This window comes from Quercus robur, chromosome 11 (assembly GCF_932294415.1).
Source record: "Quercus robur chromosome 11, dhQueRobu3.1, whole genome shotgun sequence".
Taxonomy (NCBI): domain Eukaryota; kingdom Viridiplantae; phylum Streptophyta; class Magnoliopsida; order Fagales; family Fagaceae; genus Quercus; species Quercus robur.
This window is the reverse complement of record NC_065544.1, coordinates 37,068,806-37,132,276: the sequence shown is the minus strand read 5'-3', so window position 1 is coordinate 37,132,276 and position 63,471 is coordinate 37,068,806. Positions and strand designations below refer to the sequence as shown.

The 63,471-nt window shown below is 35.7% G+C and overlaps 2 protein-coding genes across 2 annotated transcripts; one reads left to right on the top strand and one right to left on the bottom strand.

The window, feature by feature from the left end:
- Positions 1–18,733: 18,733 nt before the first annotated feature.
- LOC126706205 (uncharacterized) lies at positions 18,734–25,759 on the bottom strand. The gene is made up of 3 exons (XM_050405540.1): positions 24,992–25,759; positions 24,220–24,274; positions 18,734–19,460 (listed from the first exon to the last, which is right to left on the bottom strand). Exons 1-3 carry the CDS (start codon positions 25,752–25,754, stop codon positions 18,743–18,745), a joined length of 1,536 nt encoding a protein of 511 aa, XP_050261497.1. The 5' UTR covers positions 25,755–25,759; the 3' UTR covers positions 18,734–18,742.
- On the top strand, positions 19,599–21,711 carry LOC126706208 (uncharacterized). The gene is made up of 2 exons (XM_050405544.1): positions 19,599–21,025; positions 21,364–21,711. The coding sequence occupies exons 1-2, from the start codon at positions 19,876–19,878 to the stop codon at positions 21,405–21,407; spliced, it is 1,194 nt and encodes a 397-aa protein (XP_050261501.1). The 5' UTR covers positions 19,599–19,875; the 3' UTR covers positions 21,408–21,711.
- Positions 25,760–63,471: the final 37,712 nt, after the last annotated feature.

Sequence of the window (63,471 nt, the reverse complement as noted above, 5' to 3'; positions counted from 1 at the left end):
TTCCGTGTTTGTTCATGATTTCAAGAAAGACAAGTTACTTGTTGAAAGTTTATTAAGTCTCGTTAGTCATGGTTAGGCCTAGTAAGTCTGATCTCTTAGGACTTTCTATAGTAGACGTAGACATGGAAAAATGGGTCAAAATTTTCTAACCCGACCTGATTGACCCATAATCCGACTGACCCTTTTAAAAATGACTCGTTTTGACTCGTGACTTGTTTGACCTGCAAACTCGATTGACCCGACCATTACCCGACCTGACCCACCCGTTTTACAACGTCTACCAACGTTGAGTAGATTGAGATTGAGGTGTAATTCTTATAAAATATTTACTCATTCTTCTTTACCTAATATGTTATGTACTTCATTATAGTTTGTCATTCTTTACTTGCCACCTTCATTTTCTCTTCCTACTTTAAACAGATTGAAGATTATACCAAGATTAGCTTTTAGAAAGCTGGAATAAGAGTTGCACCAAATTTAGGTATCAAGTGTTTAGTGGTAATTGGTAAGTGGTAACAGTATTACCAGTGAGAATCTAATTACAGTTAAGGAACTCATAAAAAATTGACAGATTACATCCATTTCAAAAAAGAAAAAAAAAATAAAAAAAAACTTGTTTGAAAAATATGGGTCAACTCAACCTGTCCCACGATCCGCAAACCAGATTGACCTGACCCGAACCCGATCCAACCCGCCCATTTTGCAACGTCTAAGTAGACTTGTCTTTAAATTGTTATTACGAAATTTCCAAATGGGGAGTTTGTGAAGATTTTAAGTTGGCCCATTTCATGAGATTTGCTTGTAAAAAAATTCAAGTTTTTTGATGTATTTTATTTAATGTAGAACTTGGTTAAATTCTAGTTTGAAGATTGCTTAGATTTGTAAGCTGAAGAAGTTCGTTTGAGCGAGATGCTAAAGTCGGATCAAGTGAGAATAAGGCATGCTTAAGTAAATCATTAAACTGTAAGAGTTGAACACAAAGAACAAAGAAAGAAAAGCTTGAAAGCTTAGAGAGAAAAAAGAGAGAAGTTTCTGAAATGATTTCTGTTATTACTCAATGAATGAAAAATTGTACAAGAGGTCCTATATATAAAGCAACAGAAAAGGAGAAAAATTGTACAAGAGGTCCTATATATAAAGCAACAGAAAAGGAAAACTAACTTCCACATTATGAGGGAATTAGTTTGGAACATGTATTAATCACGTGTTACATAAATAACTAATCTTCTATAAACTACATGTAGTACAATCAATACACAATAGGTCTTGCAGTTTAGGCAGCTCCTTATGTCGTTTATGTAGCAGTTTATGCACTTCACCACACTAATGCACTTCACTTCATTGCACTAACTTCGTTTCCTTCTTCTTTTGACCTTCAGCATCTTTGGATTTAGCATCTTTGCATTTAACATCTTTACACCCCCCTTCAAGATGAGCATCGGAACCATGGATATTGGTGATTCTCATCTTGATAAGCAAAGAAGCTAATTGTTGAGCACTAAGTGCCTTTGTGAGTAAATTTGCCAATTGAGTGTGAGTAGGAGTGTAAAACAACTTAATCACTCTATCTTGCATCTTGTCCCCAACCAAGTGACAGTCAATTTCAATGTGTTTAGTCCTTTCGTGAAATATTGGATTCTTTCCTATGTATATTGTTGCTTGATTGTCACAGAAAAGCATTGCTAGTTGTGGATGATAAACCTCAAGATCCTTCAACAATGCTAGCAGCCAGGTTTTTTCACAAACTATCACAACCATAGCCTTGTATTCTGTCTCTGTAGAAGATTTGGAGACTATGGACTGCTTTTTAGACTTCCATGAAACCAAAGATTCTCCTAGAAAAACACAGTAACTAGTTGTTGATCTTCTACTATCAACACATGCTGCCTAATCTGAATCTGTATAAGCCTTTAAATGAAAATTTGATCTTGAAGACTATAAAATTCCTTGACCAAGACATCCCTTGATATACAGCAAAACCCTGTAAGTTGCATCTAAATGGGGCTTTCTAGGCTTAGACATAAATTGGCTAAGCTTATGCACTAAGTATGCTAAATCTGGTCTGGTGATAGTGAGATACAATAGCCTACCAACCAACCTCTTATAGATTCTAGGATCAGGTAACAATTGTCCATGATATTTGCTTAGCTTCAGATTTTGTTCCATTGGAACTTTGCAAGGCTTACAAGTTGTCATCCCTGCATCTTTTAGTATCTCATTTGCATATTTTCTTTGACACAAAGTGATCCCTTTTTTTGATCTAGCTACTTCAAGACCAAGAAAATATTTTAAATTTCCAAGGTCTTTAAGCTTAAATTTCTTGTCTAGGAGCACCTTGAGCTCTTCACTACCTTGACATCATTACTTGCAATAAGAATATAATCAACATAGACTAATAATGCCATGAATGAATTTTGAGACTTCTTAATGAACAAAGAATAGCTTGACTTGGATTGCCTAAAGCCATATTGTAGAATTGTTGATGAAAATTTCGAGTACCATTGCCTAGAAGCTTGTTTGAGCCCATACAATGACTTATTGAGCTTACAAGCCAGTCCCCCCTTGCAGTGAAAACCCTAAGGAAGCTGCATATATACATCCTCAAGAAGATCACCATGAAGGAAGGCATTGTTGACATCAAATTGAGTCAAATGCCAACCTTTGGTAGCAAAAACAGCAAGCAAGATTTTTACTGTGGTCATCTTAGCAATAGGATAAAAAGTCTCAGTATAGTCAAGACCTTCCTGTTGGGTGAAACCTTTAGCAACCAGATGGGCCTTATATCTCTCAACACTGCCATCTGATTTGTATTTAACCCTATAGACCCACTTACAACCCATTGCCTTTTTGTGAGGTGGTAAAGGAGTGAGAGTTCAGGTATTTTGGATTTTAAAGCAGCAATTTCTGCATCCATTGCTTCCTGCCACTTGGGATCCTTGACAGCCTCATAATAGGACTTGGGTTTAGTGATATTAGAAATAAGAGAACATAAATTGGCATATGATGGTGACAAGTGAGAAGAATTGAGATAATTGGATAAAGGATATTTGATACCTGATGTGGTGGAAGAAGAACCTGACTTGATGGATGGAATGAAGTGAGCAGATTGATCACAAGTTGTTGAGCTACACTTATAAGATTCCAGGTAAGTAGGAGGTTTAGAGGTCCTTTGAGATCTTCTCAAAGGTGGATTATTAGCAACATGAACAAGATTTGTACTAGGAACAATAGTGGGACTAGGAATAGAAATATCTGCAGCAGGTGGTTGAGAATCAATGAAAGGAAAAGAAGAATCAGGTCGATTGATAGAGTCATAAATAGGAGGTGATGGAAGATTAGGGACTGGAGTTGTGATAGGGACAGAATCCTGAATAGGAATAGTAGGGACATGCAGAGTATCAGTAGTAAAGATGGGATTTTGAATAGGAATAGGATCTTCTATGGAATCAAAATGTGGAAAAGAGTTCAAAGGATCAAAGGGTGATGCCACTGGTGGAAATATATGAGGTAAAGGGATATTTGAGTGAGATGGAGATGAAAAAGGAGTGGAGATGAAAGGAAATATGATTTCAAGAAAAATCACATCCCTTGAAATAAAAATTCTTCTAGTAAACAAATTAAGAATCTTGTAGCCTTTAACACCAAAAAGATAGCCAAGAAAAACACAAGGAATAGACCTAGGATCAAACTTGGATCTATTGTGGAATAAGGTTGAAGCAAAACAAAGACAACCAAAGACTTTGAGATGATCATAAGATGGAATTTGACCATAAAGTTTTTCAAAAGGTGACTTATTGTTCAAAATAGATGAAGGCAACCTATTTATGATATGCACAGTAGTAAGAACACATTCACCCCAAAGATAAAGAGGTACATTGGACTGAAATTTTAAAGCTCTAGCCATGCTCAAAATGTGTTGGTGTTTCCTTTCCATAACTGAATTTTGTTGTGGAGTGGCTACACAAGAATGTTGATGGATAATCCCATTGGTAGCAAAAAAATATTTTAAGAAAAATTCAGGAGCATTATCAGTCCTAAACACTTTAATTTTGGTGTGAAACTGAGTACATATCATATTGTAAAAAGAAACCAGCAAGGGTCTAGTATCTGACTTAGATTTCATCAAATAAACCCAAGTTAATCTAGTGGCATCATCAACAATAGTAAGGAAATATTTGAAACCTTCTTGAGTAATTTTGCAAAAGGACCCCATACATCACAATGTATAATATCAAAGTATTTCAGAAATATGATTAAAGGAAGGAAAATGGAGCTTTTTCTGTTTAGCAATGGGACAAAGAACACAATCTTTATTGCCATGAAACTAAATTACATTAGAAAGTACATTGTGTAAAGTATTAAGCTTATTGTTAGAAACATGCTCAAGTCTAAGATGCCAAAGATATGGCTTAGAAACAACAGGAACATTGGAAACAGAATTAACAAAGGAACTAAAAACTAACTACAAAATAGAAGAAACTCCTGAAACAAATTTGAAATTTGTTGAAGCTTGCAGCAAGTAAAGATTGTTGTGCAATTTGCCCACTCCAATCATTTTCCAACAGGAAATGTCCTGTATGGAACAAAAATTTGAAAGAAAAACAAGACAACAGGATAGGGACATGGTCAATTTGCTAACAAAAATTAGATTGAATGAAAAAGAGGGAACACAAAGAAAATTTTCAAGAACCAAAGTGGAAGTTACTTGAATTGTTCCTATGTGTGTAACAGTGACTTTCTCACCATTAGGTAGTTGAACAAAAGTAGATATTGAACTAGTGATTTTAGTGAATAAAGTGATGGAGTGGATGATGTAATCTGTAGCCCCAATATCAAGAACCCAAGTTTCACTATTAAAGGCAATCTTGTTGACAGGATTGATAGTAAACACAGAATGTTGCATGCTTAAAATCATAGATTCTTAAAACAAGTCATAAGAATTACCTGAAGCTACAGTTGGTTTAATTGCAGAGTTGGCTGAATGAACACCATCATTGGAACCAGATGAGAAGGCATGAGTGTTAAGCATAGAAATCAGCCGTTGGCATTGCTTAGATGTAAAAGGAAAATTGTTGCTACTCTATTGTGCAACTTCAGATTGAGATGAATCACCTTTAATACTGATCTGATTAGCCATTGTAGCCTTTCCCTTTTGCTTATAGCCTGGTGGAAAACCAAATAGCTTGTAGCACTTTTCCATAATGTGGCCAACCTTACCACAGTGACTACACACAGGCCTTCCTTTCCCAGTATTTCCTTTGAAAGTCTTGCTATTATTGCTTGCAAATCTAGAACTTTGATTAAAGTTTTGATTTTTAACAGTAAGAGTAGTAGTCTCAACTGATGAGCCCAAATTGAATCCCAAAGACCTTTGCCTTTCTTCTTGAATCACCATAGAAAAAGCCTTGTCTATTGAAGGAATAGGCTCCATTATGAGAATTTGAGTTCTCACTTGAGTGTAAGAATCATTTAGCCCATTGAGGAATTGCATCAGAGAATCTTGATGCTGAAAATTGGTGATCTTATCATTCACGCCACAAGAGCATTTACCATAAGTACAACAAGGTAAAGGCCTAAAATTCAGCAATTGATCCCACAAAGCCTGAAGCCTTATGAAGTAGGTAGTGACTGTAGAATCTCCTTGCATCATAGTAGAAATTTGTTTTTGAAGATGTGAAATTCGTGGTCCATTAGCCTGAGAAAAATGATTCTTGAGTGCATTCTAGACCTCAAAAGCTGTGTCTCTATAGATTACACTAGTAGTGATGTGAGATGAAACAGAATTCAAGATCCAAGAAGAAATCATCAAATTGCACTTTGACTAGGCTTGCTTCTCTAGAGGAGTGACTGCCATTAAAGCATTGATCGTTCCATCAACAAATCCGAGCTTGCTTTTGGCATCCAAAACCATCTTCATAGCTTTGGCCCAAGTAGGGTAATTATCCTTTGTTAAAGGTTGAGAAACCAAGATCGCACCAGGTGTTTCACCATGATGCAAAAAGAATGGACTTCGAGGATCTTCCATTGGTGAAAGCTCACGTTGTAAGGTTGTTGATGAAGGTGGTTTAGAGTTGGACGCCATTGAAAGAAGCTTAAGCTCTGATACCATGTAAGAGTTTAACACAAATAACAAAGAAGAAAATCTTGAAAGCTAACAAAGAAAGAAAAGCTTGAAAGCTTAGAGAGAAAATAGAGAGAAGTTTCTGGAATGATTTTTGTTATTACTCAATGAATGAAAAACTTGTTGGGGGGGACCATAATTTGATTCCTTACAATTACTCTAAAAACAGGCCTGCGTGGCATGATGTCAAATACCATAAAAGATTTGAGTGTGTCTTCCTTATTACCAATTGGTTTTGAGGTGGAATGGCACAGCTCACGGTCCAACAAATGGTATCAGAGCCAAGGTCATGGGTTCAAGTCACGGGAGTGTCATTGTGAGGAAGGGATTGTTAGGGGACCACATTTCGACTCCCTACAACCACTCTAAAAACAGGCACGTGTGGCGTAATGTTGAATACTATAAAAGATTTAAGTGTGTCTTCCTTATCACCAATTGCTTTTTAGGTGGACTGACATAGCTCATGGTCCGACAAAATTGTACGAGAGGTCTTATATATATAGCAACAGAAAAGGAAAACTAACTTCCACATTATGAAGGAATCAGTTTGGCTCGTGTATTAATAATGTATGAACATAAATAACTAATCTTCTATAAATTACATGTAGTACAATCAATACACAACTAGTCTTGCAGTTTAGGTAGCTCCTCATGTCGTTTATGAAGTAGTCTATGCACTTCACCACACTGATGCACTACACTTTACTGCACTAACTTCTTTTCCTTCTTCTTTTGACTTCTAGCATCATTGGATTTAGCATTTAACATCTTTACAAAACCATTAAAAGACTCACATGCTCCTTGCTTGAATTTCACTCTAGCAAGGTTGCAAATGTTAGGACATATGTTATGTAAATTGGTTAATCCTTTGATAAAATGCACTTTACTTGTAATTGGATAGATCTAGGATGAGTTTAGTACTTCAAGAAACAAGTGTTCAAGTTTAGTATTGAACCATGCAAATCTATTCAAGAAACAAGTGAAGAAGTGCTATTCATTAAAGCTTGGCAGATATTTCAACAGAATCATATCTATCGAGGTTTAATGTTAAAGCTTGACAGAAGCTCGATAGCAGCTGTATCTGTTGAGAATTACAAAGTTAGGATTTTCAAATCTGATTTCACGCATATCCATGTGTATTTGTGTAGGGTTTCTTTTCTCACAACCTTAAATATATATAAGGATTATTTTAAGAGCTGTTACAAATGATGCAACTTGATGCAAAGTGATAATACATGCATATTGTGACCAGAGACAATTTGCCCTAGTTCATCATATTTTCTTTAGAAGCTACTGCGTCTTTGCACCAAGGGTTTTGTAACCAATGAGCTTCTTGATCTTTATTGTTGGATGAACTGAAGAACTTTGCAGCCAACATCTTCTTCAAGTTGATGTGTTAGTCATGTACTGGGATCCATGCATCATTGGTTAGTCACGTATTGGGAGCCGTGCATTGAAAGGAGAGATTATCACTACATTATAAGTCCAATTGGATATTGGGGTAAGGGTTCAATTGTAGGTTGGTATTAGGTACTGCGAATCCTTTTATTGTAACTGCTTGTTTTGATAATAGTGGATTCTTGAGAGTGGTGATCTTAAATTCACCCGGTGGGGTTTCCCCCATTCGTAAACAAATCACTTGTGTTAAATTTATTTTCCATTACATTTAACTTTGTTGGTGATTTGTTTGTGCTACTATGTTTATTGCATGTAATTGAATTTAATTAATTCACTTGGCTAATTAATTGATCAAGTTACCAAAGGGGTCAATACATTCTTGGCCTATCAAGTGGTATCAGAGTGGGCACACTCTGATTAGGTTTAATCTTTACTGTGTGATCTATTAATCCCTATTTGTCATGGATAAAGGACAATTTCTTATTATACCTCATTTATGTGATGAAACTAACTATGCATACTGGAAAGTATACATGAGAGATTTCTTGCAGTCTTTAGATGAAAAGGTCTGACAAGCTGTGGAGATTGGTTGGACTAAACCAAAGGAAGCGTCGGCTGAATGGGATGATGCCAGGTTTAAAGCAGTAAACTTCAATAGCAGAGCATTGAATGCACTATTCAGTGCGGTGACCAATGAAGAATTCAAGATGATATCCTCAACTAAAATTGCTAAGGAAGCATGGACTATCCTCCAGACAACCTATGAAGGGACTAAGGTTGTCAAGGATTCAAAACTCCAAAGGCTCGCTACTAGCTTTGAGGAGATAAAGATGGAGGAGAATGTGTCTTTTGATGAGTTCTATGTCAAGCTGAAGGACATAGTCAACTTAGCCTTAATCTTGGGGAAACCATTCCCGAACCCAAGGTTGTAAGAAAGGTGCTAAGATCTCCGCTTAAGAGATTTCATGCCAAGATCAATGCCATTGAAGAATCAAAGGGTATTGACTTTATTCCTTTGACAGAGATGGTGAGCAATTTGCAAACCTATGAATTGGGTTTGACAAGAATTGGGAAAGGAAGCAAAAGTAAGAGCATGACATTGAAAGCTAAAAGCAATTAGACCAATGAGCCTTCTGAAGATGAAGATTCTAAGATGAAATCCTACATCACTAAGTCATTCAAGAAGTTCATGAAGAATGCTAATGCGAAAGGATTTGATAAGGATCGTAAGTAATCTAGTTCTTCTCATTTCAAGAGCCAAGACAGAGGAAAGAAGGATGCTAAGGATGGCGGTCAGTACACTATTCCCTCTAGACCAAAGTGCTTCGGATGTCAAGGTTTTGGACATATGAAACAAGAATGTCCAACATATCCCAAGACAATTGGGAAAAGCAAGCCCTTTACTGCAACCTTGAGTGACACCGAGCCTGAGGATGAGTCAGATGATAGTGATGACAAGGGAATTTCAACTGCCTTCACTACTACAGTTGATCCTATTGAAGGGGTTACAAAAACAGTAGATGATGAAGAGGACTTGGTGGATTCTAAGTTTGAGAAAATGGACGATCAAGATGACATCCATACAGCCTATGCGAAATTGTACAAGGTTTTTGAGAAGCATGAGAAACTGTATAGGCTGGCTACCAAGAAACTAAGTGATGTGGAGCTAGATTGAGAGGAGCTCTCTACAAAGGTTGATGAAGCAAATCAAACCATTGGAGTTTTGCGATTCGAGAACAACTTCTTTGCTGAAAGGACAAAGAAGCTTGAAGCAAAACTGTCTCAAGTTAGAACTCAATTGGAGAGGACTTCTAGTGCAAAGCTCGATGAGATGCTAAGCTTTCAGAAAGCTGCTTCTGATAAAACCGGTTTAAGGTATGATTTCTCTTCTCCTAATATTGCCTCATCTAGTACAACTGTGTTTGTCTCACCTGCTAATAATGTTAATTTTGAGAACAATAAATGTAAAATGGAAATAGCTAGTGAGAATGTAGACAAGGGCAAATCTATTTTAGGAGCACTCCCTAAGGTTGAAAAAAAAGAGAGTAGAAACCCTAGGACTAAGAAGGTTAATAACAAAAAGTCTTAATCGAAGAAGCCGCATTTTTGTCATCACTGTGGAACTTGAGGGCATATTCGTCCAAATTGCTATAAGTGGTTAACCACTCAACAAAGTAATAATATGCTTTCATCCGGAAACTAGAATCAGTTTCCATCATCTTGGAGATCTTTTCAAGGCCTTCATGTTTCTTTCAAACTTGAACGGTTTCAACTCTTCCCCCTCATCACCAGATCAAAGGTTTGCTCAAAGGAAATTTTCTTCCAAGGTGTGGAAGGAAAAAGGCTCAAAGTGATTTAGTCACTTTTTTTCTCTCCTTTTTTGTTTATGCATTACTTGTTTGTTTTGCTTTCTTGTTTTGACCTAGTCTAGTTTTATGCTTTGCTTTACTTAACATGTTTTTGTTTATTTGTTTTCAGTTTTACTTTATTTTGTTTTTCATAATAATAAGAAAAATTGAAAAATCAGAAAAATACAAAAACAGTGTGTGTTTGTATACATTGATACTTGTATACCTTGGATGGCCATTGAAACAAAGTTTTCTAAACTTTGTATCTTTTGTATCTTAGATCAGCATCTTAATGCACAACTAAACAAGTGAGATTTGTGGCTCGTGTTTGTGATAAGTACGATTAAGTAATCTCTTATACTTAACACTCTTATCACTCTTTTTGACGGGAAGGACTAAACAATCTTAAAAGAAAGGCATAAATAACTATCTCACTACTAAAGCCTGCTAATCATGTATAACATTTGTATGCTTCGGCATAGCAAAATTGTGATGTTTAAGCTTACATAATTGGGTATTTTTTCTTTCTCCCTTATATGCCCATGCATGATATACTCAACAAAAAAATATGCAAAAAAAAAAAAAAAAAAAAACAAAGCAAAAAGAATCAAAATGCTTTTAAATATAGTTGCAAGTGTGTTTCTAGGAAATGTGAGAGTTATAGGATGTACTTCGAAGGTGATAGTCTCCATTAAGTAGTTATGATTGTTTATGAGTGTATTTGATTTTCTTATATCTCAAATCATCATAATATGAGACACTTATGCACTTGTGCTATGTTTTCACACACAACATGCATATTGTTTGCTACTTTTGATACTTGTGTAGGTACAATGTGATTTGGCCATCATAAGGAATACATATGTTAATGTATGCTCACTAAACTGTCATAACTATAAAATTGGTTAGACTTGTTTAGTGTGTGTGCGCGTTTTGGATCACGAATGCTTTGCTTTTTTTTTTTGTTGAGAAATGTTTTTGAAAGCTTAACATGTTGATTGGATCTATGTTTGCGTAGCTTGCTTGTTGCATTCATCTCTATGTGTTTTTTCTCTCTTTGAAGAACTCCTTTTCTTCAAGCTCAATAGCTTCTCTACAAATCCTTGACAGATTAGCATCTATCGAGTCCCTCTTTCTTATTTTCTTGACAGAAGTTAGCACAATTTCGATCCATCGCGATTTCTAGAATTTGTCTCGATAGCTTCTTAACAACTTCTCGATCCATCGAGGTACTTTTGCCACTAACAGATCCTCGACAACACCTTGACAGATCTAGATAGATACTTTGATCCATTGAGCAGCAATTTCTATTTAAGGCTGAGCGCAAAATCAGATTTCATTTTCTCTTCTCTCTCTCGACATAAATTTCTCTTTCTCGCCCCAAACACTTCTCCCTTACTCAAAAACTTCTACTCGTGTGTTCTTCGGCCTAGATCAAGACCAAAACACTTGGTAAGTGTTCTAATCTTTTCCCTTTTCCCTTTTCATGCATTTTAGACCTAGGTTTTGGGGTTTTTCAAATTTTTTGGGGTTTTTGAGTTTTTCTTGAAAATTTTGGGTTGGGCTTTGTGTATTTGATGATATATGATCATGCATTGCATTTCATTAGCATTATAACAATGTTTCATGCATTTAGATTTGAGCTTGATTATTGTTGATGTGTGTTGGTAGGTTTGGATAGGGTTTTTACCCATGATGCATTTTCAATTTTGCACGTCACATGTTCATGCATACGTATCCTTTCTTTTCTTTCTATTTGTGATGTGTTTCCTCTCTTTCTCTTTCTCTCTCTCTCTCTCTCGGATAGATTGCACATGGCACCCAAGTGCAAATCCACTATGGCTCGGAACCCTCTTGGTTCCGGGTTTTCTTCTTCTGATACACCCCCTCTTCAAGTTCGGTTCCATGATTGGGAGGCCCAGCAGGACTTCCTTGAGAACTTTTAGAAATGTGGTGTTCATCCAAAGCACCATGTCATTCCATTGGACTTTTCTGACACTCCTCTACCTGGTGTCATTCGGACTTGGGGATGGGAATCTCTTTGTGAGATACCCTTGAGGTGCCCTATCGTGTTTATACAGGAGTTTTACTCTAATATACACGGTATCGATATCTTTGTACCTCAGTTTGCCATGACATTCAGAGGTACACGCATCGTAGTCACTCTGGATCTTATATCCGAGATACTACATGTCTCGAGGGTATCGCATCCTGATTGCCCCAGTTGTTAGTGCCTGAGGACTATGTCCAAAGAAGAACTTCTATCTCATTTCTGTAAGACACCTTCCATATAGGGTGAGCGTCAAAACACCCCATGCTCGGGTTTTGTAAAAGGTTTGAGATTCCTTAATATGGTGATGACATCTGTTTTTACTCCACTGTCTCACTATAACTCTATCATAGAGCCTTGTGCTCGATTTTTGTTATCCCTCTTAGAGCATCTTTCTATAGACTTCTCCAATCACTTTATCACTTCCATCATAGATGTTTATCAGGATACGGCGACTCGTGATATACTTATTTTTCCTTCGGCTATCATGTGGAGCCTTCGCCATTTTTCTATCCCTATTCCTGATTCTCTTTATTACATCGTTATAGGTGCCATCAGCACAACTCCTATTCAGCGGAGTGAGGCTTAGCTTCGACTGAAGCGGCTACGGACGGAGACAACTGATCCTGCAGCTCCTGCTGTTCCTTCCACCTCTGCTCCTTCTTCCTCAGATGGTGATGTGTCTCTTGAGGCCATCATGGCACAACTTCAGTGCATGGATGCTCGCCTTGACACTCTCAGTGATGAGTTGTGTCAGGTGAACACCTATGTTGGTCGTATTGCACGACGATAGGCTCGCCTTTGTGGTTTCGCTGCTTCTCCCTTTCCTTCTCTAGAGGCTTTGGTAGATAAGGATGGCAATGATGGTGCTGCTGATGATGATGAGGATGAGGATGCTAGCTCTGCCAGTGATGATGAGATGACGACCTCTTAATGACTTACCCTTTGTCATTTGTTACAAAAAGGGGGAGTAGTCTCATATTTAGGGGGGGAGTTAGCAAATTTTTTTTTTTTTTGTTAGGGGGAGTGTTAGATTTTTTAGGGATGTAATGAGGATTTTATGTACTTTTCTTTTCTTTCTCTTTGGTTATATTATCCTTTTGTACACCGTTCTTGTGATTATTTATTTATGACATACATTGTATTTATTTTCATATATATATATATATATATATGATGTATGTTGTTTTTCACCTATCTCTCCATGTTTTGTTTCTTTTCTCTTTTTATACACATGTTTCTTTATGTATGCAATCTTTATTTCTGTTTCACACTAAGATGCCTTGATGAGTTTTGTTTAAAGTGTTTCAGAAAGACAGGTTGTGAAAATTTATCATGCCATGAACTCTCTTCTTGCAAAGTTTTTCAAGAGTTTGTGTTAGGGTTAGATTTTTTTTGTAATTTAACAAGTGACTATGAGTTTAGTGATTTAAAACTTCTCTTATGATTCATTTGTTTGTTGTGGTTTTATCATGGATTGCCAAAGGGGGAGATTGTTAGGGCATATGTGAGAATTGTTAGAGACATATGTTATATAAATTGGCTAATCCTTTGACAAAACACACTTGTAATTGGGTAGATCTAGGATGGGTTTAGTACTTCAAGAAACAAGTGTTCAAGTTTAGTATTGAAGCCATGCAAATTTGTCCAAGAAACAAGTAAAGAAGTGCTGTTCATTAAAGCTCGACAGATATCTCGACAGAATCATATTTATCGAGGTTTAATGTTAAAGCTCGACAGAAGCTCGACATTAGTTATATCTGTTGAGAATTACAAAATTAGGATTTCAAATATGATTTTACACATATTCATGTGTATTTGTGTAGGGTTTCTTTTTTCACAACCCTAGACATATATAAGGATTATTTTAAGGGTCATCACAAATGATGCAACTTGATGCAAAATGATAATACATGCATATTGTGACCAGAGACAATTTGCCCTAATTTATCATATTCTCTCTAAAAGCTAATGCATCTTTGCGCTAAGGGTTTTGTAACCAAGAAGCTTCTTGATCTTCATTATTGGATGAATTGAAGAACTTTGCAGCCAACATCTTCCTCAAATTGGTGTGTTAGTCACGTACTAGGATCCGTGCATCATTGGTTAGTCACGTACTGGGAGCCGTGCATTAAAATGAGAGATTGCCACTACATTACAAGTCCAATTGGGTATTGTGGTAAAGGTTCAACTGTAAGTTGATATTAGGTATTGGGATTCATTTTCATTTTACTTGTAACTGCTTGTTTTGATTATAGTGAATTTTCGGGAGTGATAACCTTAAATTCACCCGGTGGGGTTTTGCCTCGATGGTTTTCTCCATTCGTAAACAAATTACCTGTGTCAAATTTATTTTCCTCTGCATTTAACTTTGTTGGTGAATTGTTTATGCTACCACACTTATTGCATGTAATTGAATTTAATCAATTCACTTGGTTAATTAATTGATTAAGTTACCAAAGGCGTCAATACATTCTTGGCCTATCAACAGAGATTAGAAACCTTGTTTCTATCTTATCCCTGTCTCAACCATTATTCAAAACCCTACTTAGAGCAGCTATATAAGTCACCTTATGCATGATTTTTTCTAGAGATGGAGAGGTTGAAAAACATAGAGCTTGTGAAAGAAAATTTCATGCTAGTTTCCCACCTATACATATGATCCAAAGTACTTAAGAGTTTGAAACCATGGTGTTTGTTTTTCTAGTGAGGTTCGGTATAGAGAAGTCTTTAAGGAGGTACTTTGGAGTGCACTAGATTTAAGGAAGTCTTTAGTGAGGTTTGGTAGTAGTCTATAAAATCCTTCACGTGGAGTGGTTAATTACCTTGCTGGGGTATGTTATAGGTGATTTTTTTTTGGGAGTAGATGTTCTTTATTGGTTTCCACTTCGTTGCTAGATCTAGTTTTATTGCTTTTACATTTCTTGCTTTATGACTTGGTATAATCTAAATTGAGGTGAAGTATAATTATCCTGCATGTTAAGACATATGTGATTCACTTGTTAGGAACATATGTCATTATTTTATGTAATTGACTTATCCTTTGACAAAACACACTTTACTTGTATTTGGGTAGATCTAGGACGCGTTTAATACTTTAAGAAACTGTATTTCAAGATCAAGTGTTGAAGGCATGCAAGTCTGTCTAAGATTCAAGCTGAATAAGTGTTGTCCATTAAAGCTCGACAGCTAGCTATCTATCGAGTTTAAGAAGCTGTTCCAGCCCCGTAGCTCGACAGCTGCTTGACAGGCAGGTATCTGTTGAGCTTTATGAAAAATAAAATTCCAGTTCTGTTTTGACTTTGATATGTGATTATGTGTTTGAGCTTTCTTTTCTTCTAACCCTAGACATATAAAATGATTATTTTAAGGGTCGTCAAAATGTATACAAGTTGCACAAGTGTTGAGCAAAGTTTGTTTAAGCAATTTGTAACCGGAGACAAAGTTTTGCCTTAGTTCATCATTATTGTGAAGAAGTTGCTGTGTATGTGCACCATAGGGTTTTGTGACCAAGCATCTTCTTGATCTTCATTGTTGGGATGAACTGAAGAACTTTACAGCCAACAACCTTCTCTAGTTGGTGATTGAAGTTGTGTATTGGGATCCGCGCATTGGTTAGTTACGTACTTGGGAACTGTGAATCAAAAGGGGAAATTGTCACTACAGAACAAGTCCAATTGGGTATTGGGGTAAGGGTTCAACTGTAGGTTGGTATAAGGTACTAAGATTCCTTTACTTGTAAAAGTTTGTTTTGATAATAGTGGAATTTCGGGAGTGGTGACTTGAAAATCATCCAGTGGGGTTTTTGCTGTTAGGTTTTCCCCATTCGTAAACAAATCACAGTGTTATTTATTTTCCGTTGCATAATTAGTTTATTGGTGATTTATTTATGCTACCACGCGTTTGCATGATTAATTAACTTAATTAATTCACTTGGCTAAATTAATTGGTTAATTTATCACAAGAGGTCAATTCGTTTTTAGCCTATCACTGCAGATCACTTAATTGAGATAATTCGATAATCTATATATATATATATATATATATAACCGAAGCCTCTGCTAGCTCCACAATTTTCCACCTCAGCACAATATTAAAAAAAAAAAAAACAAAAAACAAAAAAAAATTTAAATATATATATATAAAACCGAAGCCTCTTCTAGCTCCACAATTTTTCACCTCAGCACAATATTTAAAAAAAAAAAAAAAAACGTAATAAAACTACAGCAAACCATGATACTCTACTAGCTCCTCCTCGATGCTCTCTGCCTTCCTCTCCCAACTCCTCCTCAATCAGACCCACGACAAACCTACAGTAAAGCATTGCATCACATAAAGACCCACAGATTCCTCAATCAAAACCCTCCATACCCACCATACCCACCATACCCACAAACCAACAATCATCTTCTTCCTAAGAATAGAGGTCGATCTCCTTCCTCAGAATAGAGGTCGATCTCCTTCCTCAGACCACCATATGCCACAAACCACCCATATCCAACTTCTACAACCCAGAAACGGTACCACATTTGCTGTGGGTCTCATCCAGCCCATGGCCATAGATTCCTCGATCAAAACCCACCAATGGAGCTTGCAATCCCATACAAACCAAATCCACTTTTATCTTCTTCAGCTCCACTCACACATAACTCTTAAACTCTCATTCTTTTCAAGCCTCTTAAGAACCCCAGGTCCAAAAATTCCCACCACAGACCCAATTTTCGTGTTCTAGCTTCTGCAAACCCAAATGGGTCTGATGGGTTTTCATGGCTGAGTCTGACTCGGTCGGTCTAGTGTGGCTCGGAGCGGTTATGGTCGAAGCTCGACGAGTCAGGGAAGAAGGAAATTGGGTTTGCTTGGAAGATGCCAATGTGAAGGTGGGTGCGTTTGTGGGGTGAGCTAAGGAAGGGGTCAGCAATGGTCGGGGTGAGTTGGAATGGTTTAGGACTGAGTAGCCTGAGTTTTTGAGTTGGAATCGGTGGGAGCGTTGGAAGGTAATTCTGCACTTTGAGACCCTTTTGTTTTAATTTTTGTTTGGTAGATAAGAAATTGTAGGAAAAGGATAGAAAATGGACAAGTTTAAGTATTTTCTTCTAATATGTGGAGTTCATTGATCTGGAGCTCTCGCGTTTTATTGCAGCTGGGAAGCTTCATTGCAAGATTGATAAAGTTGCAGGAGTTCTTGAGACTAATCGTCCAGATGCAAAGAATGCTCTTTACCAAGCAACTATCAAGTAAGGGGACTTCCTATTGAACCGGATCCAGAAGCTGTCTCGTGTGGTTGATTTGTGAAGCATTTTTTTATTTCTGTTTTGGAAACAGTGCCAAAATTTGCTATCACTTCCCAAGGATAGAAAAAAATGCTCATGGTTAGCTAGTTATTAAACTCATTAGGATTATTTTAGCAATATTTAGTCCACTATTTGTATCTGAATGCTATATCAAAAGTGTTTAGATGTGAATTTTTGTAGCTTTGTATTGGAGATGTGTTAACTATGAGTGTACCTTGCACAACCAAAAAAAAAAAAAAAAATACAAATAAAGATAGCATATATGAACTTGGTGGAAATGGAAAATTTTAAGCATTGCATGTAATCTATATATATATATATATATATATATATATAATAACCAAACACTATGAAGTTCTCACAATTTTTCACGTCAGCACAATATTTAAATAAAATTATTTTTATTTAATCCAAACTTAACAATGAGTGAAACTTTATCTCTCTAACAAGTCCAACTTAAACTCAAACTTATCATTATCATTTAAAAAAAAAAAATTATTTTTGCTTAATCCAAACTTAACCAGGAGTGAAACTCTATCTCTCTAACAAGTTCAACTTAAACTCAAACTCAAACATTGATAATTTATCTCCAAATTTGTAAGGTTAATGATGAACACTATAAAAGCAAAGCAAACCCCAAATTTTTTTTTAATTTAATTTTTTTTTTTTTTTTTTTTAAGCTGAGTATAGTTATAAGCTCTTCTTATATTATTTTCTTCTCCTTTATTTTGTTAAAAAAAAAAAAAATTATTTTATGGTTTTTCATGTATTTTTTAAAAAGTAATTTTCGTACATGAACCACAAACTCTCTTTAGGCGTTTTTTAATTGCAATAATTGAAATTATTATTTCAAATGTAACCCATCTTTCTTTTATATTTCTCTATTGTTTAGTCATATATATTTTGTTTTGTTTCAGTAATTTCTAAGTAGTGAATCATCTAATTCTTTAATATTTTTTGGTCTTTCAGAAGTTTTAATATCTAGATTTTTGAGTTATTTTTTGCAGTATCTAAAATTGTCTGACAAATTTTTTATAATTCATTGCACGTTCAAGCAATAGCTTCTGCATCAAATTGAAGTCATACAAGAGCAAATCTTGCAAGAGTGTAGTTTCTTAAATTTTTTATAAAATTATTTTAGTTTATCTCACAAATAAGTAGGTTCCCGTGCATAGCACGGGTTTGCGACTAGTTAATTAATAATTTAGTAGCGCATTTAACAAAAAGTGTCTAAAATTGAATCTTCAACAATATACATTGCTCTTGAAGTCCACATTCCCCGTCCCTTTTCCGTTATGCTACTCACCCATTGAAAAAAAAAAAAAAAAAAAAAAAAAAAAAAAAAAAAAAAAAAAAACCACTTCAGCAGAGAAGAATTGTTTATTGCTTTTTGAATAAGAAGAAACAAGATAATAATATATATCTTGCACTTGGAAGTGTCATTTTTACCTCCAGTGCCTTGAAAGTTTTATTCATGTTTGTGTTTATGAATTTTTACTAGTTAATTAAGGGTTAGCAAGAACAAAGATAAGGCCTATCTCTTGCATACAACGCCTAGCCCATCAATCCCACTAGCACAGCTCAAGCTAGGCAACTCCAAACTCTCCAAAGAAGCTTCACCATCAGACCCACCAAACCGAGCAACAGCACAGTCCGTGGCAAACAGGTTTGAAGTTTCAAAATTCTTGTCCCCTCCAATTACAGGCATGGTAGCTCCAATATTTACACGACTCACATAATCGGGTCTGTATGTTTGGCCCAACACACCACTCACTTCGTTGCTCAGAGTGAAAAACTTGAACCCAAGGTCGAGATGAGCAAATGAATCCTCGTTGGTTATACCATAGTTATGAATTCTAGAGTCTTCTTTGGTTATAGGCACAACCTCGGCTGTGATCCTAAGGCTTCCTTCAACTTCAACCATGACATTGTTAGTGTCAGCTAGCCTATTGACAAAAACACTTGGAGAACTTGTGGATTGCCACGTAGCACCTTCTACTTCGGTGAGGGTAATAGGCTCGTTGTCGAAGGTGAGGGTGAGACGATCAATGGAGTCTTTCCATGTGGCAGTTTTTTGGGCACCGATGAAAAGTTGGTGTTTGTCAAAGAGAATTGCAATGGATTGGACCCAAGTGAAGTCCCTCTTCATGTTCTGGTTTCGTTTGCCAATGAAGTGTGCATTAATATGGAGGTTGGAGTCCGATAAAAGGCAAAAGTCGTGATCTTTCTTGCCATGGAAGTAGAAGGTGATATCAGAATATGGAGCAAAAGTGTGAGAAGCAAGGATTAAATCATGCCTTGACAGAAGCTAGAACAAGTGAAGCTGCAGAATTACATAACAGAGTAAATGGCTAGTAGCTTAAGGACTAAAACTACCTGTAGCATTGTATTTGATAGTGTTAGTTTCCTCACGTGAGCTGCTTAGTTATTTTTCTGTTCACACGTGCATAGTTTTGTTAGTCAAGTGTTAGTTACGTAGTTTTCCCTTACTCTGTATTGTATATAAGTTTGTAAAACCTGATTCTTTCAATAATATCAAGAAGTATTTTCCCAAATTATCTGATATGGTATCAGAGCCCAAATTCTAGGGTTCTTAGGGTTTATACTTCCTCAATTTTCTCTGAGAAAATTCCTTTATTTCTCTAAGAAAATTCTTCATTGTTAACAATGGCTTCCGCTGCAACTCAAGCTGTTGCTACATCAGAGAATGTTGCGTCTTTGTCTTCACAAGATTCACCAATGGATGATCCCTTGTTCTTGCATCATGCAGAGAGTCCAAGTACAGTTCTTGTGACTCAGCCCTTGATTGGTGGAGAGAACTACTCAGCATGGGCTCGAGCAGTGAGAAAAGCATTACTCACCAAGAACAAATTGGGATTCATTGATGGTTCTCTCACTTTATCATCTCCAATGGTGTCTACTCCTTCGGCTGTTCAGGCTTGGATCAGATGTGATAATATGGTTGGAACTTGGTTAACCAACTCAGTATCACCAAAGCTTCAAGCAAGTATCATTTATGAAGACATGGCTTTGGAGATTTGGACTGATTTGCAGAATCGATTTGCGCAGAGTAATGGACCAAGAATTTACAATCTTCAGAAGGAAATTGCTGATTTACACCAAGGTGAAGTTTCTATAACTGACTTCTTTACTCAATTGAAAGTACTTTGGGACCAATTGCAAAGCTATAGTCCATTTCCTTCATGTACATGTGGAAAATGTGTGTGCAATGTGAATAAGAGGCTTAGTGATCTGCAAGTTAGAGAATCAGTATTGAAGTTTTTAATGGGTTTGAATGATTCTTTTTCACAAGTAAGATCTCAAGTATTGCTCATGGATCCTCTGCCTTCTGTTAGCAAAGTCTATGCTTTGTTGATACAAGAAGAGATGCAAAGATCAGTTACTAATCAATTTGGTGTGAAGGTTGATTCAACTGCTTTGGTTGCAAAGATGCAAAACCTTAATCCTGGTATTACTTCTGGTGGTAATGGTGTCAAGGGCAAGGATAAGCCTGTTTGCACTCATTGTGGCAAGACTGGCCATATAGCAGATAAGTGCTATAGATTACATGGCTTTCCTCCTGGTTTTAAGTTCAAGAATAAGCCTCCAATGGCGCATCAAGTCTCAGCCATTCAGTCACAAGAATTGATGTCTTGTCCAAATCCCAACAATTCTGTCTTTACTCCAGAACAGTATCAGCAGCTTCTTGCATTGATTAATCCTTGTTCTCCTCTTGTGTTTGCTGTCCAAGGCAGGGATATTCATGGGAAGGATGCTTCTTTAACATGTGTTCCTTCTTCTTCTTCTGCAATGGCAGGTATAGATGTTTCTCATTCTGTTTTTTCTACAAAGGTAGTTAACAGAAGGGCTTACACTTCTGATATTTGGGTTATTGATACTGGAGCTACTGACCACATTGTTTGCTCAGTGAATCTTTTGTCTTCTATTACTGCTATTGCTCAGTCTATAGTTGAATTACCCAACGGTGAAACTGCTTCTGTCACACATATTGGAACTGTTAATCTTTCTTCTTCACTCACACTTCATAATGTTTTATGTGTGCCTTCTTTCACTTTTAACCTTCTCTCTGTTAGCACCATCACTAAATCTCACCCTTGCTGCCTTATTTTCCTATCTACCTTCTGTTTTATCCAGGACCTTACCTGTTGGAGAACGATTGGAGTGGGGCAAGCAAATGATGGTTTGTACCTGTTACAATCTAGCAGCACTTATCAGCATTCTTCAAGCTCTCTTGATGATTTCTTGGCAAGTCATAATCTGAGTACAGTTTCCAATTCTTTCTCCGCTACAACTTCAGCCAATACACTTTCTTTCCTTTGGCATAACAGATTAGGGCATCCATCAGATTCTAGGTTACAAGCTTTAAGTCATGTTTTTCCTTTTCTGAAAACTTCTTGTAATAATGCTTGTAACATTTGTCCTTTGGCTAAACAAAAACATTTGCCATTTCCTTTTAATAACAATCTTAGTACTTTTGCCTTTGATTTGTTGCATATGGATGTTTGGGGTCCATATTCCACTCCTACCTTAGATGGTTACAAGTACTTCTTGACTATTGTTGATGATGCAACTAGAGCTACATGGGTTTACTTAATGAAATCAAAATCTGATGTAAGGTCTCTTATTGTGTCTTTTCATACCATGGTTCTTACTCAATTCAATGTGAAAGTTAAACAAATAAGGACTGACAATGCTTTGGAATTTAATATGCCAGATTTCTTTGCTTCTAATGGTATTATTCATCAACATAGTTGTGTTTATACTCCACAACAAAATTCTGTTGTGGAGAGAAAACATCAACATCTTCTTTCTATTGTTAGGGCCTTACAATTTCAGTCAAATTTGCCCATTCCTTTTTGGGGTGACTGTGTGCTCACTGCTGCCTACCTGATCAACAGACTTCCTTCTCCCTTGCTCAACAATAAAACTCCTTTTGAACTTCTTTTCCATAAACCTCCATCTTATGATCATTTGAGGGTTTTTGGGTGTGAATGTTTTGCTTCAACCATTGCTAATACTCGGTCTAAGTTTGATCCTAGGTCTAGGAGGTGTGTGTTCATTGGCTACCCTTTCAATGTCAAGGGTTACAAGGTTTTTGATTTACAAACTCATACTGTTTTCCTTAGTAGAGATGTTGTCTTTCATGAATCCATTTTCCCTTTCCTTACATCTGTTTCTCATTCTAACACTGATCTGCCTGTTCCTTTACCTTGTACTTCTCATCTTCCTTTTGATGATTTGTCTTCACCTTCCTCATCTCATTTGATTTCTCCATCTGCTTCTTCTATGGATGATACTATTTTTCAATTGCATCATGAGCTTGATGATGAGTTTTTGCATGATGTTCCTATTGAACCTCCTGAACCTCTTATTGATCCAATTCCTTTAAGAAAGTCTTCTAGAGTTCCTAAAAGACCTTCTTATCTCCAAGCTTACCATTGTAACATGGTCACTTCCACTCCCACTGCTAATGTTCTTCACACAGGTACTTCTCATCCTTTAACATCTCACCTTTCCTATAAGTCTCTTTCTCCTTCCTTCAAAGCTTTTTGCTGTTCTATCTCTTCAATTGTTGAACCCTCACATTATTATCAAGCGGTTTCTGATCCAAAGTGGCAGAATGCTATGGCTGCTGAAATAGCTGCTTTAGAGGCTAATAACACTTGGACTTTGACTTCCTTGCCTCCCAACAAGAAGCCTATAGGCTGCAAATGGGTTTATAAAGTCAAGTACAAGTCTGATGGGTCAGTTGAGAGGTATAAGGCAAGGCTGGTTGCCAAGGGATTCACTCAAAAAGAGGGGATTGATTACACTGAGACTTTCTCCCCTGTTGCAAAAATGGTCTCTGTTAAGTGTCTTCTTGCTGTGGCAGCTGTTAAGGGCTGGTATCTTGGGCAATTGGATGTTAATAATGCATTCTTGCATGGGGATTTGTTTGAGGAGGTCTATATGGCTCTTCCACCAGGGTTCCATAGCCAGGGGGAGCAAGTGTGTAAGCTAAACAAGTTATTATATGGTCTGTGACTAGGCCAGACATCACCTATGTAGTCCATAGGTTAAGTCAGTATATGGCCAAGCCAAGAAAACCTCATCTAGATGCTGTGTATAGAGTTTTGCAATACTTGAAGAATGAACCAGGAAAGGGGTTATTGTTCTCATCAAAATCAGAGCTTCATGTCAAAGCTTTTGTTGATTCAGATTGGGCTTCATGTCCTGATACAAGGAGGTCTGTGACTGGTTTTAGTGTGTTCATTGGAGATTCTCTAGTGTCATGGAAGTCCAAGAAACAATGCACAGTTTCCAGATCCTCTGCAGAAGCAGAATATCGAGCTATGGCTGTAGCTACTTATGAAATTGTTTGGATATTGTATTTCCTTAGAGATATTGGGATTGAACATAAAAGGGAGGCCTTATTGTTCTGTGACAATCAGGCTGCGTTGCATATTGGCTCGAATCCAGTTTTTCATGAAAGGACGAAACATATTGAGATAGATTGTCATGTAGTAAGGGACAAGATGCTTGAGAAAGTTATCAAGTTAATTCATGTGAGAACACACTGTCAGCTAGCTGATTTGCTCACTAAAGCATTAGGATTTAATCAATTCTCTAATTTGATTTGTAAGATGGGAATGGTTAATATACATTCTGCAGTTTCCCTTGAGGGGGAGTATCAGAATATGGAGCAAAAGTGTGAGAAGCAAGGATTAAATCATGCCTTGACAGAAGCTAGAACAAGTGAAGCTGCAGAATTACAGAACAGAGTAAATGGCTAGTAGCTTAAGGACTAAAACTACTTGTAGCATTGTATTTGATAGTGTTAGTTTCCTCACGTGAGCTGCTTAGTTATTTTTCTGTTCACACGTGCATAGTTTTGTTAGTCAAGTGTTAGTTACGTAGTTTTCCCTTACTCTGTATTGTATATAAGTTTGTAAAACCTGATTCTTTCAATAATATCAAGAAGTATTTTCCCAAATTATCTGATAGGTGATGCCATCACCACCTATGAATCGAGGATCTTGACACACTGCTCCTGGCCTATCACACCCTATCATTTAACATGTGGAGGAATCATAACCATACGGCTATAAATAGCTGTAACTTGAATCTATCTTTATATATATTACACTCTTACACTAAATCACTTTAAAAGACATTATATATATTTTCCAAAATTTGTGAGGAAACAATGATTTTACAAATAAAACACGAAAAAATAATACTTTATGCGCAAAAGAAAACTCTTTTATAGTTATGAACTATTCACACCTGAATGATAAAAAATAAAAAATCTTATTATGTAAGATAAACTCTTTTTATTTATATTTTTTGCCTATTGGGCTTAAAAAATATAAATTGAACAAATTAAAGGAAAATTTTTAAGTTACATTATCTTAGCAATGTAAATTTACATTGTAAACACAAAATTTGTACAATATTATACACATTTGTAAAAAATGTACAATATTGTACACATTTTGTGTGCCTACAATATAAGTTTACAATGTAAGTTTGTGTGCCTACAATGTAAATTGAACAACAGAAAACTTTGCTATACATTGTATTAGCAATATAAACTTATAAAAATCTTTGAATAAAAATATAATTACACCTTGAAATGCTATAGTTTTAGAAAGTTGTACCTAAGCTAAATAAGTCGAAAATGTTGAAAAAAAAAAAGCATGGCAAACTTAATTGTATAGCCAAATTTTGCTTGATTGGGTGTGAAATATATAGTGGAAAGTGTATTAATGAATAGACTTACTGCAAACAGGCTTGCAAGTGACACAATCAACCTCACATCCACCAGGGCATGAGCTGGGACATACTTGCTCCATATTGTAACACTGAGGGTATTTCTTATTCTTGCATTTGACAGTCTTTGGAGTTGGTGGAGGTGAGGAGGAAATCGGCGGAGATGGGGTAGGAAATGAAGGAGGAGTTGCAGCAGGAGGTGTTGGAGAAGGTGTTGATGGTGGAGGTGATGGTGAAGGCGGGGTAGGACTAGGTGGTGTTGGAGAACTTGGAATAGAGGGAGGTGGAGAGGAAGTAGTTGGAGGGGTGGGAGTTGTGGGAGCAGGAGGTGGTGGTGATGGCGAGGAAGTTGGAGGAGATGGGGGTGGAGTAGAAGTAGTTGGAGGTGTGGGAGTTGTTGCAGGAGGTGATGGAGGTGGGGTTGTAGTAGGAGGTGGGGGAGATGGGGGTGGAGTAGAAGCAGTTGGAGGTGTGGGAGTTTTTGTAGGAGGTGAAGGAGGAGAATATGATGGAGGTGAATGGGTTGGAGTTTGAGGTGGAGGAGGGCTTTTGTAACCAACACATATTGATTTACAAGAGACACAGTCCACCGTGCATTGGTGAGGGCAAGATTTGGGGCATACAAGCTTCAGATTAGAGCAATACTTGTACTTCTTTATCGAGCATCTTGCATAGCTCAGGCTCTTGGCTACACCTGGAGGAGTTGCCTCTACTATTGCCATTAGCATTAGGAGAAGAATTGGCACAAGAAGAGTTTTCATAGTTTGTGCCATGGAATTTGAAGTTTGGCTTGCTATTATGGTACTATATGAGTTGGGTTGTAATTGCCATTGGCCCATTGCCCCCTTTTATAGATGTTAAAGAAGAGCATATATTAAATCCTTCATAAGTCATCTTTCACATGGTTCCTTGAAAAGCCAAGCCAATCTGAGGCCTTTTAGTTTGGATCATTTATTTATTTTATGATTTTACTTTTTTGCTTCTGTTGCTTTTAATCCTAAATTGGCATCACTTTGATATGAAGGGAATGGAGTAACACTTTCAGCGAGTGTTACTCTTCTTATAATTAAAAAGTGTTCCTCGTTTCAGGGGATAAATTAGGCAGGAAATTATGTTTCTCCTTATGTGCAAGGTTTTCAGACTCGGACCGTTCATTGAACCGTAAAAAAGAGAGATTTAAGGTTTTTAAGATCGAACCGAGGTCGAACCGGATCAAACCGTAATGACGTCATAATTATTTTAATAATTATTTTAAATAAAAATAAAAATATTGAATTAGTAAAAATTGAAAATTTGACTAAAATAATCTAAATAAATACTTTTTTAAATGCATTTTTATATCACTAATTTTATTATAATGTTTCAAAATCCAACTTAATAGTAAAAAAATAATAATAATATTAATATTCATGTTGGGAGGAGCAATGAGTCAGAAACTCATTTTTGTCCATCACGTCTCATGTCACCCGTGCTAGGCTCATCCACTTTCAAACTCATTTTTGTCCTCATCCACTTCTCCATCATGTCACCCGTGCTAGGCTCACACGGCAATGAGCCAGAAACTTTCAAAAACAATCATATATTAATATTAAATTAGGCTCATTCACTTCTCCGTCATATCATGTTGGGAGGGGCAATGAGTCAGAATGAGATGGAAATTTTCCAAGGCTTTGTCATGTCACACGTGCTAGGCTCACCAGACTAAAAAGCAAAAATAAAGTTGAAAGAAGTCATCTGCTTTAAACTGAAGGAAGGAGACCATGAAGAACGAAAGAAGAACTGAAGAAGCAGTGAAGAAACAGAGAAGAAGAAGGAGCTGCATCGTCTGCGAACAAGATCCGAGCAAAATCTCCCCCAAAACATCAATTTAGCGAACAAGATCTGCTACTTTCGGCTTCTAGCGAACAAGATGACCCATCGACGATGAAAGATTCAAAACTTCCGACAAGTTTTCAGTGAATATTTTCAAACAAAAAGTCCCTGTTTTTTTCGCATAAAACGGTTCTTGAGACTAAAAGAACCGCAAAGATGAACGGTTTGAGGTTTTTTCGGTCGGACCGTGCGGTCCGGTCCGGGTTTCATAACCTTGCTTATGTGAATGCATGAGACCCTTGCGAGACGCCAGGATTCTCTAATACTCTAATGCTTTGAGTTGAAAATAAAATAAATAAATAAATAAAAGGAACGAAAAAGAGAAAGTGTCTTTAACTTATGAAGAAGATTTTCTAGGAGCCCTTTTCTTCCAGTACTCATGTTAACCTTTATACTTTTGCATTAGATGTCATAACTTTTTAGGCTTTCTGGCTAAATTCAAGTGTAGCAACTAGGTAACGAAACCAAAAAAAAAAAAAAAAAAAAAAAACACACTACAATCATAATAAAGAAAGCATAAAGTAATGGATAAGCCTCTTGATGACCTTGTTCAGATTATTTGAAAAGAATCCCAGCTGGCCCAAAATAGGACAATTAATAAAATTTTAAATTGATTTTGTAATACACATGATCAAAAGACTTTTATATATATATATATATATATATATATGTATATGGGCCAAAATGGCCCATTAGCATTAATTTTTGAAATATTTAGCAACAGAGCACTGTTTCGGAAATAATTAGGGAAATACCACTTTTTCTGGTACTCGAGCTTGGTGAGCTCGAGTACCATGTTTTTTTAATCCACCGTCGCCCCATATTCAAGGAGCCCTATAGTGGCGTTTTTAAGCCCTATAGTGACGTTTTCGGGCCCTATAGCGGCGTTTTTAAGCCCCCATACCAGGTTCAAGGGGCCCTATAGTGACGTTTTCCTGCAAAATTTTTTTTATAAGTCCCCATAACAGGTTCAAGGAGCCCTATAGTGGCGTTTTTAAGCCCTATAGTGACGTTTTTGTCCCTATAGCGGTGTTTTCCTACAAAATTTTTTTTATAAGTCCCATAACAGGTTCAAAGGGCCCTATAGTGGCGTTTTTAAGCCCTATAGTGACGTTTTTGGGCCCTATAGCGGCGTTTTCCTGCAAAATTTTTTTTATAAGTCCCCATAACAGGTTCAAGAGGTCCTATAGTGGCGTTTTTAAGCCCTATAGTGACGTTTTCGGGCCCTATAGCGGCGTTTTTTTTTTGGAGAAGATGTTTGACCAATGAAAAGATGGTACTCGAGCTCACCATGCTCGAGTACCAGAAAAAGTGGTATTTCCCTAATTATTTCCGAAACAGTACTCTGTTGCTAAATATTTCAAAAATTAATGCTAATGGGCCATTTTGGCCTATGTATATGTATATATGTATATATGTATGAATGACGCGCTATTTTATTGAAAGGCTTCACCATCCTGTAATTGAATGAATTAAAACTAAGGTGACTATATATAATATGTGATCTGCTATAAACCATGTCTTCATTATCTTATTCTACTCTGGGTATTCCTGCATTTATCAACAAGTTAACTATTATATATACATAGACCCACTTCTTCAGACATACATAATTTACAACAAAATAAACTTAATTACAAGAATAATATATTTTGATGAGAATCCATTTTGTTGGAGATTCTTTAGAAAAAAACAATTCTAGAGGTAAGCAGTGTTGAGGATCGTCCTAGTACGTGCTGTAAGAAAGTTAAAAAAAAAAAAAAAGAAAAAAAAAACAACTTATTATATCTTTTTTTTTTTTTTTTTGATAAACAACCAATTTATTAAACTAAGAAGAAATACAAAAGGTACCCCAATCTTGCCTACAAGCTTTCAAGGTATGGGGAGGCAAATCATAGTTATTACACAAGAAGCCTGCCTTAAGAGCAACAACATTTAGCAGCTGAGTGAGCTGCTGAGTTCAAAGATCTCTTAACCCAGCAAAACTTACAATTATCAAAAAATACACTCAAAATAGCAATATCCCAAGTGATAGAGGAAATGGACCAATCGGATGGTTCTTCAGCTTTGGATAGGGCATCTAAACATATTTTTGAGTCTCCCTCCACAACGATGTTGCTCCAGTTTTCATCGATAGCCAACTTTAGAGCCCACTGAATTGCAGCTGCTTCAGCTTGAGTAGGAGAACATAAATCATGAATTTTAGTCCATACCTTTAACACCTCGCCAGACTCATTTCTTGCTATCACAGCTAAGGAGGTGAAAGCCTGTGAGATAGCAGCATCCACATTTAGTTTTATATAGTTTCTTGGAGGGGGCATCCATGAAGTTAATTCCTCACTTCTATCTTTGTCATGCTCATGGTCCAAAGCCATAAGATATTCCTTTACTCTATTTTCTGCATTGCATATGGTAGAGATAATGTTCATTTCACTGCCATTATGTCGAACCTGATTCCTGAGGTGCCAGACAGCCTCCATGGTGACTGCCATTTGAAGAGTACTCAGCTCATCCAAATTCAAGACTATTTTGAGGATGTCCTCGTTTGATGCAATACTCATTTTGTCAGTTCTTATGCCCCAACTACGTCTAAACCATATGGCCCTAGCTACTTGGCAATGAAAGAATAAATGAGTTGTTGTTTTAGGTTCACTGCCACAAAGCACACAGTTTGGATCAGATGTCCCTATTCTTAATGCCAGGTTGTTTTTGGTTGGTAGAACATTGGACCCAATTCTCCATAGAAGCATTTTGATTTTGTTATGAGCTTTGATCTTCCATATCTTTTGCCACTGAACTGTGGAGCTTCCACAAGGAGGGTCTTGGTTGGCCTCATAAACAGATTTCATAGAAAATGCCTCTTTGCTGTCCAGGACCCAGATAAGTTTATCAGCTCTGCTTCTCAAAGGGATATGAGTTTTTTTGATGGCTTCAATTGACTCAGAATTAAACAGCTCATTAAGCAGAGGTAGATTCCAGCAATGGTCCTCAGTAGATATCAAGTTTGATACCATCAAAGGGTTTCGTAGAATTGAGTCATCCTTTGGAGTTGGTTTAAACCCATCTAGCCATGGGATCCATGGGTCCTCCCATATATTAATTGAAGTACCATTTCCAACAAGGTAACAAGCACCCTTAGCAATAAGGGGTTTGGTTTTCTCAATAGCTTTCCAAGTTGGGGAAGCATTTTTAGAAGGTTCACTTTGGATCCAATTCTTCCTTACCTTGTATTTGCTTCTTAGAAGGTTCATACACAAGCTATCCCTATTTGAAGCAATCATCCAAGCAAGCTTAGCCAAAAGAGCTTTATTAAAATCCCTGCTCTTTCTGAATCCCATCCCTCTACTTCCTTTAGGTAGACAAAGTTTTTCCCAAGCCACCTAAGCCAAATTACCTTCCATTTGGGTTTTTTGGATTCCACCAAAATTTCCTAGTCAAAGCATCTAACTTGTCACACACTTTAGTGGGGATGTCAAAGGTAGACATTGTGTATGTAGGTAACGCTTGGGCCACCGTTTTAATTAGGGTGGATCTTCTCGCCTATGATAAAGTTTTACTTCTCCACCCATTCAGTTTGGCTTCCAATCTCTCTTGTAAGAACTTAAAGTCCTTTGCTAGAACCTTAGTAAGGAATAAAGGAGCCCCCAAGTAAACAGAGTCTGTTTTAAGACTTTTCATCTGTAGAATATGCTTTATGCCCCTGCGAGTTTGCTGGTGGGTGAGCTTGGAGAAAATAATCCCTGATTTTGCTCTGTTAAGCATTTGTCCAGACCACCTACAATATTTTTCCAGGCATTCATTAGTGGCATTAGCTTCCCTTCTGCATGCTTTTGAGAATAAAACAATATCATCCGCGTACATTACATGTGTGATGGGAGTGCTGCCAATACTAGCCTTAACCCCACTAATATTCTTCTCCATAAAATCTTTCTCCAAAATTCTTGAAAGGACTTCTTGGCATAATATGAAAAGGTAAGGGGATAAAGGGTCCCCTTGCCTTAACCCTCTTTTAGGTCTAAATTGTCCTGTCTTTCCCCCATTTTAGTAACTCAAAGGATACTGTTGATACACATTCAAGTATCCAACTCACAAATTTTCCATCAAACCTAAAGTTCTTGAGTACTACTAGGAGGAAGTTCCAATTCACTCTGTCATAAGCCTTTTGAAGGTCAATTTTGATAGCCATTAACCTAGATTTAACTTTCCTTGTCTTAAAACTATGTAGCATTTCATGGACAATAACCTGGTTCTCGGCAATCCATCTTCCTGGAATAAATGCTGCTTGTGTGGGGGAGATAAGCTTATGCAAAATATTCCTCAATCTAGACACTAGCAGTTTAGTAATGATTTTATACACGACATTACATAAACTAATAGGTCTATAGTGATTAAATGACGTAGGGCTTTGTAATTTAGGAATAAGAACAATAAAAGAGTTATTTACCTCATCTAGCATTCTCCCTGCTTGAAAGAAAGATGTGACAGCTCTTGTAACGGACTCCCCCACAATTGCCCAATATTTTTTGTAGAATAGAGCAGAAAAGTCGTCAGGTCCTGGGGCTTTTAGATATTGCAACTGGAATAGCTCCTTCTTGATCTCAGACTGAGTTGGAATTCTGCATAACTCCGTATTTTCTTCTTCAATGATGCATGGGGTGATTAGATTATCTAGATTTTCTGGAAAGTCCAATTCCTCTTCATTAAATAAGGTCTTGAATTTTTCCACAAAGTGCTTCTGAATCTCCCTTCTATTTGTGATCCATTCCCCAGAATCATTCCTTATTGCATCTATTGAATTTCTTCTTCTTCTTATGATGGTAGATAGATGGAAAAATTTTGAGTTCTTGTCCCCCTCTTTGAGCCAAACTTCTCTGGATTTTTGTTCCCAGAGAATTTCATTTCTTAGGAGCCACTCGTTCAGTTCAGTTTGGAGATGTGCTTCCTTTCTACAGTTCTCTTCCATGCCATCCTCCTTTTGTATCTCTTGGATTTTGGTTAGAAGCACGTCTATTCTCCTTTGGCAATGACCAAACACTTCTTTGTTCCACTTCTTTAATGCCATTTGAGTGTTTAGTTGTTTCGTGCATAATTTTAAGAGATCTGATCCCTCCACCTCTTCTTTCCAAGCTTCATCAATAATTCCAAAGCACTTTGTATCCCTTGTCCAAGCAGCCTCAAATCTAAATGGCCTAGGAAGGTAATGATCAGCTGGTTGAGTGTCCAAAAGGATAGGGTAGTGATCAGAATTTATGGCACCCAAATGTTGAATGGTTGCCTTTGGAAAAGCTAATCTCCAGGACATGCTAGAGATACCCCTGTCCAACCTCTCCCTTAATACATTTTTTCCCCATCTCTTTTTCCTCCAGGTGAACCTACTTCTAGAGAACCCCAAATCAATTGCTCCTAATTCAAAGAAAATGTCCTTCAAAAAATTAGGGGACATAGAACACTCAGCTCTTCCCCATCCTTTTCTTCACTATCCATAACAATGTTGAAGTCCCCGAAGCAAATCCAAGGCTCTTGAAATGACTCCAACAAAGCACAAAGGTTCTCCCAAGCCTTTCTCTTCTTGGCTGCATAAGGGGGACCATAAAATCCAACCAAATTCCAGTCTCCACCAGGGTCCAAAATCTTAACCGCAATCAAATACTTATTAAACTCCACCACTTCAATTTGCTCCACATTAAGCATAATCCCCCTGCTCTACCCTTCGCCTCTATAACCACCTTTTCATTAAAACCCGCCCTTCTCTTTACATATTCCATACGTTCTTCATTTGCTTTTGTTTCACACAAAAAAAAATATATTTGGCTTATGACCTCTATTTTGAGCTTTGAGGGCTCTCACGGTTGAGGCATTGTAAATGCCTCTACAATTCCATCCTAAAGCTCTCATTACAAAAACCAATACCCAGCTAATACACAGCCAATACACCCAAAACACAGCCAATACACAACCAATACACAGTCATTAAGTAGCCTAACCCTTCTATTATAGAAACCCAATACACAGCCAAATAGCTTAAAAAAATCCAAACCCACAACAACAAAGCTAGGGGCCAGAGAAGCAGCGATTTACCTTGCATGTATCAATAGTCGTCGGGCTGAAGAACCAAACACATCAGCTATTAGCCCCACTTGGGGGTAGAAAAATGACCAACGCTGGCCACAAGAAAACAACCCACAGACAGGGCAGAGCAGACCCATTATGGCGTCGGAAGACCCACTCTAGGCTGGAGCACATAGGCGGTGCGTGACCCGTTGAGATGGGTAGTCCAGCCAACCAAAGAGGTAGATAAAGGCTACGCTTTGGAGCATAGCTCACTAACGCAACAGAAATGGCTTGGGCACACAATAGCCAGGAACTCCTATCGTGCGCCGAGAGAGACAGCTCCTACGAGGGAGAGGCTTTTTATGCCGCTTACAAATTATGATATCAAAATTTAGTGTCAAATCCTAAATTTATATGTCACTAAACTAATTAAATAAAATGCAAAAGAGCAAATTGAATAGTGCCATGTGTCATCCAAGTTGACATTACATTAGCAAAATAAAAAATTGCTATGTTTGGACCCACAAGATAGTGATAATTCCTCTAATCAAATTAAGATATTTATAGTTGATAATTATCTTTATTAAAAGATTTAAGAGAAAACATTGGGTCAGGAGTTGGTGTAAAACCTGTGTTTTACGCCAGCCAATCCTGACCCACCACGTCAACATTTTTTTTTTTTTTTAGCAAAAACATTAAGCCTTAAGCCTCTCTCCCCCTCTTTCTCTTCTCTCCTCACCTAATCTCTCCATCTCTAAATCAAACCCATAACCTCCATGGCCGGAACTTCAAAGCTCAACACAAGCCACCATCACCACTGCCATGGTCGAAGCTTCAACGCTTAACACAAGCCACCAGTCTCGCGGCCTAAGTTTATTGCCCAACGACTCTTTCTTTTTCCCTCAGCCTCTGCTCTCTTCTCTTTCCTTTCTCATTTCTCTTTTTTGTCTTTATTCACTCATGTGCTTTTGTTTGTGCTTGGTGGTTCAGCGATTATGGTCCGGCGATTGTGGTCAAGAGGCACAGTGGTGGTTCGGCGATTGTAGTCATGAGGCACGGTGGTGATGTGGGTCTAATTTGGTGGGTTTCGTGGGCTGATTTAGTGGGTTTCACAGGCTGATTTGGTGGGTCTCGGTGGTGATTGTGGTCCGGCGATTCGTGGGTTTGATTTGGTGGGTAAGTGGGTCGGTGCTAGTGGGTCTTGATTGTTTGTATCGGAGGTGCCTCGGTGATGGTGATGATGAGTCTCAGTGGTGTTATTGATGGGTTAGTGGCATGATGGTTGTTGATGGGTTGCTGAGAAGTGGAAGAGGAAATGGGGCGATAGTGGAGGTATTTTTGTTTTGGCTGGGGCTAGATTGTTGATGGATTGTTAGGTTGCTGGGTTTGATTGTTAGGGCGATGGTGTTGTGGGATTTTTTTTTTTTTTTTGCTACTATGGTTTATGGTTGTGGCCGATGATGGTTCAAGCTCAAGCCGCAAGACTGGTGGCTTGTGTTGAGCTTTGAAGCTCTGGCCATGGAGGTTGTGGGTTTGATTCAAAGATGGAGAGATTAGGTGAGGAAAGAAGAGAAAGAGAGGGAGAGAGGCTTAAGGCTTAATGTTTTTTCTGGAAAAGAAAAAAAAAAAAGGTGACGTGGTGGGTCAGGATTGGCTGGCGTAAAACATAGGTTTTACGCCAGCTCCTGACCCAATGTTTTCTCAAGAAATAAATAGAGAAAATTTTTAATAGACACAAGTCCTTGTGTGACTTTTTTATTTTGGGCCAATCAAAAATAATTTTTTTTTATTAATTTTTTTTGTAATCTTTAAAGAGATTAATTTAAAGAAAGACTCATTCTTGGAAGACACAAGTCCTAGAGTTAACCCGAGCTCATCTAGAAGGATTTTTTGTTTCTTTTCTAGTGTCAACATTTTGAAGAAATTCAGCCTTAAAATCATTTGAAGAACATTCGGTCTAACTATTCTTCCAAGCCTTGAAATTCTATAGGAATCAAGCTTCAAAAATTTCCAAAAGCTTCAAAAAATCTCATATCCTAAAAAGTCTACGAATTCAAGCATCTAAAGCCTTGAAGAACTTATACCCAAAATCATTCGAATACGAAGAACCACTACAAGAAAAATGGGTTATTACGGCTCTCCAAAAGTGCTGCTAAAACCAATAAAAGCGATGCCAAAGGCACTTCTGACCTTTAGTGGCGGCTACTATTGCAGTGCTTCGAAGTGCCACAACTTAAGTGTCACAGTAGACCTATTGCGGTGGTAATCAAAAGCGCTGCTGTATAGGTACCTTTTAGTGGCAGATTTGGTTTATTGTGGCAAGCTTTCCACCGCCGCCATATAAGGCTAGGAATTAGTTAAATCAACCTTTAGTGGTGGTTCATACGCGCTGTTATAGGTGTTCTCATTTAGCAGCGAGCAATAAGCGCCATTATAGGGTTTCATTTAAAATGTTCCAAGTACACTTTTAGCGGCGCTTCTGATTGTCGTTATAGGTGTCCACATTTAGTGGCGGGCAATAAGCGTCACTATAGGGTTTCATATAAAACACTCCAAGCACACTTTTAGCAGCGCTTTTGACCGCCGCTATAGGTAATTTTTTTTTTTTTTGGTTTTTTTTTTCCACAATAACCTCTTTACAAAGAACCTACTGTAATATTGATGACCTGTTTACAAAAAAACTTGCAATAGTTTTGGCTCTACTAACACAATACCACAAATGTAACTAAGACAAATGTTTCCAAACTAACACAATATTAACATAGGATCAAATTGAGAAATATATTATCAATATAAATAATAGTGTCTACAATACCATCACTATTAGATTGGCAGAAAGATGTGGTTCTAAGAATAAAACAACCGCCCAAACTAAGTTAATTACATAATCAAAGTTCCAAAGTGTTAGAGAATATCCTTCAACACGTGCAAAAGATGTGGTCATTCAAATGTAGTTCTTTGTATGCAAAAAAGTCCTCGAACACCAAGATTAAACCGATTACTTTGTGCTTTGATGGGATGGACTTGATGATCTTTGGAGAGCTGGAGATTGTTGGTCCGGAGGAACACCCTAAATACAAATTATGATTAGTTAATAAGTACATATAATAACCATGTTGAAAAACACAATAATATGCATTAAAAAATGCAAACATTAAATGCATATATAGAACATTAAAATGTAATACCTGACTACATTACAAAGAATGTTGTTGCATTTGTTGAAACATGCGAGCCATTCTTTCCTCCATATCTTCGAATTGCCTAAGTTTTCCTTGCACTTGATCAAAACATGCCAGTTTCTCCTTCAAAGTAGTCAATTCCACTTTCATTTGTGCAACTTCATTGTCCCTTGCTTGACTTGATTGTATTTGAAGGTCTGTGAGAGCACTCTTGCTACTTCGACTACTTGGATATGGATCAAATCCTACCTCACGAACACGACCTTTGCGCTCCTTATCCATCACTTTTGCAAATACATCATCTGTTGACCATGCAATACTGCCAGTTGCGTTAGATGATTGCAATTGATTTGAAAGGTCACTCAACAATTCCTTCATTTTTTCCTGGTATTCGAAATTGAACAAAAGAAAAAATTTAGAAATTAACAACATCATTTGATTCAAGATAATACATGATAAATGGTGAGAAAAGTTTTTATTGTTGAATGATTCTTTTCCCCCCACCCCCAAACAACATTGATTCTCTCTACAAACCTTTTTTTTTTTTTTTTTACATCTTTATGCTATAATGATCCTTTTGTAGTTAAGTTCACAAGAAGTCCTTATAAAGATTCATGTAGCCCAGGTCTCACTGCTAGTGTTGGGAAATTTAGACCTAGTTGATAGAATTAACAAGTTTTAAACTCAAGTTGTTAATTAGATTTATTATGAATAAACCTTGTTAAAACAAACAAACATTAATATCATGTCAATATCATGCACAACGGAATAGTAAATAAGATAAGATATGATGACCTAGAAAAACCAATAAAACAAACTAGTGTCACAGTAAAAAATCTAGGGGGAAACCTTTGTCCCTAGACTCTAAAGAGAAGTTTCAGACCTAGTACAAAACCTTTGTCCCTAGACTCTAAAATCCCTGTAGATGAACTTACAACAAAAACCTTCTACCGCTTCAAAACCTCTGAACTCTTCAATATATGAATGCCACCCTTTTGCACGAATTCCAGTATGTGACTAACTCCAGCAACTTGAAGATGTTGTTGGTTGCAAAGTTCTTCACTTCATCAACAAGTACTTGGTTGCAAAACCCTAAGGCACAAAAGACGTAGTAACTTCTTACAGAGAGAATAAGACACTAGGTCACTTTCTGCATGTGTTCTCCATGTATAATTGCCTTTAAAATAAGCCTTATATATGTCTAGGGTTGTGAGAAAAGAAACCCTACATATACATGTCAGCTAAGGCTAAAAATCAAATTTGGAAATTCTGATTTCGTAGATCTCGACAGATTCAACTTCTGTCGAGCTTCATTCTTAAATCTCGATAGGTATTGTTTCTGTCGAGGTATCTGTCGAGTATTAATGAACAGCTTCTCTTCTCTTGTTCCTTGGTCCAATCTTCATGGTTTTAATACTTGACTTGAACTCTTGTTTTTTGAAGTACTAAACCCATCAAAGATCTACCCAATTACAAGTAAAATGCATTTTGTCAAAGGATTAACCAATTACATAAAATATGTCCTTAATAGCTAGGATTAGGACTGATTGAATAAAGTTCAAGGTTCTTGTACAGTTTTTTTATTTATATATTTTTTATTCATTTTTTTTTATGATGCACAAAAAAATTCAAAAGGAAAAAAGTGTTTTTTTACTCGATTAATTCCCTTCCTAAAGCTACTGATATGACTAAATGAAAGAAAGTGGTTGTTGCTGGAAATTAAAGGTATATTGATCTTCAAACTACTGATATATATATATATATATAATATCTTGTAGGGGATCTTAAAGCTTTCACATTTGATCCTAGAAACTCACCATTTTTTGTCCCACTTCAGGAATAAGTGCATTACCATCTTTACGAGTATAAAGTATTGGATATAACACTGCACGCTCTACAAGACGTCCATCTTGTTTTGCCTACATTATGAACATTATATTTATTTAGTGTTGAATATTGGTTCCATGTAAACTAGAGAGAAATCAAAATCATTTAAAAATTAATGATAGTATTTATTACATTTTTTGTAGCGTGCATAGCATAGCTATGGGAACTAGCAGTATGTAAGTCATCTTGTTTAGCATGATGCTCTTTATTCAAGTATGACTCTATCTACATTCAACAAAATTACATGTTTAGATAAACTATGCTTTAAGTATCTATTTCAAAGTACAAAAGTGAATATGTGATCTACAGCAAGCATGTCAAGATAGATTAATACCATTGCTTTTTCAGAATACCAATGTTCAACAAGTATATCATAATCTTCTGGTATGCATCCCTTTGGTCGGTTGTTCTTTACCTGTGCTTTGTTTCTTGATCCCACTATATAGTGCTTACTTTTCAGCCTACACTTATTATCTCTCCAAGCCTTCCCAATTTTTTGTAAGGTAAATTTCTTTAGAGCCGCATATGCAATAAGATTGTCAGGCATGGAGTATTTCCACTACAATCAAAGAGTTGAGTTTGCAAATTACAAATGTTTTCTAGCTAAAATACTTATGTAAAACTTAGTAAAAAATGTCATAATTACAAGTATTATAACTTCTTTAATACCTCAACAAGATGCTAACAATCTTTTTTAAGTTCGTTTGGCATTTCTTTCCAAGAAGGATTTTTAATTGGGAACATATGGGGTTTCCGCGCAATCATACCCAACCACCTAGTGAAAGTCCTCCCCTGCTTCTCAATTGGTTGATGAATACTATTTAGTGGCAACACAATTTCTAGGTCATCAGAAAGATCCCAAATATCTAAGTACTTGCTTGGCCCACGAGTGATGCGTACAACTGATGGCACATTTGTAATGTGAAGGAAACAATATCAACCAATGTCAAACAATAGAGCATGCAAAGCTAAGGATGAGTCTAATTTTTTTTGTTTTTTATTTTCTTGGGAAAAGGCTAGGTGATTATTTCCTAAGGCAAGTAACCAACTACATCACACACAACCCCGGTGCTTGTCCAATTCTTTTTCATAGTCCATGAGTTTCATTTTCATATAGTAGTTGTTTGTTATTGGTAAGTGTCGTTTATCCACACAAGGAAATACCAATCATTGATTTTAGTAAGTTTCTTAACCAATTATGTTTCAATTACAAATTATTTACAAGACTAATTAAACAAAGCCAAGTGTTATTTAATCATGGCTTGTTCGTTAATCAAGGCAGAGGTATAGCAAAATGAATCAGTCCCACTATTCTTTTACTTCCATTTCTTGTACAAAAGCTTCCTCATTTTTGTTTTTTCACATTAATGGCATCATGCATAAAGTGGTACAGTGTCATTATAATTATTAATTTAAGCTAACTTTATAGCTGGTCCCATGCATTTATTAATTTAAGCTAACTATTAATTTTACTTGTTCTTGTTCTTATAAACACTAAAAACAGAAGATAATACAATCAGAACCATACCTTGTGTAGAAGCTTCGTGTATTTCTTCATGCGATGATTGATCTGCATCTTGTGTAGAAGCTCCTTGTTAAGACCTTACACTCTTGGTATGCGTACGTATATTTGCTTTTGCTTTGCTATCTCAACTGTCAAAGACAAAAATAACCAAAGATTTGTTCAAGTTCTTAAAATCAACACATTTTTTGGTGAAGTAGCCAATGGTTATTGTAGTCATTTAATGGTCAAAATTGATATAAAAAAAACCTTTTATATTAAACAACTCCTGCTTGAGTTGAAACCTAGGCAACACAGCACACCCACAAGCGAGAATGTAAAGGAGGCACAAATACTGAAATGTGACACATGCGTACAAAAGTAATAAAGTCCATTAATATCTAAATAATCTAAAAGGTTTACAATAAGAATTTAAGGAAAATGAGGGAAAATAAAAAACCTGCAAATAAAATACCAATAGATTCTCACTCCATCTCAAACATCAAAAACAAAAATCACCAGCACAAGAACATATCCTCAAGCAGTTCAGTCAAAAAAAATTTAAATATAGAGTTTAGTTAACACTGAAAAGGAGAATTGAACACCCCTTAATTTGTCTTAGAATAGAAAAGTATAATTCTGTAAGAAATATCACAATGAAGGAGAAGATAACAAATCTTATCCAAACATTAAAAAAATAAAATAATAAAATAATAAAATAAAAAATTCCACAACTCAAACCAAGACAAAAAGCAACTTCCAAAGAATTTCATTTTTGATCATTTCACAGGATGTTATTTCCATTTCCCTTACCCCTAAAATCAAAGTCATATAGGAGAGCTAAAAGAAATCATAGTAGAGTCAATTTAGAAAATGAACCTTAACATTAAAAACAATAAAAAAACAAAGGTGAACTTCATGCATATCATTGTACTCCATAAATCAACCCCATTTGCATCCATTCCCTAAACCATATGATACATCAGAGATCCCAAAACACGTATAACATGTAGCCTTAAAAGCCAACAACCAATCATATATGAGTAGCTAATAAATATCACCTTGCACCATTTTTCCTAACTGTGAAGAGAAATTACATATGAGAGGATGCCAATCACAGGCAACTTTCTTACATGAGAATGAACCAAAAAATCATATATGGATAACTAACAAATCTCTTTATTTAAATATACTTTCAGATCAGCAAACATTGGGAATAAAAAATAGGAATCTATTACAGAGAGAGAGAGTATACACTTGGGAGGTTAGATTAGCGAGAATATGGTGTTAAAAGGTGAGAATAGCTAAAGGAGAGGGTTAGAGATAAAGAGTTGATTTGGTAGATTAACATACTATCATAAATTGATCTCAGGGGTTCCCAGAGAAAGTGAGTTGATAGACTGATGCAAACTAGCTATTGTCACTTTTGGTTTTGCAAAAACAAACGAATTAAAGGAGGAAAAAAGAAACTATCAACAGTTTTTTTAAAGTCTTAACAATCCCTTTAGTGGGGTGCTCTAGGTTGTTACACACATCCCTACACACACCTTTTGCACTGAAATCGTGACTATGTAACAATCTGTGCCTGTGTGCACTAGGATTTACTCTATTCAATGAAGCCGGTTTTGTTACTTTTGTATGCTATAAAACTCCAGCCACAAGGCCTACACCTCATGTGGCCGAATCCTAAGGCTCCCTTTCAAGATATATGCCTTGGAAGCAATTGCATGGTCAAAGAATGAGCATTTTTAAAATTTTTATCAGTAGGTCTTTCACATAAAAATGGATATGACCTTTTATAGTAGTATGAATAGTAATTTATGTGGATCTTAATTATAGAAATTTCCTCTAAAGATAACCTTAGAGGCAATGTGAAAAACATGCTTAAGTGAACCTAAACTATCTAAAGAATAAAAAAGCAGGAGATTCCAGCTAATTGTTTACCAAAATACAACCTCCAAAAACATACATAAAAGTCTAAAGTAAGCACAAAAGAAAAAAAAAAAAAAAAAAAAAATTCTTTCATGAAAAATTCATATTAAGTATTTGCACTATGAAGTTTGCTATATCGATCACAGATCTTATATCCACCCTACTCTATTGACCTTGACCCACACATACAAAAGTTAAGGAAACCCATGAATAAATCCCAAACAACATCGAAACTCATCCACACACAGCAAATCCAGACCATATTAGCCATGCAATCATCCAAATCAATGAAATTAAAACAAGAATAATAAAAAAGAAAAGAGTTAGAACAACTATAAGTCTATAACCAAACATTTAGTTTCAAGACCAATATACCTATGTACAAATAGGATACCAAAAACAATTTTCAACCTTCTTATAAAATGATGCAAAATATAAGTAGTTTGAAAGTACAACTTCCAATAATTATGGCAAAATATAATGAATGATAACCAGTGTATTAACTAGACTCATCACCATTGGACTTATCTTCATTAGACTCGTAAACATCATCACTAAACTCTTCACTACTAAACTCTTCATCATCGATGAAGTCTTGTTCAAGTAATTCATTCTTACTAATTAATGGTGTATCATAAATGATTCCTTCTTCATTAACTTGAGCCAAAACACGGTTATCATTTGCATCATGACATGCATCATCAATAGTTATATTATAACGGACATTCTCAAAATAAGTATCCACTTCGTCATCATCATCATCGTCATGTGAAGCATTAAAACCAACATCAAACACCACCCTAGGTTTTGTTTTAACCACCAGCACCACCCAATCTTTATGTCTTACATCTTCCACGTAAAACACCTGCAAAGCTTGAGGTGCTAATACATACAGTTTGTCAATCAATCGATCACCATTGTATATCAACCTTGAAAAATTGACAAGGGTAAATTCAAACTCATCTTTTTTGCATCCCCTCCCACTAATAACGTTAGCCCATTGACATTTGGATAATACATATTGAAACTTGTTAGAGTAGTTCAACTCAATAATATCAATTAATACACCATAATAAGTAACACCTCCTCATCATTCATTACATGTCGATTGAATAAAATTTCAACAGTTTTAAAATATTGTGAACAGAATGTTAAGCATTCCTTTGCTATATATCCTTTTACAATGGAGCCTTTTGGATAAGTTTTATTGTGCACGTAAGACTTAAGTCTTGACAAGTACCTATTGGAAAACCCAAGATCAACAATGGAAAATTGATCATTTAAATGAAACCAAATAGACTAAGTTACTATATGTCTTATCTCTCTATGGGATACATTCAATGATAATGAACTAGGCTAGCAAATTTGCTTCGTTAGACAAATGCATGACTAGATGTAACATCACTGTAAAAAAAGAGGGAGGAAATATTCTTTCCAATTCACATAACGTCACTACAATTCTCTTCTTAAGAGCCCCAAGTTCCTCCACATTTATTACTTTGGAACATATTTCCCTAAAACAAGATAGATCAATTAAACGCCTACTTACTTCAGTTGGCAAAGATCCACGTATTGCTATGGGAAAAAGTTGCTGCATTAAGATGTGACTATTATGGCTCTTTATCCCACTAATCTTGCATTTTTTGAGTTTAACACAATGTGAGATGTTTGAAGCATAACCATCTGACACTCTTACATCTTTCAAAACTTGCAAAAAAACCATCATTTTTACAAGCATTCATACGAAAGCAAGCATGTGGCATATGTGTCCGATTTTTCCCAACCTTTTCCAAGTGAAATTCACTTCTTATACCCATGTTTTTTAAGTCTTGGCGTGCCTTCAAGTTATCATTTGTTTTGCCATCCAAGTTCAATAATGTGCCTATTATATTATTTACCACATTTTTTTTTTCTATATGCATCACGTCAAGATTGTGACGTGTTACGTTCCAAGAAATTAGGAACTAATGTATTAGAACTTTAATATGTATATGTTGGCAAACCATGATCAAAACGTTTAGTCTAGATTTGGGCTGCTCAAAGTGTGTGTTTGTATAAAATTGGAATTGAGTAACTGCAAGAAATTACTATTCAATTTCTGCAAGGCTCGATCGATTCAAAATTAGACTCGATCAATCGAAGCTCGTGCAGATTGTTTTTTTTTTTGTAGAATTTTCCAACGCAGCCTAATCCCATATGACATGTAGGGATTTATGTTTTGTCTTATTTATAAAAAGAAAAACCCTAGCCACATTTTAAAGGTTGTTGATATGTTGTGTGTGTAAATCTCTTGTGAGATCTAGAGGTGTTTGCCTTCATACACACTTAGGGTTATCAAGATCAAGATTGATGTCGAGAGTTTGGTGATTGCTTCAGTTACTGTTTCAAGAACTTAAAGAAAAACACAAGTGAGAGTACTTGTGGTTGCTGTGGATCAAGGAAAGAAGTAGTTCGTGGACTTGGAGCTGTCACGTGGTCGTGATAGTAAGTTTTCTACTCGAGGTAGCAATAGGATGTTAGTGGTCTAAGTCATTATTGTAAAAATTTCAATTCTTTCATAGTGGATCTGTTTTACCTTGAGGATAGCTAGGTTAAATCATCACTAGGTTTTTACCAGTTTGGTTTTCCTGGGTTATCATATCGTTGTATTCTTTATTTTCCGCATTGTTTACTTGATATGATTTACTTATGTTAACCTAGATTTGGATAATTTACCTAAGTAATTACTTGGCTAAATAACTAGGTTAAAATACTTGTGTTTTAAGGGGTCTAAAAACGTATAAGTGGTATAAAGTGGGTTAGCTCTAGCGTTTAGATCCTTTGATCTAAGAGTTGATCCTTGACCCCTGTTGTCATGGAGCACGGTCACTCTCTTGTGATCCCACCTTACTTTGATGGGAACAATTATGCCTACTAGAAAGTAAGGGTGAAAACATTCCTGAAATCTATTGATGAGAGAGTCTAGAATTCTGTTGAATACGGATGGTAGAAGTCGACTACTCCCGTATGCGAGTGGCAAACTTCTCAGAAAGAAGCGGTCGTTTTTAATAGCAAAGTCATGAATGCTATATTTAATGTTGTTTCTATGGAGGAATTCAAGAGGATCTCTAATGTTGAGGTTGCTCATATTGTATGGAATATTCTCCAAACTGTGCAAGAAGGCATAAAGGCAGTTAAGATAAATAAGTTGTAACAGTTAACAACTAGATTTGAAAGCATTAAAATGTTTGATGATGAAAGTTTTGATGAATTCTATGCTAAGCTTAATGATATTGTTAATTCTGCTTATAATTTGGGTCAAATCTATGATCAACTTAAGATTATTAGGAAGATTCTCAGATCCTTGACTGAGGATTTTAGACTCAAAGTGACTGCCATTACTGAAAGCAAGGATATAGACTCTATCCCTGTTAATAAACTTGTAGGATCTCTCTAGTCATATGAGTTAGATTTATCTAAGACAAACAAATCCAAATCAATGGCTTTTAAGTAAGTTGATGATGCTAATGGGAATGGATTTGATGATGAACTCTTTGCTATAGAGATTGCATATCTTGCCAAGAACTTTAGAAATTTTCTTAGGAACAATAACAAAAGGGCAAGAGGTAAAAACAATACTGAACCTAGAAATTTTAGAAGGAATGAACACACTAAAGTGAATAATACTGATAAACCTAAAGAGAAAGTAGGTCAAACCTCTAATAATATCATGGGTCAACAATGTTTTGGTTGTCAAGGGTATGGTCCTGTAAAATCAGAATGTCTTACATTCTTGAGATCAAAGGGTAAAGCTATGGCTGTAACCCTTAGTGATGATGAAGTTTTTGATCATGAGTTTGGTAATTATGAGGATGGAAACTTCATTGCTTTTACAGCTACTACTGTAGTTGATGAAAGTGTTGTGGTTGATGAGAACCCTTTTGATGGGGAATTCTCTGAGAATGTTGATTTGCAAGAAGCCTCTAATAAGCTTTGCAAGGTTGCTATAAAGGATGCTATGAATGTTGATTTAAGTTTATAGAAAATTGCTTCTCTTGAACTTGATAAGAAAAATTTTCTCTTGAAATTGTTTGATGTTAATGAATTGCTTGATAAAGTGAAGATTGAGAACAAGTTGTTGCTTGATAAAGTTAAGAATTTGGAACTTGAATTATATGTTGCTAGAGAACAAACAAATAGGTTTGCTAGTTCTAAACTTGAACACATGTTGAGTATTCAAAAATCTCCCTTAGACAAAACTGGTCTAGGTTTTGAAGATATTATCTCTGTGTCTAAGACTCATTCCACAAACTTTGTTTCTTCTTCTGAGCCTCCCGTGAGTGAGATTGTCAAACTAGTGGAAGTTACACCTCCTAGGAAGACTAGAGTTGATCTTAAAGAGTCTAAACATAAGAATCCTACCATTCCTAAGGATAAGGATCATGATAGACCTTTATGGGTTTGTCATTTTTGTGGAAAGACTGGACACATTCGTCCAAACTGTTTCAAGTTGCAAGCTGCTAAGCGAGCAAATAAGCCAAAAGTACTTGTGTCTCAAGCACAAGATCCCATGGTACTTATTGGTGAGTTGGTAAATGTTTTAAACCTTTATTCCAATCTTGGAGTTGCTCAGCATTCTAATATGAATGATAACTCTAATGCAAGAGTTGCATTTAAAAAGTTTTGAATGCAAAAAACTCAATCTAATTGAGTCTTTCTAACATGGTCTTTGTGCTTCATCTCTCTATTCTTTGTGACCATTTTTTTTTCTTTGTTTTTAGGATTTGCAATGCATAACATTCATGCATTTCATGCAAGGTTTTTTTGGTTAATTCTTTAAAAAATAATAATAATAATAATAAAATTAAAAAAAAAAAAAAAAGGAAAAGGAAGGAAAAATGTGTTTTGCATTATTTTTCTTGGATTTGAAATCAAGATTGGCCACATTATCTTTACATAACATGTTTATATACCTTGTTTAGCTTGGATGAGCTTATTTTATTGCACCTTGCTAGTTTTAGCTTTGTAGTGCATGTTGTGTGGGAATTGTTTATAATTTTTGATCACATGATCTTGATCTTGAAGTCACATGCTTTTGATTGTAAGGACTAAAAAATCCTAAGAGAAAGGCATAAATAACCATCTTACCACTGTTTACTAATCAATCATGAACACCTTAGTGCATATCATATGATTTTGTGCTCGAGAAAGTATAGCACATGCACAAAAAGAACATAAGGTGTAGTCTCGACTTATAATAATAAAATTGGTGTGTACATTATTGGGATATAATAAATTCAAATTAAAATAAAATTGGTGTGTACATAATGAGGCAAATCAATAAAAGTACATGATTGCAAGCTTGTTTTCTAGGAGATGTGAGAGTTATATGATGTAACACTTTAGGTGATAGTCACTTTCAAACTTATGTGATAAATTTTATAGAAATTGTGATTGATCACCATTTACTTATCACCTCACATGTATTTCAAGCTATTTCTAATTGCACACACTACACAAGTTATTCTTTGCTAAACTTAGTACATGATATTATGTGTGAACTTGTTGTGGCCATCCAAGATTAAAATTTCCTTGATTTTAATGCAAAATATGTTTAATGTTTGAGGTTTGAGGACAAATTTGATTGAAAATCTTGTTTTTGGAAGATCTGGGTTGAATTCAAGTGTTTTTGAAAAACTTTACATCTCATACTCATGCATTTTATTCATACAACATTGTGCTTTGAGGAGTTTTTGCATTAAAATGCTCTGTTTTTCAAAAAATTGATTTTTCTAGATTTTTGATTGATCGAACTTGTTGCTCGACCGATTGAAAATGCGATAAAAATTTTGGTTACAATCTGCCTGGCTCGATCGGTGCTCGACTGGTGCTAGATCGATCGAAAATTAGTCTAAGAGTTTTTTTAAAAACAAGCTTTTCTCGTGTGTTCTTCACTTTATTCAAACTTTTCAAAAAGCTTTTTACTCTCTCTCTTCGACCGATCCACTTCAAGTCAATTTTTGTCGTTTTCTTCCTAATTTTTCTCAAGGTTTTTGTCTTCAAGTGCCGGTAAGACCTTTTTACCCATTTTTTTCAATTTATTCTCATACTTCATGCATTTTAGGTGAAATTTTCGGACCTATAGGAATTTGGGGTTTTTGATTTTTGAGTTGGTTTCTTTCAAATTTGATTATTGGGTTTTTGTTCTTAGATGATGTAAACACGATTCTCATGCTTTAATTTGATTAAATTTGTGATTTGGGAAAAATTTGAAATTCTAGGGCTTGAAACTATATGAAATTGGGGATTTTGTTCAATTGGGTTGTAATTGGTAAAATTGACTTTTGAAATTGATTGATTATGTCATTATATGATGATCTCTATCTAGTGTAATGATTAATTTCTTAATTTGGTTAAATTTTTGAAAGTGGGTTTTTCAAAATTTTGGGGTTTTTGTTCTAAAACTCTATGTTCGAGTCAATTCTTTGTTCTTAAAGTGTAATTGAATGGTTCTCAATGCATTAGAGTATGCATCATTTGTTCATTCTGGTCATGCATCATATAGATTGATATTTTCTATTGTTGTTTTCTCTCTAACCTTGTTTGATGCAGTTTGCCCTTGGTTTTCTTTGTTTTTTTTGGTTTTTGTTTTGGTATTTCCTTTCCTTCCCTTAGCATCATGGTTAGGAAGACTAGAGCCAATAAGAAAACCACCTCCACCTCTACCCCTGCCTTCGATAGTGATAGGTTTCGGTTTGAGAAAAACCAAGAAGCCTATGAGAAGTTGAACATATTTAGGTCTGTGTGGGCTGAGAGGAAGGTTGTGTTAGATGAGTTAGATCCGGAAATTAGGAGGAACTTCGAGCGTAGGGGCTGGTTATCTTTGTTGGACATTTCTCATCCTCCTCCGGCTGCCTTGATTAGAGAGTTCTACTTGAACTTTTCTGTCCACTCCGATGATTCCAACACTCAGTATGTGATGAGTTGGATTAGGGGTGAAGAGTATGTCATTACTCCTTCAGTAGTGGCCTCTGTTTTTGGGGTACCTTTGGTATGACAGCTAGTCTACCCTTATGATGAGGACTCTCCTCTTGATGACATTATGTCATATCTCACCGGTAATTCCATTCAATGGGGTACTAATCCTCAGATTACCTCCCATGAGCTTACCAAGATTCATTATTTGTTTTTCCAGATTTCTTGTCATTCTATCTGGCCTATCTCTCATTTGCACACCATTCCTATTGAGAGATGTGCATTTTTGTATGCTCTTGTGACTGATGCTTCTATGAGTTTTCCTACTCTTTTCATTCGATCCTTGGTTGAGGTTCATAGGAGTAGTTCTACAGCACATGGTCTTTTCTTCCCTGTTTTCATATATCGGATTTTGTTACATTTAGGTTTAGAGGATTTTCCTGCGTTTGAGCCTATACACATTATATCTCCCATAGGTGCCATCTTCCTTAGGCAGAGAGTAGCTCAGATGAATGATAGCTTTAAACACCCTTGTGTAGAGTCTTCTTCAGGTGTTACATCCCATCCTCCTTCTTTAGGTAACCCTACAGCTGAGGAGTTTGTCAATCCCACTGCCGCTATTGATCCTCCACTTTCTACTTCGGGTGATTCTAGCATTTGGAGTAAGTTGGATACTGTCATGACCGTTCAGGCGGCTCATGGTCAGCTTTTGGTGGATGTGCTCACGGAGCTTCAGGCATTGTGTGTAGATTTGGCGAGCGTTTGGCGGTCTTCTCCACCACCTCTTTCTGATGATGAGTCCTGATTGCCTTTTGGCAATTCGTCACAAAAAGGGGGAGTACATTTGGATGGAGGTAGGGGGAGATTTTGGTTTTTTGGAGCTTGGGAGCTTTAGATTGTATTTAGGAGATTCATGATGTATTTTTTTTTGGCTCATGATGTATTTATTTTTATGGGATGTATATGTTAGGGGGAGACATTATGTTTTTATTTCTGTTTCTTGTTTCACATGTGCTACATTGGCTATTGATTTATATTATAAGGTTATTCATGATATATGTCTTTTATTTTCTATTTTGTGAAATCAAGAATTTATTTTGTTTTTACTTGTATTTTCCACACATGCGTTTATGTATTTGTTGAAGTGTTTCAGGAATATACAGGTTTATTCAGTTATGCTGCTATCTACATTGGCAACTGATAAGTAGTTAGGTTAAATTCTTTGTGGGCATTTTGTTGTAATGGGCTGTTTTGTAACTTTGAGCATTTTTTTTTTTTGGTAGGTGTTTTGTCATGGATTGCCAAAGGAGGAGTTTGTTAGGTTCTAAGAAATTAGAAACTAATGCATTGGAACTTCAATATGTATATGTTGGCAAAACATTTAGTCTAGATTTAGATTGCTCAAAGTGTGTGCGTATAAAGTTGGAATCGAGTAATTGCAAGAAATTACTATTCAATTTCTATAAGGCTTGATCGATCGAAAATTAGACTCGATCGATCGAAGCTCATGTAGATTGTTTTTTCTGCAGAAGTTACCAACTCAGCCCAATTCCATATGACGTGTAGGGTTTTATGTTTTGCCTTATGTATAAAAAGAAAAACCCTAGCCACATTTTAGAGGTTGTTGATATGTTGTGTGTGTGAATCTCTTGTGAGATCTAGAGATGTTCGCCTTCATACACACTTAGGGTTATCAAGATCAAGATTGATATCGAGAGCTTGGTGATCGCTTCAATTGTCGTTTCAAGAACTTAAAGAAAAACACAAGTAGGAGTACTTGTGGTTGCTGTGGATCAAAGAAAGAAGTAGTCCGTGGACTTAGAGCTGTCACATGGTCTTGGTAGTAAGTTTTCTACTCGAGGTAGCAATCGGATGTTAGTGGTCTAAGTCACTATTGTAAAAATTTCAATTCTTTCATAATGGATTTGTTTTACTTTGAGGATAGCTAGGTTAAATCCTCCCCAGGTTTTTTACCGATTTGGTTTTCTTGAGTTATCATATCATTGTGTTCTTTATTTTTCGCATTATTTACTTGGTTTACTTGTGTTAACCTAAATTTGGATAATTTACCTAAGTAATCACTTAGCTAAATAACTAAGTTAAACTACTTGTGTTTTAAGGGGTCTAAAAACATACATGACGCAATATATGGTCCTTCCAATAAGGCAAAGTGAAAAATATACTTCTCTTCTTCCACACACATAAAGCTCCCTCCTCTTTTTTTTTTTTTTTTTTTTTTTTTTGTTCCCAAAAACATGATCGGCTACGGCTTCTGTTTGTAACATGATTTCCCCCTAGATATTATAATAGGAGCTAATCTCATATCAACATACCCATCAAATGATTTTTTATGCTTATGGAATTTATGATCACTATTCAAGAATCACCTATGTCCAATGTAACTAAATTTTCTTCAATATCTTAACCAGCGAGATTGACTATCATAGTTACAAGAAGGATATGCAAGAGCACCTTGTACTCCAACCTGACAAATCACCATATGCAGGAAAATCATTTATGGTCCACAATAATGCATCATGCATTTGGAATGATTTTTTGGCAGACACATCAAACATTTTGACTCCAACATCCTATAAACCCTTTAGATCTTCTATTATAGCATAAAATAAGACCTTTTCATGCACATCCATGGAGGGAGATTGTATGGGATCAAGATGACAAGCCATGTACATTGACTAGTACTCATATCTCCAAATAGGTTGAATCCATCGGCTGCTAATCTAAGTCTGACATTACGAGGCTTAGATGAGAACTCTATGTACTTAGAGTCAAATGATTTCCAAGCTTCAGAATTAGCAGGATGCCTCATTAACCCGTCATTCACACGACCATTGACATGCCACTTCATATGATCGGCTGTTTCAGGAGTCATTAATAGTCGTTTCAATCTTGGCTTTAAGGGGAACCACCATAGGATCTTTATAGCTTTCTTTTTTCCTTTCTTGGAGGAAGCATTAGTACTTTCCCACCTTGAAAGGTTACAGGTTGGACAAGCTTCAAGGTTGGCATTCTCCTTTCAATATAACATACAATCTTTAGGACAAGCATGAATCTTCTTATAACTTAAGCCCAGGTCCTTAATAATCTTCTTAGCCTCATAACAATCTTTTGGCAACTTAGCATTTTGATAATAGCTTAATTTTGCATATTTATATCATTATTAGAAAGTATTATCATACTTATTTTGAGTTAATTCATGCATTTTATAGTTGATTTTGGAATAATGTTGAATAATCAATTTTGTGCTTAATTGAATTTTAATGTGTGAATTTGTCTTTTGTAGGATAATGAAATTAAATAAGTGGATTTGTGTAAAGAAGAAAGCTAATGGACTTTAATTTTACAAGGGCCATGATGAAGTCAAAGAAGGCCAACCCAATTAAATTCAAGTCCAATTGGAGCAAAACCACGATGTGATGTTGATGCCCTCTCTCTTTCTAATCATTCTTCTTCCAATTTAAGAAGCGCAATTATCTCAAAATCATCATCGGAATCAAAGTCATTTAGAAGCATATTACGTGCATAATTTGTATTACGACCCATGGAAAAAATTTCCCAAGTTGCTGCCACCAAAGAAACACACAATTATTGCAGCGTGTGTGAATAATTCACATATTGATACTTAAAAAACCATGCAATATTCACGTATTAGATGTTATGTTTAGGATAGATTATACACTTAGAGAGGGCATATGCCATTCTTTGGTAGTGCTATGATTAGCAGACTTGATCACTTTCATAAGCCATTACCAACAAAATATTGGGCGAGTCAACATGATTACAAAACTTTTGTACAAAACCATACTGACCAATCAAAAATTTATTAGACTTCTAATACTTGTTTGAGCAAGAAAATAAACACATAAGGAGGAAAACCAAGGTTTAAACCCTCCTATCATTGGCCTTCTCAACCAAAATTCCCAAAAAAGAAACAGTACTCAAGGCAATTTCATACCCCTTAAGCACTTCTACTGAGCATGGTGCTCAAAAACTTTCAAAAACTACAACATGGCCGTACAAATGAACTGCAAGCAGTAGGAAGGGGCAATCACAAATTTAAAAATAGTTGATTTCTATGGACCATGCTATCAACAACTTATCAAGCTTAGCTTTTCTTCCAATTAAACACTAACAATCTATTATTAACCCAATAACTAATCATTTCATGAACAAACTAATTTGATTTCAAAAAAAGTTCTAGAGAATTACTACAATAAGTAAACCATTTAGCAAAACATTCCACATAATATAATCTTTTTGAGGCATTTTATCAAACACACATCATGCATTATTGTTGCAACCACTGCTGCAAATAATCTTACCAAAGAACTACCCACAAATACATTCAACTCAAAACCCAGCAACTAAATCCTTTGATAGACTACGTTCTCCAAACTCTTTAACAATACCCAACTCCAAAATTTTCCTAGAAATAACATTAGCTTAGCACTTCCCATATTCTAATCACAAGTGAATTAGCGTCCACTTCATGATTATTTCCTAAGTTATGCATGTTTCATATATGATTCCCTAAGTGAGCACACACTTACATGCATCATATTGCACATCAATAGCTATAAACAAATTTCTCTTCATTGCTGTAGAGGACATGGTCGCAATATTAGGAGAGGAGAGGTAGGAAGTGAGAATTGGAGAGAGACGTTTGTGGGTCAAAGTGATGACTGAAGGTAGTAACAAGGGAGGGTTGGTGGAAACAATGGAGATTGGATAAATATTGGGGATCCAATGTTGAGAAAAGGAGAAAAAATTGTTATTAACATAAGAGAGGATTTTATAAAAAAAAAAAAATATATATATATATATATATATATAAATGAATGTTGTGCCGCCAATGGAAAGAAATAGAGTGAAAGAGAAAAACACAAATCAGAGATACATGATGCAAGACCTAAACTTAGATAGTAGCTATAGCAAATCATGCAAAACCACTAAATCATCAATGTTAGGTTCTAAAGACTTAAGATTTTATGTATTTAGAACTCTAATTTGTATTGTTGGCAAACCATGATCAAAAAAATGTGTTTAGAAGTGTTTTAGTCTTGCTCAAAGTTGTGCGTTTATGTAAAGTTGGAATCGAGCTTAATGTAGAAAAGATTAATGCATTTCGGCCTAGCTCGATCGATCGAAGCTCGGGCAGAATTTTTTTCTGCAGAATTTTCCAACTCAGCCCTAGGTGTTTTAAAACGTTTTTAGGGTTTCTTATTTGTCCTAAGTATAAAAGGCAAACCCTAGCCACGTTTTAGTGTTGCTCATATTGCGGTTTGTGTAAATCTCTTGTGAGATCTAGAGGAGCTTTCCTTTACACAAGCTTAAAGTTTTTCAAGGAGAAGATTTATCTACACCTTGATGATCAACTCAGTTGCTGCCATTGAAGCTTAAAGAAAACACAAGCGGGTGTGCTTGTATCTGGTGGTGAATCCAAGAAAGAAGGAGTCCGTGGATTCGGAGCTTGCACGTGGTCGTGTCAGTAAGTTCTACTAGTCGGTAGCAATAAGAAGTCGAGCGTGGGGGCTTGTAAGTCTTGTGAGATCTAGAGGAGCTTTCCTTTACACAAGCTTAAAGTTTTTCAAGGAGAAGATTTATCTACACCTTGATGATCAACTCAGTTGCTGCCATTGAAGCTTAAAGAAAACACAAGCGGGTGTGCTTGTATCTGGTGGTGAGTCCAAGAAAGAAGGAGTCCGTGGATTCGGAGCTTGCACGTGGTCGTGTCAGTAAGTTCTACTAGTCGGTAGCAATAAGAAGTCGAGCGTGGGGGCTTGTAAGTCTTATTGTATGAACTTCGATTCTTTCAAGATAGTGGATTCAAGTTTACCTTGAGGATAGTTAGGTCAAATCCTTCCCAGGTTTTTACCGGTTTGGTTTCCTGGGTGATCATATCTTGTGTTATTTATTTTCCGCTGCTTTGCTTGATTTGATCTTTGTTATTGTGATAACCTAGACTTGTTAATTTGGACTAAGTAACAACTTGGCTAATTACCTAGGTTAAATCAATTGTTTTTAAGGGGTCTAAAAACTATCAATCAACTTGTAGAATAAACCAACAAATTCAAACATGATGCAAAACCAATTAAATCAAATTTTGGGTACCAAGTTCCATGATTGAGTTGATGTTATAAGTTCTCCGTTCTTCCTCAGGTGGTTGAGCCAAACTCCAACTGAAAGCCTTGGTTTGGGGGTTGAAAGATGTAAGCCATGGTTTTGTGAGAGAGAGTTACACAGATCTTATGACTAAGAGCTGATTTCCTTTTGTTTTCTGATGAGAAGAGAGAGAGAGAGTTTTTTGATGAGAAGCCAAAGAGAGAGTGAAGAAGAAAGAGAAAGGGAGGAAAGAGAAAAAATTCATTTTTTATTCAACCGGGTATTATTTTAAGGGAGAATATTGTTTAGAGTTGCTATAGTAATCTCTATATCAAGAAAGCTACTGTAGCAACTTAAAAGATAAATTTATAGATGGAGAGGTTGTTGGAGGGTTTTTTTTTTTTTTTTTTTTTTTTTTTTTGTGTGTTTACTCTCCATAATTGGCTTTAGAGAGCCTATTGGAGATGCTCTAAGGAGTAAAGGATAAAAAAAAATTAAAAAAATAATAAAATAAAAAAAGAGTAGTGATTATCGCATTCACTAATATACATTGTCGTTTTTCACATTTTATTTTGAATATTAAATAAAAATTGTAGACATCATGCATGGAATTATGGATACGATGTGTACAAAGTATGCACTTAGCTTGTAATTATAAGCTGACTTTTTGCTTAAACTATGTATTGTTTATGGGTATTATATAGGTTCCTAAAAGCAGTTTTTTTTTTTTTTTTTCTTTTTCAACTATACTTTTTTTTTGAAAACCTTTTTCAACTATACTATTTGCGCATTATAACGTTTTTAGTTATAAATTTAGGTAAAGTAATTGTTTGTGAGTCCAAGCTACTTGATGGTTTTTGTCTTTTTGAGCAAATGTCTTTTCTTTTTTTTTTCTTTCTTTTAAGAAGTCTCGCTCTACTTTTTTTTTTTTTGGTTCACAATAATACTTCCAGTAGAAAATTAATGTGTTTATTTTATTTAGCTTTTATCAACAATAACTTCATGTAGAAATTAGATAAATTGTTTCTAAACTGATACAAAATGTACACTGATATTTTTCCAAGAAAAAAATGTTTTTAAAAACAAAAAGAACAAAGAAAGTTTCCATGGAACTTTATCATGTTTTGGCCTTTGGGGACGTTTATGACAGCTTATTGACGCAATATAATTTCATTGTAATTATTATTACAAAAAAAGTGAATAGCACACGAGGCTCTTCAGTGTGAACATTTGACTTTAAAACTTTTAACATGTGTGCGTTTTTAGATCCCTTAACACAAGTTGTTTAACCTAATTAACTAACCAAGTGAGTACTTAGGTTTATTATTTAGATCTAGATTAAAACAATAAAGTTATATCATGTAAAGTAGTGGAAAATAAAGAATACAATGATTTGATCACCTTGGAAAACCAAACAGGTAAAAAACCTGGGAAGGATTTAACCTAGCTATTCTCAAGGTAAAAAGCAAATCCACTATAGAGAATTGAAGTTTACAATGAGACTTAGACTGCTAACATTTTATTGCTACCACATGTAGAACTTACTAACATAGCCACGTGCAAGCTTCGAATCCACGGACTCCTTCTCTATTAGGCTTTTGCAACACAAGCACCTACACTTGTGATAAAAAACACAAACTCTCCTGTTTGTGACTCCAAGACCACCCACGAAGGTTAGATCACCAGTACCTTGGATGACTATAGAAGGCAGCAACTTCTACAATACCGGATCTTGAGATTCTTCAAGGAATAATAACGGTAGAAGACATGAGAGAGCTTTTTGAGTACAAAACCCTAGATCTATAAAAGAGGCACAAGATGCATTCTAATCTCTCTAAAAAACTCGTAAAACCCTCATAAAAACATGCTTAGGATTTCCTTTATATACTAGTAGTGTTTTACTTGAAACCTAATACGTTTAAAAAGAGTTTGGGCTAAAATAAAATTTTGCAGATACGTGTTTCGATTGGTCGAGCCTGTTCTTCAATCAATTGAACCAGGCAGTTTTTGAATTCTTCTTTCTACAACTTGTATGTTCTTGAATCTTGACCTGAATCATCTTGAGTATTGTTTAATAATACATTGAACCAGGCAGTTTTTGAATTCTTCTTTCTACAACTTGTATGTTCTTGAATCTTGACCTGAATCATCTTGAGTATTGTTTAATAATACATATAGACTCTAGGATCTATATTTAGAAAAGTTTGTGTTCACGATTTACCAATTGTTCTAAACTTTTAGAACCTAATAATCTCCCCCTTGGGCAATTCGTGACAAAACTTACATATAAAATGAAATGCTCAAATACAAGAACAACCCAATACAATAAAATTCCCAAATACATCACAAATCCTAATCTAAGACTTTTAACCTAGAAGTTGCAAGAAGAGGTAGAAGGTCTTGATCAGAATGTACCTGTCTTTCCTGAAACACTCAAAAGAACACATCAACGCATGTGTTGAAAAAAAGACATATAAACAATATGAAACACAATATAAAAACAAAAGTAAACTAACTCTCCCCCTAAGTTAGATACATCAAAAACTTTTTATATTCTCCCCCTTTCAAAAACAATTTTATCTTATCTCCCCCTAAACAAAACATTTTAAAAACATTTTTAAATAAGATTCTCATATTTCATCTATTTCTCCCCCTTTTTGTCATGTATTGACAAAGACAACTCAAACAAAGAGTAAACAGAAAACATACGCAACAAAAGTCAAGAGAAATTAGAGAATCAAGGAAACAAATGAATCTAGTTCTATAAGAGCAACAACTCCCTCTAAGAACAACAAAGGTTTAAAAAAAAAAACTTTTCTCCCCTATAAAAATAGGAAAAACAAAACAAGTTTTGGGAAAAATAGTTTTGGGAAAAATTTAGGAGGTGGGGAAAAGTAAAAACACACAAACCTAACTTAAAAACTAAGTTGAGGATACATATGAAGAAAAATATTCTTTCCTTTAATAAATGTAAACGTGACACTATGTGACCCATAAACAGTTGCATGAGTAGAGAAAAGATTTGCACATTATTATCCATCATATCTCAAAAAAATTTCCTTAGTTTTCAGCATTTCACACATCAAGAAAAATAGCATATACTAAAATGTACAAGGACTCAAAAATTAATCCATCAATTTTTAAATCAAGTTAAGTGCCCAATTTAGCAAAGTGTATGCATGTTATGTGTGAAAAAAATGAGAGATATGACTGCAAAACTGCAAGATAGATACAAAAAACAATGCAATGCATGTAAATCCTAAACATAAATGATGCATGAAAAAAACAATTTGGTCAAAAACTTAGAAACTAAAATTTTTTCAATTTTGATTGGTCGAGCATCGATCGAATACCAATCGAGTCAGGTAGAAAGTAATGATTAAAAATCAAGGGATTTTTGATCGGTTGAAAAACGCATTCAATCGATTGAAATTCTGGAAACTGGATATTTTTTGAAAAACTGCAAAAGTTTATGCAGAAAACACTCAACTCAAATAATTTCATGAATGAAATGCATGAGAATGAGTTAAAATTTTTTTCAAAAACATGAGTTTTCAACCCAAAACTTCAAAACAAGGTTTTTAATCATCAAAAACACAATTTTTGCCAAACCTTAAACATATTTTGCATCAAACACCATAGAAAACATAATCTTGGATGGCCAAACTAGATTCACACACAATTCCATGTACAAAGTTTAGAAAAGAATAACTTGTGAAGTGTGTGCAACTAGTAAAAGCATGAGATATGTGTGAGGTGATATGTAGATGGTAATCAGTCACAATTTCTACATTATTCATCACATAAGTTTGAAAGTGACTATCACCTAAAGAGTTACATCCTATAACTCCCACATCTCCTAGAAAACAAGCTTGCAATCATGTAATTTATTATTATTTTAGCCTTATAATATACACACCATTTTTATTTCTTTGCCATTTTTTATTCCAAGGCTAAACCTTATTTTCTTTTTGTGCATGTGCTACACTTTCTCGAGCACAAAATCATACGATATGCACTAAGGTGTTCATGATTGGCTAGTAAATAGTGGTGAGATGGTTATTTATGTCTTTCTCTTAAGATTTTCTAGTCCTAACAATCAAAATCACGTGACTTCAAACTCAAGAGCATATGATCAAAAACTATAAACACTCACACAAACATGCACTACATAGCTAAAACTAGCAAAGTGCAAAATAATAAGCTCATCTAAGCTAAACAAGGTACACAGATATGTTTTGCAAAGATAATCCACCAACCTCAATTACATATTCATGATGTGTAATACAAAAGAAATAAAAATCTTTTTGGTTTCAAAAAAAATTTTATGACCAAAACTAAAATGCACACATTATGCTAAATGAATAAAAATGTGAATGCAATGCATAACAGTGCTTAACTAAGCTATAGAGGGTACACAAACAAAAAATATCATTTTCTTAATTAACCCTTGAGTACATGTACAAACTAGTACATACTCACACAAAATCAGAAATAGCTTAGCACTTATATAACACATACTATTTAAGTTTCTCCACAATGTTAAGCATGTTCTAAATCAAGAGAGAGATATCATAATTCATGTAATCCTCAAGAAAAATAAAACAAGACTCAAAATAAAATATTTTTGTCTTTTTGAAAATTTTCAAAGTTTTGGATTTTTGAATAATCAAAACAACCTAAGAAAAATAAAACAACCAAAAACTAAAAGTAAACATGTCCATAAATAATTGAAAGAATTAAATCAGGGATAAGTCAGCAACACTCACCTCAGAGAATCTTTTCTTGCCCATATAGCATGAGTCTTAGGCTTTGTAGGTGAAAATTCATGTGAAGCAGAGTGTATTTAAGGGATTACACCAATCTTTCAAGAAAGACTGAAATCTTGAAAATTCCTTTCACAAGCCTCAAAATGATCAACTGAAACAATAATGTCCATTTTATTCAAAACATCACAATAAAAAACAATAAGACACTTAAACCTATCCATGATAACAGGGATCAAGGATCAACTCTAGGTATAATAACCTAAATCAAGGGCTAACACACTCTGATACCACTTGTACGTTTTTACACCCTTTAACACAAGTTGTTTAACCTAATTAACTAGCCAAGTGAGTACTTAGGTTTATTATTCAGATCTAGGTTAAAACAATAAAGTTATATCATGTAAAGCAGTGGAAAATAAAGAACACAATGGTATGATCACCCTGGAAAACCAAACCAGTAAAAAACCTGGGAAGGATTTAACCTAGCTATCCTTAAGGTAAAAAGCAAATCCATTATAGAGAATTGAAGTTTACAATAAAACTTAGACCATTCACATCCTATTGCTACCACATGTAGAACTTACTGACACGACCACGTGCAAGCTCTGAATCCACGGACTCCTTCTCTATTAGGCCTTTGCAACACAAGCACCCATACTTGTGATAAAAAACACAAACTCTCCTGTTTGTGACTCCAAGACCACCCTTGAAAATTTAGATCATTAGCACCTTGGATGACTAGAGAAGGCAGCAACTTCTACAACACCGGATCTTGAGATTCTTTAAAGAATAACACTAGTAAAAGACATGAGAGAGCTTTTTGGGTATAAAACCCTAGGTCTACAAAAGAGGCACAAGATGCACTCTAATATCTCTAAAATCCTCTCAAAACCCTCATAAAAACATACTTAGGGTTTCCTTTATATACTATTAGTGTTTTACTTGAAACCCAATACGTTTAAGTAGAGTTTGGACTGAAATAGAATTTTGCAGATACGTGTTTTGATCGGTCGAGTTTGTTCTTTGATCGATCGAACTAGGTAGTTTCTGAATTCTTCTTTCTACAGCTTGTATGTTCTTAAATTTTGACTTGAATCACCTTAAGCATTGTCTAATAATACCTATAGACTCTAAGATCTATATCTAGACAAGTTTGTGTTCACGATTTGCCAATTGTTCTAAACTTTTAGAACCTAACAACATGCTATTCCTATTCTCATTTCTCACATTCACAAGACCAACACGTCCTTTCACTCATGTTACGTAATAAACCAGTTGAGGGAGATTTCTTTCATTATTTATTTATTATTGTTTTTGGTATGTGATCTTTGAAACAACAACTTACTGATGTTTAACTATTGTTGAGGACTCTTATCTAAACTCACTAAAATGTTTTTTTTTTTTTTTTTGCTTAGGGTTCTTAAAGTTGAAATTAAGAGAGTTGTGTTCATGTTTTATAAAATCCAATATTGGATTAGCCATCTCTCTACTCCAACTAAAATTTGCATGCCTAACCCACACAATTAGCCCACATTGAGCTAGCCTGGCACAACGCATATGAGCTTATAGATCAGTATTAAGGGCAAAACTAAGAATATTTGTTTAAAAGGGTCAAGTTTTGGTGTTGATACACTGTTAAGATAAACCCTACTCATGCAAGCGTGCATGCACACATTAATGTGTACATATCTAGGTTAGATTCAAGTTACATGTAAGGTTGAATTTATTCAACCATCTAATTGGCTTTATTCCGTGCCAAATTTGCTTGTAATTCAGCATTTAGTAACCCTGTATTTAGGTGGGTTTGTTGTAAGGGTAGTGAGTGAGATAGAGTGAAGTTTGCTCAAGAGTGTGCAAGAAAACAGAGACTCGCGGCTGGGACTCGCGGGTGGACTCGCGGCTGCAAGCCGCCAGAAGCAGCACACGTGCCAAGCATGCTGGAAGATGAACAGTCATGCTAGCTGGAGCACTACAGGACAAAACAGGACAACTGGCCATACGGTTAACTCGCGACTGGATCTCGCGACTTGGTCAAGCCGCGAGGTCAAGCCGCGAGCCACCCCTGTTTTGTAAAACCTGACGTTTCACATTCCTCTCCCACTCCAGTATAAATACCCCTTTAACCCACGATTGAAAGAGAGCTTCCAGAGAGAATTTTGAGAGAGAAACCCTAAAGAAAAACCAGATTGCTTCACCCACAATCTCTACCTTAGAGTCTCTTCAAATTCCTCAACTCTCTTCCTCTCCATTGTCAAATCCTTGAGAGGCATTATACCAAAACTGGTTCTCACCATTATCATCTTTGTGAGACAGTTGTTTGGATTTCTGGGAAGCAGTTAGGAAGGAGCCAATCTTCATTGGTTGATGCTACGGTCTAGTAGCGGAATTCGGGAAGCTAGAAAAGAAAAAGGTTCGGCGCAACCTCGTTGGAGCAAGAAGCTTGGAGGGCTTAGGTGCACTGGGTAGATTAGGCTTGGAGGGTCTATTGCTGTCCTTGTATCCCAACTGTATTTTCTAGTGGATTGATTACCGCTTGGAGGGCGGCGGAGAGGTTTTTCGCCGAGGACTTCGGTTTCCTCTTCGATAACACATCGCGTGTTGTCTTTGTGTTTGCATCTTCCTTCCTCTCTATCTTTGCCTTTTATTTATCTGCTGTGGATTTTATTTTGTTATGGCTTAGATAGTTTATAACCAATTTCATATTATAGCATGTGTTAAGTTTCCGCACACTAGTTGTTTGACATATTGCTTGAATTGGTTAAGCTGTATTTTGGGGGTCTAAACGTTCAAAGGTGTTTTGTACATGTTTTTGAACTTTCATTACACATGGTGTAAATTTAAGTAATATTATACTACTTAATTCCTTTTATTAGATGTGATTTTTGATAAATCCATCATTAGATTACATTTCCTTCTTATACCCTTTATGTTTGTGAAATTTCAAAATAATCAGAGATCAATAACTATCTCAACTGTAAACGTATATAATTCAAGTCTTTGAATTTTAAAATAATGCATGAAAAATGTGTTTTTGGATTGAATTGTAAAATAACATTTGTTTAACAAAAAATTTGGCATACATGTTAAGAACACATAAAACATATAATTCAACGGTAAAATTTTCAAATTTTTTTTTTTGAATAAATAAATGCCTCTAACATACCAACATCACTGTGAATTAAGTCTTGCTACATATTTTGAAAACTCTCAATTTATATAACTAACAACTCCTACATGGAAGAGATGATAAAAAAGAATATAGATCTTATTTCTTTTGGCAATATTTCATAGGATTTCAATTTTTCTTATCTATCGTGTGATAAAAGAAGGAACTTTGGGGTCAGCAACAATTATCCATAATTGATATAGATTTGCATACATTTGAAAAGATAAAAAACAAAGAAATCCATAGTGACTATGAAAAGGGGAAAAACTTGTTACACGTACTGGTGTAGAATAAACACTTCGCTATGAAAAAGTGGATGTAATCGAATAAAGTCCCAGCTTTTTTGACTTACAAGAGGACTACCATTTCGGCTGGTGCTCACTCCCTTTCCAAAATAAGCTTACTTTATGGGGTTTTCCAATCCTACATTTGCTCACGGGTTCTTTAGTCGACTTTGTGCTCACTCTTAGAGCATTAGCATTGGGAAATTCTATTTCTACTCTATTTTACCATTCCAAAAAGCCACTTTATCATTATACCATACCATTTTACAATACTTCTCACATCCCAAAATTCTATTTTTATTAAAATATTATTTTTTAATCTTTCTTTATTATTTCTTTCCAACCGTCACTTTTTTTCAAACTTGGCATGATTCCAACGGCTCCACCATCACCAATCACCACACCACCACCACCACCACACCACACCACCACCTCTACGGCTCCACCATCATCAATGACCACACCACCACCTCCACGGCTCCACCATCATCAATCACCACACCTTGTAAGCTTAGTTTTCAATCAGTGAACTAGTGCAGTACTCGTTTCTATCGTCTCATGGTTCTTATGGAACTATTCTCTTACACCACACAATATTTGTGGAACAAAGTTTTAGAGAGAAACCTTCAAACTTTTTATATATCGCTAAATTGATTGTGAGTTTTGAAAATTTAACTGTTAGATTGCATATTCTTATTATATTATTCATGTTTGCAAAATTTCGAGAAGATCAAAAATCAATTGTTATGTTATCAATTAAATGTTTAAA

Coding starts and splice junctions, on each gene's coding strand:
- LOC126706208 (XM_050405544.1), top strand. CDS start 19,876: ATGGCTTCCGCTGCAACTCAAGCTGTTGCTACATCAGAGAATGTTGCG. Junction 21,026..21,363: donor TTCTTCTTCTGCAATGGCAG/GTATAGATGTTT, acceptor TGTTTTATCCAG/GACCTTACCTGTTGGAGAAC.
- LOC126706205 (XM_050405540.1), bottom strand. CDS start 25,754: ATGGCACAAACTATGAAAACTCTTCTTGTGCCAATTCTTCTCCTAATG. Junction 24,275..24,991: donor CACTTGCAAGCCTGTTTGCA/GTAAGTCTATTC, acceptor GTTAAATGATAG/GGTGTGATAGGCCAGGAGCA. Junction 19,461..24,219: donor CGATTCATAGGTGGTGATGG/CATCACCTATCA, acceptor TCCATATTCTGA/TATCACCTTCTACTTCCATG.